Genomic DNA, 70,718 nt, shown 5'->3' on the forward strand with positions numbered 1-70,718 from the left:
CTCAAGTGAAGGAACCCACTCAACAGGTCCATTCTAGAAGCAAGTCTGTATCAGCTGATGCATATTTAGAATAGACCAGTTAGTTAGTCAACTAAAACATGATTTCCAAAGCTTTGCTCCCCAATGCTTAATCCTAGAGATTCCTCGATCATGGATTCTTTCATTCACTTCTTCTTTCTAGAGTTAATCAGAATTAGAAGAGAAATCCTTTAGTAGAATTCACATTGTCTGGCATATTTAAGAGAAAGAAGCTGATGTAGGAGCATTTCCTGACAGGTACAGGTGGTGGGAAGGCAGGTGGGAGAGGACCTAAGTGAGTACAGAGCAGGGGGGATGGAGTGGTTATCACTGGAAAAGCTGGTAGTGAAACATTATTGGGTGAAATTGAGGAAAGGGACTTCATGCTTTGTTGTTGGGGGCCAGTTGTGTTTTTACAAGACACCTGAAAACCATGGTCTGTCTTCGTAACACCATCACTCATCACTCATCACTCACCTGTCATTCACTCTTTTTCCTCCTGAGACTCTCATCTCATTCACTTGTGCTTATGCTGGCAGCATCTCTTTCTTCTCTCTGCACCCTCTAGAACAGCCTGCTGTAAATATCATGAACTCTTATCCATTTGCTGCTCGGCCATCTGACAAACTGTGGACATCTCTGGAATAGACTTTCCTCTCTTCTTCTGTCCCTGCAAAACAGACTTGCACCCTCTTTTGTAAATTGTGTCTGAGCTCCTGTTGGTGGGATCACACTCCAACAAAACTCACAGGAAGGTCTATATTTGCTAGACACAGCATCACTTTATTAAGCTTGAATTGGCAAGTATAATGTTCCCCAGTGTACATGGAGAGGGAGGAGGTCTGAATATGAGATTTCCCAGCCACTCACCCAAGCCTCCAGGGACCCAGCAGCTCATAATGAAGCCCTCTTTTGTCCATCTACATCTAATGTCCCTAAAGCCGTTTCTGCAACTTGCAGAATCCCCTTGGTCTCTTCATTTCTTTTTCCCCACAGTGGAGATGTAGAGAAATTAATATATGCAATCTTTTTTTTGACATTCCTTACAAAATAAAAAGATTTTTGTAAAAATTAAGTAATTACATTTAGTTTTGTCAGTTTCTTTCTGCTGTCCTCATTTGGAAAAACATCAAAAGGACACTTAAATGTACTTAAATGTATGTTCCTGTGCCAATGAGTTACATATAAATAAGTATTCTGTGACCCTTCTTTCACTGAGACACTTCTGGAGACAAAATCTGTATCCACAATGGATCTCTATCACACATTTGACACTCATTCACTTGTAGTATCATTCTTCAGATCTTTATTTATTGAAGCTTTGTAAATTCAGTATTCTCACAATGACCACTTATGACGGACATTTCCACCTTCCCCTGATTAGTAGACTTTCTTTACAGAAAACTACACACCTGATTGTTATTAGTGTCAATTATAAATGATTCATAATTATATATAATTTCATCGAAATCTTTGTGGAAATATGCTTTGTCGTTTTTTATATAAATACTTACAAAATAGTCTTTAAATGTTTCTTTGCCCACGATAACCCAAACTTTATTTGCATAAAAGTTTGCCGAACTCTGATTAGAATATTAAAATCACTTCCGATGTTTTTTTTTACTTTTATTTCAAAGAAATTGTTATTAAAGAACCACAACGCCTATTGGTAATCCAAGCAAATCCTATCTGATAAGTACTGACATTTCTTTCTTTTTTTTTCATACGAAATTTATTGTCAAATTGGTTTCCATGCAACACCCAATTCATCCCAACAGGTGCCCTCCTCAATGCCCATCACCCACCCTCCCCTCCCTCCTACCTCCCATCAACCCTCAGTTTATTCTCAGTTTTTAAGAGTCTCTTATGGTTTGTCTCCCTCCCTCTCTAACTTGTTTTTTTCCTTCCCCGCCCCCGTGGTCTTCTGTTAAGTTTCTCAGGATCCACATAAGAGTGAATACATATGGTATCTTTCTCTGTATGACTTATTTCGCTTAGCATAACACTCTCCAGTTCTATCCACGTTGCTACAAAAGGCCACATTCCATTCTTTCTCATTGCCAAGTAGTATTCCATTGTGTATATAAATCACAATTTTTTTCTCCTTTCATCAGTTGATGGATATTTAGGCTCAATCCATAATACATACTGACATTTAAAACAGCCTCCAAAGATGCTTCAAGATAGCCTCTAGATTTACAAAGTGATCAAATTCAGTATTCATTGATAAGGCCCAGTCCATAAAACAAGCCAGAGTATCTACATCCATGTGACATGCAGTCTAATAAATTCTTATGTATACATTGATTTAAGTGTCATAAATAAAAGTATGGACACCTGCACACATGGGAATATTTTCCATGCTCTTTTTAAAAATGATCCATGAGATCAGGTTTTTGGAACAGCCCACAAGCCTTAAGTTCTCGAGTCATTAATTTGGACAGAACACTTTATGTGTTCATTAACATAATAACCTTGAGTGATTTAAAAGCATAATGTTTTAAGTCCACTGAGAACATACGCTGCTGTATGTCAAATAGATACACACATTCACACACTTGTGCATTTGGAGTGAAAACTGGCCAGTGACCTATGATAGCTTTCAGAATAAAGTTCACCCATTTTGCATAGTATCCATAGCCATTCTTGACATTTGTAGTTTTCTTGTCTCTACAAGATGTGCATTACATTGAGAAAAACTGTGCCAATTCTTGATTCTCTTTTTAAGCTCCAAGATCATCTACCTGGCATGGTATGTCCTTACCTACCAGCAATTCATCTGTCATTCCTTAAGAATCAGCCCCCCTATAGGGGAAAACAAATACCACATGATTGCAAGCATATGTATAATTTAAGAAACAAAACAAACAAGCAAAGGGAAAAAAAATAAGAGACAGATAGAAATCAAGAAAGGACTCTTAACTGTAGAGAACACATTGATGGTTACCAGCATGGAGGTGGGTGGAGGGATGGGTTATATTGGTGGCGGGGATTAAGAAGTCCACTTGTCATGATGAGCACAAGGTGTTGTATGGAAGTGTGGAATCACTATATTGCACATCTGAAACTAATATAACACGATAGAATATGCTTCTATTCTTGAGTATACATTTATAATATTGTAGGGTTTTTATAACACTTTAGGAATTAATAAAGACATAAATGGTGACTGGGCATAAAAAGTACTGAATTGTGAAATAGAATACTGCATTGGTCATACCGTTTAAACCTTAATGCCCTGAATGACACCAGAAATGTTGAAATTTGATGACTATGTGTCATTAGATTACATACAGTTTTTTGTTTCTTTAGGTTTTTTGTTTGAATAAGAACAAAATGCTCCCTCTCATTAATTTTACGTTTTAAGTTTATTTATTTATTTTAAAAGAGGGAAAGGAAGTGCACAAGTGAGGAGGGGCAGAGAGAGAGAACGTGAGAGAGAATCTCAAGCTGGCTTCGTGCTCTCAGCAAAGAACCCAGTGCAGGGCTTGAACTCATGAACCAGGAGATCATGACCTGAGCCAAAGTTGGACACTTAATCAACTGAGCCATCCAGGAACCCCTCCTCACATTTACTTTAAAGATGATGAAGATGATCCAGAAACAAATAGAATCAATAACGTGATTTCATAAAGTATATGGACAATCCAAGACAATGAGTCTTGGGTGCTTGGAAATTCATTGAGAAATACATATTGTGGTACCTTGTGGAGAAGAATATTTAAATGAGAGAATTCAATCAGGAATTGCAAAATTAAAAAAAAAAAGGGAAATGATGCATATTCACTATTGCTGTTTCTACCACTCCCATTCTCATTACCTAGTAGGATCTAAATCGCACTGACTGATAGGTGTCATGGGCTGTGATGTGAAAACTGCCTAAAATGCAGGCAAATTTCACAAAACAATTAAGGAGACAAGTCAAACATTATGAATAATATGCATTTTTCTGTTTTAATCTGTTTTGAGAGATTCTTATTTTGCATAAAGGAGAAGGTTGAAGATGTTAATCACAGTGCATTTTGTGAATACAACATCTTTATCAGGTGAATCCGGATCTGCTTGGTCTTGGCACCGTAGACAAGTGGATTGAGAAATGGGGGGACAAGCAAGTAGAGGCTAGAAAAGAGGATGTGGATATAAGGGGGAACATGAGCACCAAACCTATGTGTGAAGAAGGAGAAGAAGGCAAGGAGGTAGAACTGCAGAAAGACACAGATGTGAGCGATGCACGTATTGAATGCTTTCAATCGAGCCTCCTTCTGGGGCAGACGAAAAACGGTGATAAATATCTGTACGTAGGACAAAGTGATGAATGTTAGGTCAAACCCTGCAACGGTGAATGCCACAAACAAACCATAGATTTTGTTGACCCGTACATTTTCTGCAGCCATTTTCACAATGGCCATATGCTCACAGTAGCAGTGGGAGATGATGGTTGTATGGTAAAACTGAAACCGGAACTTTATCAGTATCAGGCACGGGGCTCCTAAGACAGCGGCCCTGAGTGTTACCACAGCCGCTATTTGGGAGACTAGGTGGTGGGTGAAGATGGCAGCATGTCTTAGTGGATAACAGATGGCCACATAACGGTCCAGAGCCATGGCCAACAGGATGCCTGACTCTATGCACTGAAATATGTGGATGAGCCCCATTTGAAGCAAGCAAGAATCAAAATAAATCTCTGGCACATGAAACCAGAAGATTCCAAGCATCTTGGGCACAATGCTCGTGCCAAGTACAATATCTGTGACTCCCAGCATGCCTACGAAAATGTACATGGGCTCATGGAGGCTGCGCTCTGACCTGATGATGATCAGAAGCAAGGAGTTTCCAATCATACCAATGAGATACATGACACAGAATGGAATCCCAATCCAGCACTGCACAGTCTCTAGGCCTGGGATCCCTATCAGCGTCAACACAGAAGGCCTGAAGACGGTGATGTTGGAAACGGACATAATGTCCTCCGGCCTCCAGATGAAAATGAAAGAAGGTTCTCAGTCAGTGGCACTCTTCTCTTCTACTCCTGTTTTAATTCAAAGTCATCATAGTGAGTCTCTGTGATTTTTTCAGAATTCAAAGACCATCTCATCCATCTCATTTATATTATCAAAGGAAAAAAATCCATACTTACACATCACTGTTTTCAAGAAGGACATCCATAAGTAGTGTACCACAATTAGAAGTTATGTACAAGGCAGGCCAACTGCATTAGAACCACCCAGATGACGTGGATAAAGGAGTAAATTGCTGATCTTTCGGTTATGTCCTTCTGTACCTGCGGATAAAATAATTATATTTGCTATTAATTTAAATTTATATAAATTTATAAATGTTATAAATTTAAATTAAAATTAATTTGCTTGGATATTGCACTTTAATCAGATTTTAATAAATCTCTCCATATCCCACATTTCAGCTGACCTTAGTGTTCTATTTTTTCCCCCAAACTCTCGGAGTCAGAAACCGTCAGTTTGGACAATCACATAATCAGACTCTAACCAGTATTTTGGTTTAAAAGGCTTCCTATGAAAGAGAAGTGAGATAGACATAGCTTCACCCAGGAACATAATATACTGAGATAGCTGTATCTGTGTATTATATATTTATGTAGGACTGGCTGTCCTTTTAAAAAAATGTGAAATAGAGCTTGAGAAAAGGTGATCAAATCCATGTAATCTTAATCTAAATCAAAGTTCCATGCTGATTTTTACATTATAAGTAATACTTTATTTTATTTTGCCTATGTAAGTAATGGCAGAATTCTTTGACATGAATTGTACACTTCAAATAATGGAAATTCTGAAATACATGCTTCGGAATGACTAGAAGGAAGGAATCTCTAGAAGGCAAAAAAATCTAGAGAAACAGTGCATAGGCAAGAGGACTCATTCTTGCTGACTAGGGGATATAGGTGAACAGGTAACTTAGCAAGAATAAAGGTTAGTTTCTGGGGTTGAAAGTGCTCAGGGTTACTATCACCAAAAGATTGGCAAGTTTAGGCTCATTGATTCTTAATAATATGCAGACCATTTGATGCTTCACTCATATTGTGAGCTCAAGCCTAAAGAATGAATAAAAATAAAGGGGTGAAAAGACAGTCTCCTTAAGAGGAGTCCAAGATAGAAGTAGAAATGGAAGACAGAAGTCAGACCTTGGGGTTCCAGAAATGATGCAGGAGAGAGGGTTGTAGAGCAACTAAGGAAACTTTAGTTGCTTCAATTCCCTGATGACTGAATTTCCTCAAAACTTGGGTTCTTAGTGCCTGTATGAAAGTTCTTTTCTGATAAAGATCATTGCTTCTAAGAATTGCATATCTAAAGTCATGAAATTCTCAAGTTGTACAATAGAAAAATATCTGCTGGGTGCAAGGGTGGCTCAGTCAGTTAAGTATCCCATTCTGTGTTGTTGTTGTTGTTGTTTTTAATGTTTATTTATTTGGAGAGAGAGAATGCAAGTAGGGGAGCGGGGATGGGGGTGGGGAAGATCCACTCACAGCAGAGCTCCATGCAGGGCTCCAGTTCATGAGCTGTGAGGTCATGACCTTGGCCACGGTCTGAGGTAAGGGACTGCAACTGCGCCACTCAGGTGCCCCACACTTCCAACTTTTCATCTTGGCTCAGGTCATGATCTCATGGTTAATGAGATTGAGCTCCATGTCAGGCTCTGCATTCTCTCTCCTTCTCTCTCTGCTCCTTCCCATGCACTTCTCTAAACAAACAAACAACCATTTATGAAAAAAAATAGTTGCTATCCTGTATAAAACAGCTTTTAGTTATTTCATTCATTCCTAGTCTCTCCAACAGTGTTACATTATGTCAGCAAGCTCATGATCATCTAAACATATACTGAATGTTAGGGCCCCTGGGTGGCTCAGTAGGTAAAGCAATTGACTTTGGCTCAGGTCATGATTTTGTGTTTCATGAGTTCAAGCCCTGTGTTGGGATCTGTGCTGACACCAGGGAGCCTGGAGCCTGTTTCGAACTCTCTCTTTGTTTCTCTCTCACTCTCTCTCTCTCTCTCTCTCTCTCTCTCTCTCTGCCCCTCATCTGCTCATTATATATATCTCTCTCATACATAAAATGAACATTAAAAAAATTTAGGGGCGCCTGGGTGGCTCAGTCAGTTGAGCATCTGACTTCAGCTCAGTTCATGATCTCACAGCTCATGAGTTCAAACCCGTGTCGGGCTCTGGGCTGACAGCTTGGAGCCTGGAGCCTGCTTCCGATTCTGTCTCCATCTCTCTCTGCCCCTAACCCACTCGCATTCTACCTCTGTCTCTCTCAAAACTAAACATTAAAAGCATTATTTTTAAAAATTTAAACATACACCGAAAGTCACCAAATATACCAGTAATTCAGCAATAGCTGTGGTTTATGCTGCTAAAACTCTAGTGAGGAATCATAGTCAGAAGGACCATTTATGAAGACAAGCTGTATCACCTGACATGTATTTAGGATAGACTAGTCAGTCAGCAAAGTCCTTGATTTCCAAAGCATAGAAATCCTTTAGAAATGATCACCTTGTCTGACCTATTCAAGAGTTAGGAGCTGACATAGGAGCATTACCTGACAGGTGCAGACGGTGGGAAGGCAGGTGGGAGAGGATCTACATGATTATAGAGAAGGGTGGGGGGGATGGAGTGGTTATCATTGGAAAAGCTGGAAATGAAACATTATGGGGTGAAATTGGCGAGAGTGAGACTTCCTTGCCCTTTCCTGTTGGGAGCCAGTTCTGCTCTTACCAGACACTTGAAGACCAAGGTCAGTCTTCATAATACAATCACTCAGCACTCACTTGTCATCCACTCTTTCTCCTCCTGAGATTCCCATCTCATTCACTTGCATCTCGTGCTGGCCATGCCTCTTCTTTCTATCTGCACCCTCTGTAACAGCCCTCTTCAATGTCATGAACTCTGAGCCATTTGCTGCTGGGCTATCTGCCAATGTGCGGGAGGTATCTCTGGGAGAGTCTTTCTTGCTTTTCTTCTGTTGCTGCAGAACAGACATGCTCCCTGTTCTGTCAGTTTATCTGAGATCATGTTGATGGGTTCATCTCCATGAAAACTCCCAGCAAGGTTTGTATCATGCTGAGGCAGCAGCATAAATTTATTGAACTCAAACTGTAGAGGAAAGCCCCTGACCACCACTTGTAATGTTCCCCAGTGAATGTGAGAAGGACCCGGTCTGAACACAGACTGAGAGACTTCCTAGCCAGTAGCCCAAGCCACAGGAGGCCCAGCAGCTCATAATTAAGACCCCTTGGGTCCAATCACATCTCATGTCTCTGAAATCATTTCTAACACTTGCAGAATCTCCTTGCTCTCCTCTTTTCGCTTTTCCACGGGGTAAATGCAGAGAAATTAAAGTACCCATGTTGTATTTTTTAAGAGTTCAGTTCCTTTCCTGCTGTCCTCCTTTGGAAAAAGATCTAAAGAACATTTAAATGTAGGCATGTTTCTATGCCATGAATTCTATAAGTATCCTTTTGACCCATCTTTCACTTAGGCACTTCTGGAAAGAAAAGTCTGTATCCACCAGGGCTTTCTATCACATATTTCACTCTAATTCTCTTGCAGTCTCCTTCCTCAGATTTTTATTTTATTGAAGCTATTTTTGTAAATTCAGTGATTTTCTCAAATGACCAGTTATGATGGACATTTCTAAATCCTTCCATACTGAGCCTTGAATCAGTTGTTGCACATTGGACTGAACTTTTCTCCATCCCTCCTTTTCATACATTTCTTCCGTTTTTCTTGCACTCTTCCTTCGGATTGCAGGTGTTTTATGCCTCATAGATGTGAGGGAATCATGCTATTCTGAACTTGATGCAAATAAAAGAAGATATGATATATGCTTTCAAATTTTTAGAAATGTGGGGAGAAGAATTAGCATATCTTTAATCATGAGAACAAATGATGAGTTCTAAAAAAAACAAACTTATATACATTGTGCCTTTCTCCTTGACATGATTAACCTGATTTCCAGACCTTTCTTGTGTGTTGCTAATCTTAAGAGGTACTTGAATTGATGTTGAGATGTTGGCAAATTTAGGAAAAATGCCTTCAGTATGATGGAGGAAGGCATTCATAGTTGATTGCAGGGAGAATAAGAGGTAGAGGTCAAAGGGCAAGGGGGCCTTGCATGCTCTTTCCACAATTCCATCTGTAAAGGAGACTGATACCATGGCAGTGAGTCATGTTGAATGCAATTGATTCAGAGGTCAGACTGTCACATGTTGGCTAACAATAGCTCATTCTTAAGTCACCGAAAAACTTAGACTATTTTATACTTTGTTTCCTTTTTCTTCCTCTCTTCTACTGACTTTACTTCGATAGTTTACTTTCCTTTTTCCTAAAATTGTGAGGGTTGTGGGTGGTAGGCTAATGGATCATTTTAAACGTTCATCATTTGCAAACGGAATTTGCAAATTATATATCTAATATGGGATTAATGCCCAGAATGTACAAAGAACTCAAGCAACTCAAAACCAAAAAGATAAACAACCGAATTTAAAAATAGGCAAAGCAATTAAATAATTAATCCTCTAAAGAAAATATGCAAATAAAATAAATAAATAAACACTATGGAGCCTGCTTTGGAATCTGTGTCTCCTTCTCTCTCTGCCTATCCCCCGCTTGTGCTCTGTCTCTCAAAAATAAATAAGGAAATGTAAAACACAGTTAAAAAATTGAAACACTAACAAGTTTTGACAAAATAGGGAAAAATTGGAACCATTATACATTGCCAGAGGAAATGAAGAATGGTGCATATTCTGTGGAAAACAGTTTGGCAGTTTCTTAAAAACTCAGGCACAGAATTACATGTAATGCAGTAATTCCACTCCTGAGTATGTACCCCCCAAATAAAAACAGGTATTCAAAGACATACTTGTACATGGATGTTCATTGCAGCATTATTTACAGTAGGGAAATGGTGGAAGCAACCAAACTGCACATCCATAGATGAATGTACAAAACGATGTATACACACACACACATATACATATACATATATATATAAAGGAAACATTATGCATCAGTATAAAGGAATGAAGGATAAAAACATGCTACAACATGGATGACCTTTGCAAATCTTATGTTCAGTGAAATAAGCCAGACACAAAACATAAATATTATATGATTCCACCTCTACAAGAAAACAAATTCATAGAAATATAAACTAGGTTAGAGGTTAGCAGGGGAGTGGGGAATTATTGCTTCAGAGACATAGGGTTTCTGTTTTGGGTGATGAAAGCTTTTTCAACTGGTGGCAATAGGAACACAACATTGCAAAAATGCTTAATTGCTCTGAATCGTACACTTAAAAATCATTATTATCACAAACTTTATGGAACAGATATTTTGCCACAAAAAAAATTGAAAAAATATCAGCATGCAAACGATAAAATATATTAGCATTTATTGGGATTATGGGGAATTTGTAGATCATTGTGGATGCCATATTATCATTGCAATGAATAATATACAATAAACATTTCCTACATGTATTTCAGACACATGTACAGTTTTGTTTATCATTTTAAATGATGTCATTTTCCACTTCATTTTTCTAATCATTCTAGCTACAATAAAACACTAATGTCTTCTCCTTGACCCCTGCCCCAGGTTTACTGAAGTATAATTGACAATCAGAAATTGCTTATAACGGATGTGTGTAACTGATGACCCAATATATGTATACATTATGAAAAACTCACTAAAACGAAGCCAATCAACATATCCATCACTTCACACCTGTAGCATTTTCCTATTTTTTTTTCTCTTTTGTGATGAGACTACCCAAGGTCCACCCCTCAACACATTTCAAGCACACAATCCAGGATAAGTAAATATGGATTAGTATGCCATTCTTGTGGAACTCTGTTGGCTTTACAAAGACTAGGAAAATAATTAAATACAGAAATAAGGAAAAATAAATTAAGACACAAAACCTAGGAGTTGTCTTCTTCTTTCTCCACTTTTTATACTTCTTTAATTATATTAGCTAAAACCCCTATTATAACACGATATTCTGCAACACTTTTAACATGGCAAACTAGTATCTTTAGCTCTTCCCACTTTTGGATACATTTTCCTAATACCCTATGCTTCATGTCACAGCGTTTCACCATGTCTGAGACCACTTAGGGCAGAGCAGAAACCATCAGAGGAAGATTTGTTCTGACTCCGTAGTATCTCTATATCTGCTACTGCTCAGCTACCCAGGTAATGTATTCTTTGAATCTCTGGGTCTCAGAGTCTGATATTAAATGACCCGGTGTCTTCCTCTCATGAAACACTGTACTCACTTTAACAATCTCTCAGTGCTTTTTTTCTTCCACTTCTTCTTTTTCTTTTTTAATTGTATCTGGAAGAGTAGGTCAGTTTTCTCTAAGCCCCTCCAGGGCTCTCCGTTTCTATCGTGCATGGTATACTGTTTTTTCTTACTCACTGTTACCCAGCGGGGGACTCTGTGGTCAAGAAGATGGTAGAATGGTAGGATACGGAGCATCCCCTTCAAAATTTCCAGGGCAACGACTCAGTGATTGTGCTTCTAGCAGCTCAGCACACACAGTGATATCCTGACTCCATCAGCATCTACCAATCCCTGAGCCCTCACCCTGAAAGCTTCTCTACAATTAAGGCTGACGACTCAGTCATTGTTTATTCCTGTCACATTTCATACATTCTGGGTGGGAAATTGGTATTTTCTTAGTTCCTCACTGTCAAAAATCAAGCCTTAAAAAGTATCCTTTTTTTATAATTTTTTAATGTTTATCTATTTTTGAGAGACAGAGACACAGAGAAAGAGAGAGAGAGTGACAAAGAGCCTGAGTGGGGGAGGAGCAGTGAGAGAGAGACACATTCTGAAGCAGGCTCCAGGCTCCTAGCTGTCAGCACAGAGCCCAACACAGGGCTCAGACCTCAAACTATGAGATCATGACCTGAGCCAAAGTCAGATGCTTCATCACCTGAGCCACCCAGGCACCCCCTCAAAAAGATTTCTCTTTGAAGTCTCACTTACACCACTCATTTAATCAAATATTTTGTTATCATTCTGTACTGTATTTCCTCTCTGACTCCCCTTCAATCCTTGGAGAATCTAATTCTGAACCAGAATCCTATTTGCTGCAACTTTTAGCAACATTTTATGTGACTTCCGTATCTATGATGATGACCCATTCCAACCATTTTTCTATGAATTATTGTTAGCAGGTCTATGTTGGGTTTGGTGGGAACAGTTCTTTAATGTTTCTGTTCATAAAAGTTACCAACACAATCAAAATAAAATTTGCTTTTATTAAATTACAAATACATCATATGACATATTTCATTTAATTGTCAACCAATAAAGAGGGTACTAAAATAATTCCTTTTTAAGGGCAAGAACCAATAGGTACATAACAGGACGATTTTATATATTTTTTTTTTAATTTAAAAAAAATTTTTAACGTTTATTTATTTTTGAGACAGAGAGAGACAGAGCATGAAAAGGGGAGGGGCAGAGAGAGAGGGAGACACAGAATCTGAAACAGGCTCCAGGCTCTGAGCTGTCAACACAGAGCCCCACGCGGGCTTGAACTCACGAACCGTGAGATCATGACCTGAGCCGAAGTCGGTCACTTAACCGACCGAGCCACCCAGGCGCCCAACAGGACAATTTTATACAGTTAGTGTGGGACTGGCAAACCAGGATTTCTCATATCAAAGCGTTTTTTTTTAACTCTTAAAATAGATTTCCTTGCTCAAATTCAAGTGAATATAACATATATTTCAAACTAAAGAAGTTATTCAGGATTCCAAAGGTCAAGACAACACGCTTTCATTTCCCACATTGATTGTTTTATATATATATGTGATATATATATATATATATGTATATATGTGATATATATATATATGTATATATGTGATATATATATGATATATATATGATGTATATTACATCATGTGTATATATACATCCTATATCCTATATATATCATATATATATCATTAACATGCATGTGTATATATGTGTGTTTTTATAATGTGTATATATATTACATTGTACATATATTAATGTGTCTAGTGCATACAAATACACATCACATATACATAATAGAAAAACCAAGAAAAAAGGCTAACCCAGAAAAGGTTGCACGTATTCAAGGTAATGCTTGAAAGTTCATTGTTTGTCTATCTTCAAGTGTATATAAGGTCAGATTGAACATTCTCAGAGCATGTGCTAAGGCCCGCTGAAGGAGAAATTGTAAGAATACTATCTTGAATGAAGAAATTACGGTACAATCTGGAGACAAGCTTCTATAAAATAATATTTGGTGTGAATAGAGCCTCTTTAAATACAACTATGTGTAAACATCTTATTTAGTCTTTCACTGCCTTTTAATTTTGGACCTGGGTATGGTATTTTTCATCTGTTAGTCCCTCCCTTGGTGAAGACTCTGTTGATACCAGGATGCTTCATTAATGATCTGGGCCCAAAGTCTTCACTATGTAGGGAACAAAGTGTTAACTTTTAAGTTGTCTATGTGGTCTCAGGTGGGTTGATTTCACTTATTATTTGTTTTAATTCAGTATTATCTGTTCATTCAATAAACCTATACGATGTGCCTTTTCTATACAGTAGACTTTCTATCAGTGATTCAGAAAATATCTCATTTTAGAACTCGCATTTTAATTGCTGTAAAAGGTACAGATAGAAATAATTATTGCTTATTGTTTATTGTTTGTTGTGGCTTCAAGCTCCTGGCCCAAGTATTTACTGACTGTGGTGGGAGTGTTTTATATTTCAGCAGAATTTCAACTGTTTCTCCAAACACTCAATGACTCACTATTTTCGCTTCCCAATCTACCCAACACAATTCCATCTGGGTTTAACCCTAAAATATGTTTTTCTTAGTGTTATCTTGTGTATGCTTAAGAATAAGTTAAAATGCAAGATAATAGGATATCTAGGAGAATTGAGAATATCATTCATTTATTTTTCTCAACAATTTTAAGTGCTTTAGGAAAATACATTGGAAACTTTGGCATTTATTATCCTTCTAAGTTTATTGAGAGTTACTTATGGATTCTCTTTATTCCCATTGCTCATTCAGTGTGTGTGTGTGTGTGTGTGTGTGTGTGTGTGTGTGTGTATGTGAGTGAGAAAGAGAGAGAGAAAAGTTGGGGTGGTTATTCAGAAATAGCCAGCATTTCGCATTATTCTCCATTTTAACAATGCGTGCTGATGGGGCAGAAAAGCATAATTACTTGGTCTTGAATCTGTTTGGTCTTCACCCCGTAAATGATGGGGTTTAGCATAGGGGGCACTACCACATAGAGGTTGGCTTCCAGGAGGTGGATGTGGTGAGAGACTGTTTTACCCCCAAAGTGTTGGGCAAAAAAGGTAAAGAATGCTGGGGCATAGAACATAAGTATGACACAGATGTGGAACCACATGAGTTGAGGGCCTTGAATCGGGCAGAATGGGAAGGTAACTGAAACACTGCAAAGGATCATTGCGTAGGACATAATGATGAACACAATGTCTAGTCCTGTATACAGTAGGGCCACAGTCAGGCCATAAATGATGTTGACACTGATATTGTCACATGACAATGTGGCAATGCCCATGTGCTCACAGTAGGAATGGGGAATGATGTTTCTCCCACAATACGTAAGTCGGTGTACCAGGAAGATGAATGGAAAGCAGATGATAAAGCTCCTGACAACAGCTGCGATGTCAATTTTCCCAGTGGCTGAGGAGGTTAAGATTGTGGTATATCTCAGTGGGTGATAGATGGTCACATAGCAGTCAAACGCCATGGCCAGGAGAATAGCCGATTCTGCCACAAAGAGGAAATGGATGAAGAACATCTGAGATACACAACTCCCAAAGGATATATCCATGGAATGGAACCAGAAGATGGCCAGCATCTTGGGGGCTGTGGCTGTGGAGAGCAGGACATCTGATAAGGCCAGCATGGAAAGGAAGACATACATAGGCTCATGGAGACGGCGCTCAGTTACATTCAGGAAGATCAAGAAGATGTTGCCTATGACAGCCAAAATGTACATAGAACAGATAGGGATGAAGATCCAGGTATGAGAATCTTCCAGTCCTGGGATTCCAGTCAGGACATACCACATGTCCTGGGGATGGGTGTGATTGTAAGAGAAAGGGGCCATCTGGGGCAGTATATTCCAGACCTAGTATCTGGATTAAAGACCACAGGGCTGACTGAAGATTGAGGAGCAGCACCACTTTAGGTTGAATGACATCTGATTAGATTGTTTTGCAGTATTTTCTTCTCTGTGAAAAGATAGTGAGATGTATTAATGCGACTAAAATTGCACTCTTACTCCTTCCATGGAAGAATTAAGTCATATCTTGGGAAAAAAATGCTTCACATTAATAAGTGCTTAATATGTGCCATAGCACTTTATAAACATCACCTTATTAAATCTTCATAATAGCCTGTTGAAAAGACCTTTACAATGATCCTCAACATGGATACTGTTGTTATTCCAACAGATGCAAAAATATTCCACAGACTTTCAGCTTCTTGTCCCAGGTCCCATTGGATTCAGGGTCAGACAGCGTAGATTTGAAAGCTCTGAGATCAGCCACCACCCGCTACTCCCTATAAAAATAAAACTAGACACAAAAACATGTCATCAAAATGTTCATTGCTTGTATCCCTGAAGTATTATACTTTTAAGGAAGAGGGAGGGAATTCGTTTTTAACTAAATACATTTTGGGCAATACAGTACATATGCTCTTCTCAACCTTGATGGGCCGCTGGAATGATGCTAAGGGCCATGATAGGCACTAAACATCCACAGGTGACTTCATTGATTCTTGTCAGCTTATCAACATATTTCTTAAAATTATACGATGAATATTAAAAATCTAAAGAATATGCAGTCTCAAACTGAGTTGGACTCTTAAATGGATGGATATGCCTGACAAGTTGTGAAGGAGAAATACACTGTCCCATTTGGGTCCCTGCTTGAAAATTAGACAGTATATTACTTTAAAATACCCCCAAGCAGGAAGTAACAGGGTTTCACATAAGGAAGTGGGGTCCCCAGGCCTTCAATAAAAGGGAGGGAGGGTAATCTACAGTTACTACTTTTCTGTAGTTGCAACAGAATGGATAAAAGCAAGGGATGTGTTGGGTGAAATGCCAGCAAGGAGATAGCCCATTTGAGTGGGATGTGTGTGTGAAGGGGCGTGTTCCTATAAACACATAGCTATGAGGGAGGGTATAGATATGGATACAAAGCAGGTGGATGACAAGTGGCTTCCATCCTCCCCCAGTCCCCATTCTCAAATCAAAGGGGGCTGAATATATTTGCTTAAGAGGAACATGGGCTTAAGAGATGCCTGCCTTTTTACCTCTTGATTACATTGGAGTCAGTATCATTGTGCAGCATAGTTTTACCACCTTCACTTTCAGTTTTTATTAGGTGTTCAATATTCCAGTACTTCATATCATATGATTGAAATATTTGGAATCCATTTCTCCCTTTTTCTTTTTTTTAACTGAAGTATAGTTGATACACAATGTAGCATTAGTTTCAAGTGTGCCACACTGTGATTCCACAAGTCTATATGTTATAGTATGTTATATACTTGCCATGAGTGTCCCGTATGTCACCATGCAATCCTATTACAATCCCACTGACTAGATTCCCCATGCTTGGCATTTATTCCCGTGACTGCAAGCTTCTATCCCTCTCTCCCTTCCTCATGTTGCCCGTCGTCCGACCTGCAGCCTGTTTGGCAAGCATTAGTTTGTTTTCTATATTCATTTGGATGCCATTTTTTGAGTTAAAGTTTAGCGGACATAATACTCAAAGGGTCACCCCATTAGGACTTTCCTTAAGTTGGTATATGATTCTTTCAAAATAATGTAATAAAATGTTGAGATGCTTAAGTCTATCAATCTACTTTAGTTACATAAACCAACTGTGTAGCCATTTAACATAGAGCTAAAATTAATTGCTGGAAATTTATTTCCAATTGGATTACAGTGTTTTGGGGACAGAAAGAAAAGATTAATCTGTGTGTGAAGTGCAGTTATGGGGAGGGGATGTTTAGTGAGTGGGGCTTCATCAGGACATCCGAGATGGGGAAGAGGAGAGTCTAAAAATGGAAGAAAAAGAAACAGAGATAGAAGAGACATAAGACAAATTTTACAGATTTTCTTCTAACTTTCCCGGTGATCTTTTGGGGCACCAGTGAGTGTTCTGTTTCATTGTATTCCTTTTTGTTTTGATATAGCATTATCACCTGCAGCTCCCCAACTTATAACTCTGGGGCTCTAGGAAGCATATTTTATAATATTACTAATGGCAGATTCTGACTGAATCATGAATATATGCATAGAGGCATTATGTGGTTAATAGGGATTGCATACATCTGGGACCCATAGAATTATATTTAAGTGATAGCTACATCCTATTCTGACTGTATTACCACTAAAAACTACTTAATGGGAGGCTTAGTTTCCAGTTGTAAAACACCTAAAAGTAAACATCAATTACAAATGTGGGTCAGTATGTTAGGGTGGTTGCCACGTAAGTCAGATACATTTTTAGCTCAACATCAGATGAGATTAGGGCACTTGCAAAATTACCATCATTAAGATCAAAATAATTATTACATTGAACAAGTTCAAATTTTTGGACTTCAAGTTTCGGCTCCTCTAGACAGAGATTGAGCTAATATACAGTATCCATAAAGGCCTAGACTTACTTTCGTATGCTAGACACAAATGTGAATTGGTAATTTTCACCCCCAATCTGTCATTTCAGTCTTATAAAGTACAGGCGATTCAGCATGGTGAACTTGGCTTAGAAATGGAGTTTTAGGAGCACTTGGGTGGCTTAGTCAGTTACGCATCCAACTTCAGCTCAAGTCATGATCTCATGGTTTGTGAGCTGGAGCCCTACGCCAGACTCTGTGCTGACAGCTCAGGCTCAGAGCCTGGAGCCTACTTTGGATTCTGTATCTCCCTCTCTCTCTGCCCCTCCCCTGCTTTCACTCTGTCTGTCTCTCAAATACAAACAAACATTAACAAAAAGAAATGGGGTTCTATTCTAGCCTCATGTTCAGTGTAACGTCTTTGTTATATAGGGAAGGGAGTTGAAATCTCTGAGGTTCAGTTTTTTAATCTGTGTTTAGCCCAGCACCTGATGTATAATGAATAGTCAGCAAATTTTAGGGGGAAATGCGTGCATGTATTTACATACATACACATATATGCATTTTCTTTAACTACTAGACTTGTTTAGCTACAAAGCCTTGCTTTTACTACTGGAACTGGAATCCAAATTCATTGCATCTATGCACAGCATTCAGGCCCACATTTCAAAGAAAAACAACCATTGCGTAACATATTCTAAAAGGAAAAATGCCCATTTGTGCCCGTTGCAGATGGCCCATTTAGGAAAAGAGCACAAAGAGATACTACAATTGTCCACGAGTCCCATTACAGCCACATCCAATGCCTCATAGGGCAAGGCTGAGAGAAATACAAGATGATCAGGTGCTAGGAAGACGGAGCTGCCTCTGGAGTTCCCTAAGATTTTCTTTCTTTCTTTCTTTTTCCTGTGTTTCCAGGTGTCTTTTTCTACATGTCTTTGCTGAGCAAAACTCAGCTTACTTACCTATATTTTCTTGGATCCTGAAGGTATTTAACTGGTTGAGAGGAAAAAATAAAAGCAAGATGATGTTCAGAAGACAAATAGCAAATGTGGAGCTATTTATACCTCCTCTAGGCATCTCTCAGGCCCTAGACCTTCAGTCCCCAGAGGACTGAACTTTACACACTGGTGGAAGGAGATGGCCCAGAGTCGGCTCCTGGGAGAAACACGCCCACTGTCTCTCCCTCTACAGCATGTGCAGGGTTTCCTTGGTCCAGCACTCTGGGACATCCAAGTTAGCACACACTTGCATTGAGTACCCAGATCTCCTTTGCGTGGCAGAGATTCCTGCTAGTGCAATACTGTCTTGTTCCCATGGAGGCATCTGCAAATGTAGACTGTGAATGCCACATGTGGAAGGATTGTACGCTTTTTGAGGGCACCTAAGACTAGATTCTGTCACCTTACTTACCTTGAAATTTTAAGGCTCCTTGGCTTTCTCTCTCTTCCATTGGTCATGTGGTAGAATTAGCACCAGAAGGGTCCAGAAATGCCATTAGCTACCATAGAAAGTTTTATTTGGATTTTGATGTGGATTTTTATTTTCTCAGCCTGAGCTGCTCTTCTTCAATTCTTTCTCCCTTTCCTCCTCCTCCTCCTCCTCCTCCTCCTCCTCCTCCTCCTCCTCCTTCTTTCAGAGACAAAGAGAGTGGACGAGGGACATAGGAAGAGGGAGAGAAAGAATCCCTATTCAGTGCTCAGTGCTCAGCGTGGAGCCTGACATGAGTCTTGATCTTACAACCTGGGATCATGACCTGATCTCGAGTCGAAGGCTTAACTGACTGAGCCACCCAGGTGCCTCTCTTTTCCTTTTCCTTTTTCTTTTTAAACTTTCTCTGTCCGGGTAACTTTTCTCTAAATGCATTGGGATTGTCTGGGGGGTAGGGCTAAGGTTCTAATTATAATCATAATCTTAATTTCACATTTCTTTTATTGTTTGATTTTCCTTTGTAAAAAAAAATTTGGAGAATCCTTTCATATATGTAGTAAACCTTTTTTGTCTTTTCTGTATCTATCACGGACCCTCACACGAATTTTGTCTCTCTTGGTTATTATTCTTTCTCCATTCCTATTACAATAGGTGCTTTTCCCTTCTGCACACTGTGGAAGGTAATCTGAGAAGCTGACTGAAATCATGCCCTTCTCTATCTCTCTGTGTGTGCTGCTGCTGTCATCTGTGGTGGAGCCCATTTCTCCTCCCCTTGAACCTGGGATGACAGTTCTTGTGACCACATAATGTAGCAGGAATGATGGTGATATTCTCGGCTGTCTGAGCCAATGTAATACGAAGTCTGGCAACTTCTACCTTGTTTTTTTATTCAAAGCCAGGCACCCATATCGGGAATAGAACTCCACTGAAATCATACCAATAGTATGAAGAAGCTATCCCCATGGAGAGAGGGTGACTATGGAGATGAGCCCAAAGGCACCAGGCATGGGACTGAAGTCCGTGGACTTTTCAACTCAGCTGAAGCTGAATTCTTAGTTGAATGCTGCCTATTGAGGTACCACAGCCCACTCCTTATGGAAACAGAACCATACGGTCAAGCCTTACGTGGATTGTTGACCCACAGAATTGTGAGAAACAATAAGTCATTGTTGTTTGGAGACACTAAGTTTGGGGATGGTTTGTTACACAAGAGATAACAATTTAACATAGCAAACATTTTCAAATGATTTCATAATTTTCTTTTGGTCCTGACTGCAAACAATTTGTTAAATTTAACTTTTTTTTAAGTTTATTTATTTTTGAGAGAGAGCAAGCATGAATGGGGGAGGGCCAGAGAAAGAGGGTGAGAGGGAGAGAATCCTAAGCAGACTCTGTGCTATCAGCACGGAACCTGATGTGGGGCTTGAACCCACTAACCGCAAGATCACGACCTGAGATGGAATCAAGAGTCGGCAGCTTAACCAACTCAGCCACCCAGGCACCCCAACTTTAAACGATTCTTATATCATATGATCTATTTCTTGTCTATTTCTCTACTGTCTTTATTTTCTTATTTTATTCCCATATCTACCAGTTATTCATAGAGAGAATCAATTCAGATCGAAGCAATATAATGTAGTTTCTCTAGGACACACCGGTGTGTGAATGTGTCTGTGTGTGTTGTGTGGGTGTTCTTGCAGGGGAGACAGAGCATTTATCACCAGAAACATTTTTATTTTTATTTTTATTTTCTATTTTCCACAGAAGCTCTTCACTGGAAATGCTTCCTGTTTTCCAGGAATATTGATAACAGTTGTATAAGGAAGAGTGAGGGGGTTCTTTCAGAGTAAGGTGGTTACTAGTTTTTCGTCAGTTTTAACTGACAACCATTTCTGTCATGGTTTTTCCTCCCACAAAATTAACACTTGCTCAAGAGTACTTTCAAGCCTATGTCCATGCACTTTCAACTACTCCTATTAATTCCCCATTTGAGGAATGTCTGACTCAAAAGGCCTCAGATCTGTTCTCACTACTTTCCATTACAGGGTGGACTCTCTTTTTTGGCATTTGTGTCGGGGTTTGTGGTATTTCCAGTGTTTTCGCTAACAGTAGGCTACTGTCCCCCAACCCTCTCTCCCTAGACAGTCTTTTGGGTGTGGCTTGGGGGCTGGCTCAGAAAGTAGGAGATTGGTTTTTTTCCCTATCTGTGAAAATATGGGTTGGCTCTTCTGCTCTTTATCAATTGAGGGAGGGCAAGGAACGTGTAAACATACTGAGATACAAGTGTCTACTGTTATGGTCAGGATCCCAGTAGCTTTCCTCAACATTTCACAGGGATTTTATGCTATCTTCTAGATCCTGTGTTACTGTGGAAATCGGCAAGGCCATTCTGTTTTCCAATCCTACAGGTATCAGCTGTTTGTTTACTAACTTATTCGTTTCCCTTTTGAAGCTACTAGTGTGTCCTTTTTACTACTCCCATTTTATATAAAAACTTAATGATTGCATGTCTGATTTTTAAACAATTGAGCCAATGTTGATGCATTACTATTAATCAAAGCCCACAGTTTACATCAAGATTCACTTTCTCTGTTACAGTTCTATGGTTCTGATAAGTACAGATCTATCCAAGAGTAGAACTTTCCTATGGAACAATTCCTGAGGTGAAATGGCATAAAACAAAGAAGCAATTACTATTAATTCATATTAAAAAATTGTTTTAGCATTTCCAGTCCCCCAAAATAACCTCTGTTAAGGTTTTCTGGCGCCTTTAGATATGTCTTGCTAACAGATGCACAAAATTAATCCGGATAAAGCACAGATGCTCAGAGACACGTTTCAAAACTCTGGGGGGTTGATGCTGTGATATTGAGTGTGGGTCCCAGGAAGGCTGGCCTCCTCTCGCTCCCTCTGTTATGGCTCAATGCAAAACACACACTGAATGCTTGTTTTGCTTTTCGCTTATTTTGTAAAAGTGAAAATACTCTTCAGAGTTCTTTCAAGTAGTGACAACAGGTACTGATGTAGGTCTTTCCGAAGAGCTAAGGAGCATAACGTGAACTTTCAAAAAGTGGGGGACACCTGTACATAATGTCATGTACCCACCATCACAGTATCATACAGATCACTTTCACTACTCTACAATTCCCTGTGCTCCACCCATTCAACTCTCCCTCTCTCTTCCTACACTCCTGGCTACACTCATCTTTATGCTATTTCTAATTTCTATAGTTTTGCCTTTTACAGAATGTCATACAGTTGGAATCATATACAGATGTAACCTTCTCTGGATGGCTTCTTTCACTCAAAACTGTGCATTAAAGGCTCTTCCATGTCTTTTCATAGCTTGATAGCTCTCTTATTTTTAATTTTTTTTTAATGTTTATTTGCTTTTGAGACAGAGAGAGACAGAGTGTGATTAGGGGAGGGGCAGAGAGAAAGAGAGAGACAGAATCCGAAGCAGGCTCCAGGCTCCACGCTGTCAGCACAGAGCCCGATGCGGGGCTCAAGCTCACAAGCTGTGAGATCATGACCTGAGTCAAAGTCAGACTCCTAGCCGACTGAGCCACCCAGGCCCCCCGAGATGGTATTTTTAATACCTGTGGTAGGTCTGTCAATTCTCAATGTGAGGACCCTAGCTGATGGCTCTAAAATTGCCATCCTCCCTAGGAAGGGGTTTAGTTATTTTATGTTAGTGCTCCAAGATAGAGAGGCCTATGTAAAGCATACAATCTAAAGCACAAACTTTCCTAACTTGTTCCTTTCTGTGTAAAACCCAGTAATCAGGAAGTGTATTTTCATCAGCTTCCGTCCTTCATTTTCCTTCCTTTGACCCCCTTCCACTGGGTCATGGATTTTAAGACAATCTGAAGTTCTTCACAAGTCTCATCATTATAGTCCAAATACCCAGTTCTAGAACCAGCTGTGATTTCTGAGTATGTACCAGATATTTTCAAGCCCATTGTCCACAGCCATTGGTTCCAACTATTTTGGCTCATATTCCTACAAGTTGCCATAATCTGAGGTACAGATACTCAGAGCCTTGATGAATAGAGTCTTCAAATGGACCTTCCCACTCCTCATATTAAACATGACTCTCCAACCAACGACTCAGGTGTGTTAGGCATATGTCTCTGTTCCGTTAACTCCATATAAGTTCACATCAGTCCTCCCAGCATGCCTGGCAGGGCAGAACATGTCCTGCACCTGCAGAGGCCCGTGCTTCCCCCAAACGGAGTCAGTGCTGAGCAAAGGTGATTATGTAGCATCAAGACATTGAAGGGAAGCTTGTCTAGCCGCTGAGCGATGTGTGCCCAAAGATGATCCGTGAGACACAACATGACCTCTGCCGACTCAGTAGCTAACTCTCGTTTCATTCTAAAACTGGGTCATACGGATCTTGTGAAATTGGCACATGCCAAGGTGCTTTGCTCTGTCCAGGAACTATTTATTTCCCCACTTTTAAGTGGTTGGAAACTAAAGTGTGTCTTTTTGCTTTCTACACTGACTACTTAACTGAATGGAACAATAACAAGGAGAGAAATATATAAACACAAGTCTGAAATAAAAATTTTAAGTACAGGGGCACCTGGGTGGCTTAGTTCGTTAAGCATCTGACTTCGGCTCAGGTCATGATTTTGCAGTTCGTGGGTTCAAACCCCGTCTCTGGCTCTGTGCTGACAGCTCAGAGCCTGGAGCCTGCTTCAGAGTCTGTGTCTCCCTCTCTCTTTCTGCCCCTCCCCTGCTCACGCTCTGTCTCTCTCTGTCTCAAAAATAAATAGAAATAACATTAAAAAATTAAAAATAAAATTTAAGTACATAGATTTAGGTTCATATCTAAAAATATTAAGAAATACTTGCTTCCTTGGTGTAAGATTACTCTGATGCATTAATCTGCTGAGTATTAGCTAACACTTTCCTCCTTAGGTACCTAAGAGATTTTAATAATATTAAACCAATTATTTTCTCTTTATCTCTGCAGAGATACCTTTTTCCTTTCTTTCTTCCCTTCTTTTGAAAATTGAACTATATTACTTAGAAGGGAACCTATTTATGTTTTTTATATATATTTTTTTAAATAAGAATCAATCAGGGGCACCTGGGTGGCTTAGTCGGTTAAGCATCCAACTTCAGCTCAGGTCATGATCTCACAGTCTGTGAGTTCGAGCCCCGCGTCGGGCTCTGTGCTGACAGCTCAGAGCCCGGAGCCTGTTTCAGATTCTGTGTCTCCCTCTTTCTCCCTCCTCCCCCACTCATGCTCTGTCTCTCTCTTCTCAAACATAAATATATGTTAAAAAAATTAAAAAAAAATAAATCAGAATCAATCATAAGCCTAAAGTTTCATCTGCTCAGATTATTCCCCTATTTAGATTTAAAAGTGAAGGATTTGGAGCCAAATCCACTCCCACATATGGAGTTTACATATAAAATATAACAAGTGAGGATTCCAATTTAAGGTAGATGTGACGGATGCCTGACTGGATCAGTTGGTAGAACATTCCAACTCTTGATTTGGGGTTGTAAGTTCAAGCCCATGTTAAGTATAGAAATTACTTTAAAACATTTTTAAATCTTTAAAAAATAAATAAAGTAGATGTGGGGAAAATTGAATCCATAGTCATATTCCATTTTATGTGCTCTTTATACTTGCAGTGTCCAATAAAGCAGCCACTGCATTGTCCAAAACAACCTTCTTTTAACATTTAAATATAAATTAACTACAATTAACCAGATCAAAAATGTACTTGCCCAGTTATATTATTTACATTTCAAGGGCTCAATAGCCACATGAAGCTATTGTTATATGTTCGTCTATATTATTCTATATTAGAAAACTTCTCCATCCTTTTAGAAAAATTCTACTGCACAATTCTGGTCCATCTAGTTATCACAACATCCTTGTGAGTTGGGCACTTTCCCCATTTTGAAGATTAATTGAGTCTCAGAATTAAAGAAGCTTCAAGGTTTCCACCTTTGAAACCAGAAGACCTAGGATTTGAATCCAGCTCTGTTTCAATGCAAAGAAAATACTTGAATATCCATTTGGGGCACAATAACTAGTTTTATCCTTTCCTGAATATGATCATACTTATGGCATGAACATACTGTCTTGTTTTACACAAATTGACAGTTGGTAGAAAATTTATGGAATGTTTCAGATGGAGTCTCCCACCTCTAGCCCTAAGAACAGTTGACTTCCAAAACATAGCCTAAAATGGGACTTGTTTCTGCATTTATGTTTAAAATGTATTTTAAAATCAAGAATCATAGACCCTGGGCTAAATCTCTAATTCTAATAAAATGCATTTTTTGGTATTGAATTTTGTGTGTTAGTTATTGTTGCTGTTTTGTTTTTTTAAAGACCTGAGCACCTCAATATATTTTCAGAGAAAAGAGTCTGAGCATTCTGCTACGAATCTGCTGGGTCTTGACACTGTAGATGATGGGGTTCATCAAAGGTGGAAAAAGGATGTAGATGTTGCCCATAAGTACATGGACCACAGGGGAGAGATGCTTGCCAAAACGGTGCATCATTGTGAGGCTAATGATAGGGATGTAGAACACGAGAACAGCACAAATGTGGGAGACACAAGTCTGAAATGATTTATGCCGCTCTTCCTGAGAGGCAATTACCAGCACTGACCTAAGAATCAGGAAATATGAGTAAAGGATCAGAATAGCATCCAACAATAGTGTGAAAATGACCAGCATCAGGGCATAGTAGCTATTGAATCTTATGTCTGAGCAAGCGAGGCGGAGAAGATCCTGGTGTAGGCAGAATGAGTGAGAGAGGATGTGGGAATGGCAGTAATGGAAAAATTTCAGGTTGATGATGGGGGGTGTAATAAAGAAGAAACTCCTACCTACTATGGTGAGCCCAATTTTGAAAATCCTGGAATTAGTCAGAATGGAGGAATAACGCAGTGGATTACAAATAGCAACATACCTATCAAAGGCCATCGTAAGGAGAACAGAGGACTCCATGAAGGAAAGACCATGGATAAAATAGGACTGGGCAATGCAGGAATTCAGGCTGATTTCTCGAATGAACCCCCACAGGATCCCCAGCACTGTGTGGAATGTGGACAGCCCCATGCACAGGTCAGTGAGGGCCAGCATGGCCAGGAAGTAGAACATGGGCTGGTGCAGGCTGGGCTCTGTCCGGATCACATGTAGCACCATGCAATTGCCCGAAAGCACCATGGCATAGATGGTCAAAAAGGGAATGGAGATCCAGGGATACTGCTGCTCCAGGCCAGAAAATCCAGTGAGAAGAAAGGAGGAAGAATTCATGATAGGGCTTACCAAACCGGTAATTCTGGAACTGAGATACTTCTTCCGAGCAGAAAGAAAGTAGTTTTCAAAAGAAATCCTCCAATTTCAGATGAGTAAGGTGAAATTTCTAAGTAAATGAAAATACACTTAAGGTTAATTAAGTTTACAAAGTATTAGATGAGTAAGTCTCTTCTTTAGCCATGTATTATCTGCTACCTGGAAGAGAATAGTGTTCTCCTGATGTCATTTAAGAGCCATTATTCATCCACTGGCAAGATGCATAGATGTCCTTAGAAGCCACAAGTGAAAGCCAATAGACTAGAGGAAGCTAATTTTCAGAAAAGATATGTTACCTGGAATATTTTCCCAGAGGTTCTGGTAAAAGGTATACCTGTAAAATTGAGAGCTGAGGTTTTAAAGTAATTATTAGTTTCTTCCCTCTAATTCATTAAGCATTGAAAATAAAGAGTAAGAATTGGCAGGGCAACTGGGTCGTTCAGTCAGTTGAGTGTCCAACTTCAGCTCAGGTCATGATCTTGCCGTTGGCGAGTTCGAGCCCTGTGTTGGCGAGTTCAAGCCCTGTGTTGGGCTCTGTGCTGACAGCTCAGAGCCTGGAGCCTGCTTCAGAGTCTGTGTCTCCCTCTCTCTCTGCCCCTCCCCCACTCATGCTCTGTCTCTCTTTGTCTCAAAAATAAATATAAACGTTAAAAAAAAAATTTAAAGAGTAAGATTTAGCTTTTAAGTATCCAAAATCTGTTTAAATAGTCACTGTGTACCCATAGTTTTCCATTTTCTGCTGCTCTCCAAGTATATTTTTCCTCCAAATAGTACTTAGGGAAAGAGGCTCCTGTTTTATTCCACTTCAGATAACATAGCCAAGAAGTACTTTTTGTTCTGCTGTGGTGATAAGTAGAGAGTAATATTTATGCAAGAGGCCTTTGGTGAGTGATTTCCCAGAAGAATTCTCACCCCCTGAGATGTTCAACTTATCTGTGCCCTTGTGATATGGAGACTTAGGTTGAAGAGAGTCTCAGACACCAGCCCACTTAGTCATTTATTGAATCAGTAGGTTAAGTATTCATTTAATATACATTTATTGAACGTATGAGCAGGGTTTTTTTTTTCTCTTCCCGAGAACCTACCATTCTAAAGATTGGAAAGAGGGCCAATGTGAGACAGTTAAGTCCAGAATTTTAAAAAGCCTCATTGCAACAGAATTGACTTGCTTCTTCCTCACATTGAGTTCTGCCCCCTGGGAGTCATGATAAAAGGTTTAAGCCTCTTATAATGTAGGCAGATGTTTAAAAGTCCATACTGGCTTTTGTGTTTGATTTAATTGTTCCAACATGTTAAATTAGCCTCAGATTCTGACTTCATCTTGTGACCTATTTCCCATCTTTGTCATACTAGCCCACCAGGCAGCTCCTCAGGCTAACCTTCTTCTGAATGCACCCTGTTTCCCTGTGAGACCTTTTCTAGAATCCTGTCTATTGTTGTTGCTTGCCCTGAACCCCTCTCCGCATTAGATAACTTAGCCTGCTATTTTTAATTGTCTCCTTCGTTGAATGATTGGAGTGTTTGCTCTTGGAAGACAAATCTGTTAGCCTCAGCCTCAAGCACTTACCTTCTTTTATTTCTCAAACACCATTTTTCTTCTTTCATGAGATTTCCGTCCAAATATTCTTTCTGCCTAAGATGCTCTTTTCACAGAGATGGCCTTTCCCATCTTCTCCCCAACCTCTCCTCCACTTTTAAAACCAGCCTGTCCCTTTCATCTTCAATTCAACTATTACTTCTCAGGAAGCCCCTTAACTAAGACAGATTTCCCCCGCATATCTATTATTTGGGTAACCATATTTATCTTTATATAACTTATTGAATTTACAATTTGATATTCATTAGCCTACATAAGAGACTAAGGTCTCTACTAAGTTCCCTGAGAGGGGGCATAGTGTTAATTTTTATTCACCATTGTAGCCTGAAATTTACACCTCAAAGTCCTCACCTCTCTTGTGAGCTCATACTCATGGATACAGCTGCCTACTTTGATATCTTCATCTGGATATTTCATCTCAAAACTCAAGTTATAACAAAAAATATTTGGTTTTCCTCATAAAATGCCTTCACCAATCTCAATATTGCTTAAGAAAACTCTCAAGAATCTTTCTCAATTCTTCCCTTTCCTTCCTTTTCCTGGATATCAAATCCTTCATCTATTTCTATAGTTTCCACCCTAAAAAATACCCAGAATGTGTCCACTTCTTACCTATACATTACACACTGTCACTGTAGTGGTAACATCATCAACTGTTCCTTGGCTATTGTAATTGGCTAATTTACCAGCTAGATTTATTGTTTTTGCACTTGCCCCTTAAAGTTGTATTTTCCCCAAAGAAACCAGATTGCTCTTCTGCAAACATCTACTGGATCACATGAGCTTATGTTAAACAAAACAAAACAAAGCAAAACAAAACAAATGCCACTGATGGATTTTCATTGCTCTTAAAATAAAAAATAATTTATTTCTCATAGTCAGAAAACTTTAAATGATCTGACCCTCACACACCTCTCCATCTACATCATAGACCACTGTTATTTTAGCTCCCTAATATCCAGGAATCTTTAATTCCTCAAAACAAATTAAGAGTATTCCTGCCTCAGAGTCTTTGTTCTTAATCTTCTCTCTGCTTAGAATGATCTGTTTCAAGTATTTGCACAAAACCTCTTTTCTTCATTCAAGATTCTCCTGCTCCAGATGACATAGCCAACAATTACTTTTTCTTCTTTGGTAAAGTTCATTGTGGCTTCCTCAGAGGGATTTTTGTAACCCACCAACATTTCTTCTTTCTCTCAAATAAGTTACTCTTGGCACAATACCCTGCTTTATGTTTATACCACTTATCGTATGCTGATTTTCCATTAGATCTATTGGAAGTTCTGGAAGACCAGGAGCCACGTCTGGTTTATGCTCACTGAAATGCAAAATGAGGTTTAGCACCAAGTGGGCATTTAGCAAATAATTATTGAATTATTTGAATTAATGTATGAGTTAAGAGCTGCACAATTACAAAGGTATAAAAACAAGTTAGGGTTGCCTGGGTGGATCAGTCAGCTAAGCATCTAATTCTTGATTTCAACTCAGGTCATGATCTCACAGTTTATGGGTTCAAGCTACATAGCCTGCTTGGGATTCTCTCTCTCTCCCTCTCTCTCTATCCCTCCCTTGCTTGCATGCCTTCTCTCAAATAAATAAACAACAACATCAAAAAAAAAAAAAAAGAAAAACAAGACAAATTCAAATACATTGTAAAAAATATTGTGAAATCTAAACACTCATATCTTGAATTACACATCTGGCCCTTGCTGGCCATGTGCTACAAAACATGTGTCATCCTATGTAAGTTTTATATGATATGTAAAACAGATACAGCCCTAGGCATTCCTGCTGACCCTGAACACAATACTCAGAACCCAAATATGATTGTTATCGTTCACAACCTGACCCAGACATGGAAGCTCAGCCATGGGATTGGTGACAAAAATTGAAACATTCTGTGAGTATAGGCATACATTAAAAGCCATACTCTCATTCAGGCTTCTTCAGACTAGTCACGAAGGTTAATGGTGCTGCCTCAATGTTGGAGAATTTTTTTAAATTCTATTTTGAGATAGGGTGGAAATTAGGAGAAGATAGGGCTGATGAGATGAATAAATGAAGATTTCAAGAAGAAAGTGGTTAGATATGTCAGATGCACTGTATGCTCCATCTGTATCAACAAGGGAAAAAAGAATATCATTTCCCCAAACATCATGCTATGCTATGGTCCCTCAAAGTCAGTGTGTGTAATATTTCTTTCTGAATTTCTGGCAACCAGAACAATGCCAGGCACAAAATAAATAATTAGTGAGGACAAGCAGCAGTGAAGTTGAGTCGAAGGCAGTGGTAGGAGATTATGGGGCTGGCTCTGTACGCTTTGTCTGGAATGTTGATTTGGAAGCCCTATCTGTGATCAAATTAAACAGACCGTTCTTTCAGAAGAGTCTTTTCTTACATCCTCCAATTCAAACTTACCTACATGTTCAGTCACCTCTGCATTTCTTTTGTTATTTTTTCTGTTCTTTGGAAATGATCCTCTATTTGATTACTTGCTGCCTTTTTTTCAGATTAGGAAGGGTAATGACCAACAGTCCTTATTTACCCTAAAGGAATAAAGGAAGATTATTGGATCTAAAAGTCAGAGCCTTTTCAGTATATTGAATAAAAAACATCTGTTTGCCAGGATAGTCCGGGTTTCTGCTTGTTTACTCATAAGATTATTTAATGACACTCATACACAACCTGCTTTGGACAGTAAATTAAATGGTCTCATTCTTTGAGTAATCCCTCTAATGGTCCCATTTGGACACCAGCAGGGGATAGAAACAGCCCATTGAATTTTACCCTCTTCAGGGATGCATAAAGCAAGTTTGCTTTAGAACTGGGTAAGTGTAAGTGAGGCCAAGCCCTTCGGAGTCTTGGCATGGCTGAAGAAATAAGCACCTTCTATAACACTGATCCAAAAAACTGGGCGTTCAGGAGTTCTCAGTATGTTAGCGTTGGAGGTGACTTATTTACCACAAACCCACAATAGGCTTAAAATCCCAGTTTACAGGGATGGTTACTATTATTCATTTTGTGAATATTCTCTTTATTATGTATTATTTATTTATCTATTCTTATTATATATTTCTTACTAATTGTATTATATAAGATGTCTATAAATAATAATCTCATTATAGTTAAAATATTGAAAAATGATTATCCATAATTTAGAACCATGATAAAAATTTAACTGTGGTCATTCTGGTGTTTGAGAAGTTTCTGTCAGGATTCTTATAGTTTGATTGTACTATGATTCAAATGATCTGTATCAAGGAATTTTTCTGTTTTAATGCTTCTTCTATATTTAAGACAATGTAAGAAAACTGAAATAAAAACCAGACATAATAAGATGTCAAACACTGAATGAAAGACAAAAAACAAGCGGAAGTGGTTGTAAGTGGCAACTAAATCTATCTTTAATCATACTAAAATAAGCAATTATTTTTTTTTGCGGGGGAAGAGTGTGTGCACAAGTGGGAGAGAGGGGCTGAGGGAGAGAGACAGAGAGAGACACACACAGAGAGAGAGAGAGAGAGAGAGAGAGAGAGAGAGAGAGAGAGAGAGATTCTTAAGTAGGCTCCATTCTCAGCACCAAGCCTAATGAGGGACTCAATCTCAAAACACTGGGATTATGACCTGAGTTGAAATCAAGAGTCAGATACTCAACCCACTGAGCAACCGAGCCCCAGCAGTTAAATTTTTTAGTATAAGCACTGCAAGTGTTACAAATGTTTTTTTTTAATTTTTTTTTAATTTACATCCAAGTTAGTTAGCATATAGCGCAACAATGATTTCAGGAGTAGATTCCTCAATGCCCCTTACCCATTTGGCCCATCCCCCGCTGCCACAAACCCTCCAGTAACCCTCTGTTTGTTCTCCATATTTAAGAGTCTCTTATGTTTTGTCCACCTCCCTGTTTTTATATTATTTTTGTTTCCCTTCCCTTATGTTCATCTAGTTTGTCTCTTAAAGTTCTCATATGAGTGAAGTCATATGATGTTTGTCTTTCGCTGACTAATTTCACTTAGCATAATACCCTCCAGTTCTATCCATGTAGTTGCCAATGGCAAGATTTCATTCTTTTGGATTGCCGAGTAATACTCCATTATATATATATTATTCTTATGCCAGTACTGTTCTTATGCCAGTACCATACTGTCTTGATGATTACAGTTTTGTAGTATAGCTTGAAGTCTGGGATTGTGATGCCTCCTGCTATGGTTTTCTTTTTCAAGATCACTTTGGCTATTCAGGGTCTTTGCTGTTTCCATACAAACTTTAGGATTATTTGTTCTAGCTCTGTGAATATATATATATATATATATATATATATATATATATATATATAGGGGCTCTTTCCATACTTTGGCTATTGTTGATAGTGCTACTATAAACATGGGGGTGCATGTGTCCCTTCGAAACAGCCCACCTATATTCCTTGGATAAATACCTAGTAGTGCAATTTCTGGGTCATAAGGTAGTCCTATTTTTAATTTTTTGAGGAACCTCGATACTGTTTTCCAGAGTGGCTACACCAGCTTGCATTGCCACCAACAATGCAAAAGAGATCCTCTTTCTCCAATCCTCACCAAAGTCTGTTGTTGCCTGAGTTGTTAATGTTAACGATTCTGACAGACGTAAGGAGGTATCTCATAGTGGTTTTGATTTGTATTTCCCTGATGATGAGTGATGTTGAGCATTTTTTCATGCGTCAGTTGGCCATCTGGATGTCTTCTTTGGAGAAGTGTCTATTCATGTCTTTTGCCCATTTCTTCGCTGGATTCTTTGTTTTGTGGGTGTTGAGTTTGATAAGTTCTTTATAGATTTTGGATACTAACCATTTATCTGATATGTCATTTGCAAATATCTTCTCCCATTCTGTCAGTTGCCTTTTAGTTTTGCTGATCGTTTCCATTGCTGTGCAGAAGCTTTTTATTTTGATGAGGTCCCAGTAGTTCATTTTGGCATTTGTTTCCCTTGCCTCCAGAGACGTGTTGAGTACGAAGTTGCTGCAGCCAAGATCAAAGATGTTTTTGACTGGTTTCTCCTGGAGGATTTTGATGGCTTCCTGTATTACATGTAGGTCTTTCATCCTTTTGAGTTTATTTTTGTGAATGGTGTAAGAAAGTAGTCCAGGTTCAGTCTTCCTCATGTTGCTATCCAGTTTTCCCAGCACCACTTGCTGGAGAGACTGTCTTTATTCTACTGGATATTCTTTCCTGCTTTGTCAAAGATTAGTTTGCCATATGTTTGTGGATCCATTACTGGGTTCTGTATTCTGCTCCACTGATCTGAGTGTCTGTTCTTATGCCAGTACCATACTGTCTTGATGATTACAGTTTTGTAGTATAGCTTGAAGTCTGGGATTGTGATGCCTCCTGCTATGGTTTTCTTTTTCAAGATCACTTTGGCTATTCAGGGTCTTTGCTGTTTCCATACAAACTTTAGGATTATTTGTTCTAGCTCTGTGAAGAATGCTGGTGGTACTTTGATAGGGATTGCATTGAATATGTAGATTGCTTTGGGTACTATCAACATTTTAACAATATTTGTTCTTCCTATCCAGGAGCATGGAATCTTTTTCCATTTTTTGGTGTCTTCTTCAATTTCTTTCATAAGCTTTCTATAGTTTTCAGTGTATAGATTTTTCACCTCTCTGGTTAGATTTATTCCTAGGTATTTTATGGTTTTTGGTGCAATTTTGAATGGGATTGATTCCTTGATTTCTCCTTTTGTTGCTTCATTTTTGGTGAATAGGAATGCAACCGATTTCTGTGCCTTGATTTTATATCCTGCAATTTTGCTGAATTCATGAATCAGTTCTAGCAGTTTTTTGGTGGAATCCTGTGGGTTTTCCATATAGAATATCATGTCTACGAAGAGTGAAAGTTTGACCTCCTCCTGGCCGATTTGGATGTCTTTTATTTCTTTGTGCTGTCCAGTTGCAGAGGCTAAGACTTCAATACTATGTTGAATAACAGTGGCAAGAGTGGACATCCCTGTCTTGTTCCTGACCTTAGAGGGAAAGCTCTCAGTTTTTCCCCATTGAGGATGATATTAGCTTTGGGTCGTTCATATATGGCTTCTATGATCTCGAGGTATGATCCTTCTATCCCTACTTTCTTTTTTTTTCCCTTTTTTAAAAATGAATTTTATTGTCAAATTGGTTTCCATACAACACCCAGGGCTCATCCCAACAGGTGCGCTCCTCAATGCCCATCACCCACTTTCCCCTCCCTCCCAACCCCCATCATCCCTCAGTTTATTCTCAGTTTTTAAGAGTATCTTATGATTTGGCTCACTCCCTCTCTTTTTTTTTCCTTCCCCCCCCCCCCCCGTGGTCTTCTGCTAAGTTTCTTAGGATCCACATAAGAGTGAAAACATATGGTATCTGTCTTTCTCTGTATGACTTATTTCACTTAGCATAACACTCTCCCGTTCCATCCATGTTACTACAAAAGGCCATATTTCATTCTTCTCATTGCCATGTAGTATTCCATTGTGTATATAAACCACAATTTCTTTATCCATTCATCAGTTGGTGGACATTTAGTCTCCTTCCATAATTTGGCTATTGTTGAAAGTGCTGCTATAAACATTGGGGTACAAGGGCCCCTATCCCTCAGGACTCCTGTATCCCTTGGGTAAATTTCTAGTAGTGCTATTACTGGGTCCTAGGGCAGATCTATGTTTAATTTTTTGAGGAACCTCCACACTGTTTTCCAGAGTGGCTGCACCAGTTTGCATTCCTATCAACAGGGTAAGAGGGTTCCCATTTCTTCACATCCACTCCACACCTATAGTCTCCTGTTTTATTCATTTTAGCCACTCTGACTGGTGTGAGGTTTTATCTCAGTGTGGTTTTGATTTGTATTTCCCTGATGAGGAGTGACATTGAGCATCTTTTCATGTGCCTTTGGCCATGTGGATGTCTTCTTTAGAGAAGTGCCTATTCATGTTTTCTGCCCATTTCTTCATTGGATTATTTGTTTTTTGGGTGTGTAGTTTTGTGAGTTCTTCATAGATTTTGGATACTAGCCCTTTGCCTGATATGTCATTTGCAAATATCTTTTCCCATTCTGTTGGCTGCCTTTTAGTTCTGTTGTTTCCTTTGCAGTGCAGAAGCTGTTTATCTTCATGAGGTCCCAAGAGCTCATTTTTGCTTTTAATTCCCTTGCTTTTGGAGATGTGTCAAGTAAGAAATTGCTGCAGCTGAGGTCAGAGAGGTTTGTTTTCCTGCTTTCTCCTCTAGGGTTTTGATGGTTTCCTGTCTTACATTCAGGTCCTTTATCCATTTTGAGTTTATTTTTGTGAGTGGTGTTAGAAAGTGGTCTAGTTTCATTCTTCTGCATGTTGCCGTCCAGTTCTCCCAGCACCATTTGTTAAAGAGACTGTCTTTTTCTGTTGGATATTCTTTCCTGCTTTGTCAAAGATTAGTTGGTCATACTTTTGAGGGTCCAATTCTGGAGTCTCTATTCTATTCCATTGGTCTATGTGCCTGTTTTTGTGCCAATACCATGCTGTCTTGATGATTACAGCTTTGTAGTAAAGGCTAAAGTATGGGATTGTGATGTCTCCTGCTTTGGTCTTCTTCAATATTACTTTGGCTATTCAGGGTCTTTTGTGGTTCCATACAAATCTTAGGATTGTTTGTTCTAGCTTTGAGAAGAATGTTGGTGCAATTTTGATTGGGATTGCATTGAATGTGTAGATAGCTTTGGGTAGTATTGACATTTTAACAATATTTATTCTTCCAAAGCATAAGCACGGAATGTTCTTCCATTTCTTTGTATGTTCTTCAATTTCCTTCATAAGCTTTCTATAATTTTCAGCATACAGATCTTTTACATCTTTGGTTAGGTTTATTCCTAGGTATTTTATGCTTCTTGGTGCAATTGTGAATGGGATCAGTTTCTTTATTTGTCTTACTGTTGCTTCATTATTAGTGTATAAGAATGCAACTGATTTCCGTACATTGATTTTGTATCCTGCAACTTTGCTGAATTCATGTATCAGTTCTAGCAGACTTTTGGTGGAGTCTATTGGGTTTTCCATGTGTATAATATCATGTCACCTGAAAAAAGTGAAAGCTTGACTTCATCTTTGCCAGTTTTGATGCTTTGATTTTGTTTTATTGTCTGATTGCTGATGCTAGCACTTCCAACACTGTGTTAAACAACAGTGGTGAGACTGGACATCCCTGTCATGTTCCTGATCTCAGGGGGAAAGCTCTCAGTTTTTCCACATTGAGAATGATATTAACTGTGGGCTTTTCATAAATGGCTTCTATGATGTTTAAGTATGTTCCTTCTATCCCGACTTTCTCAAGGGTTTTTATTAAAAAAGGATGCTGAATTTTGTCAAAGGCCTTTTCTGCATCGATTGAGAGGATCATATGGTTCTTATCTTTTCTTTTATTAATGTGATGTATCACATTGATTGATTTGCGAATGCTGAACCAGCCCTGCAGTCCAGGAATGAATCCCGCTTGATCATGGTGAATAATTCTTTTTATATGCTGTTGAATTCGATTTGCTAGTATCTTGTTGAGAATTTTTGCATCCATGTTCATCAGGGATATTGGCCTGTAGTTCTCTTTTTTAACTGGGTCTGTCTGGTTTAGGAATCTAAGTAATGCTGGCTTCATAGAATGAGACTGGAAGTTTTCCTTCCCTTTCTATTTTTTGGAGCAGCTTCAGAAGGATAGGTATTATCTCTGCTTTAAATGTCTGGTAGAATTCCCCAGGGAAGCCGTCTGGTCCAGGACTCTTATTTGTTGGGAGGTTTTTGATAACTGATTCAATTTCTTTGCTGGTTATGGGTCTGTTCAAGTTTTCTATTTCATCCTGTTTGAGTTTTGGAAGTGTGTGGGTACTTAGGAATTTGTCCATTTCTTCCAGGTTGTCCAGTTAGTTGGCATATAATTTTTCATAGCATTCCCTGATAATTGCTTTTATTTCTGAGGGATTGGTTGTAATAATTCCATTTTCATTCATGATTTTATCTATTTGGGTCATCTCCATTTTCTCTTTTAGAAGCCTGGCTAGAGATTTATCAATTTTGTTTATTTTTTTCAAAAAACCAACTCTGGTGTCACTTATCTGCTCTACAGTCTTTTTTAGATACTATATTGTTTATTTCTGCTCTGATCTTTATTATTTCTCTTCTTCTGCTGGGTTTGGGGTGTCTTTGCTGTTCTGCTTCTAGTTCCTTATGTGTGCTGTTAGATTTTGTATTTGGGATTTTTCTTGTTTGTTGAGATAGGCCTGGATTGCAATGTATTTTCCTCTCAGAAGTACCTTTGCTGCATCCCAAAGCGTTTGGATTGTTGTATTTTCATCTTCATTTGTTTCCACATATTTTTAAATTTCTTCTCTAATTGCCTGGTTGACCCATTCATTCTTTGGTAGGGTGTTCTTTAACTCCATGCTTTTGGAGGTTTTCTAGACTTCTTCCTGTTGTTGATTTCAAGTTTCATAGCACTGTGGTCTGAAAGTGTGCATGGTATGATCTCAATTTTTGTATACTTATTAAGGGCTGTTTTGTGACCCAGTATGTGATCTATCTTGGAGAATGTTCCATGTGCATTCGAGAAGAAAGTATATTCTGGTGCCCTAGGATGCAGAGTTTTGTATATACATCTGTCAAGTCCATCTGATCCAATGTATCATTCAGGGCCTTTTTTTCTTTATTCATCCTGTGTCTAGATGACCTATGCATTGTTGTTAGTGGGGTATTAAAGTCCCCTACAATTACCACATTCTTATCAATAAGGTTGCTTATGTTTGTGATTAATTGTTTTACATATTTGTGGGCTGCTGATATCAGTGCATAGATATTTATAATTGTTACCTCTTCCTGATGGATAGACCCTGTAATTATTATATAATGCCCTTCTTCATCTCTTGTTACAGGCTTTAATTTAAAGTCTATTTTGTCTGATCTAAGTATGGCTATTCCAGTTTTCCTTTGACTTCCAGTAGCATGATAGATAGTTTTCCATCCCCTCACTTTCAATCTGAAGGTGTCCTCAGGTCTAAAATGAGTCTCTTGTAGACAGCAAATAGATGGGTCTTGTTTTTTTTATCCATTCTGATACCCTATGTCTTTTGGTTGGAGGATTTAGTCCATTTACATTCAGTGTTACTACTGAAAGATGTGGGTTTAGAGTCATTGTGATGTCTGTAGGTTTCATGCTTGTAGTGATGTCTCTGGTACTTTGCAGTCCTCGAACATTTCACTCACAGAATCCCCCTTAGGATCTCTTTTCAGATGGTTTATTGGTGATGAATCCCTTCAGTTTTTGTTTGTTTGGGAAAACCTTTATCTCTCCTATTCTGAATGACAGACTTGCTTGATAAAGGATTCTCAGCTGCATATTTTTTTCTGTTCAGCACATTGAAGATTTCCTGCCATTCCTTTCTGGCGTGCCAAGTTTCAGTAGATAGGTCTGCCACTACTCTTATATGTCTACCTTTGTAAGTTAGAGCCTGTTTATCCCTAGCTGCTTTCAGAATTTTCTCTTTATCCGTGTATTTTGCCAGTTTCACTATATGTCGTGCAGAAGATCGATTCAAGTTACGTGTGAAGGGAGTTCTCTGTGCCTCTTGGATTTCAATGCTTTTTCCCTTCCACAGATCAGGGAAGTTCTCAGGTATGATTTGTTCAAGTACACCTTCAGCCCCTTTCTCTCTCTCTCCTTCCTCTGGAATTCCTATGATATGGATATTGTTCTGTGTGATTGCACCACTTAGTTCTCTAATTCTCCCCTCACACTCCTGGATTGTTTTATCTCTCTTTTTCTCAGCTTCCTCTTTTTCCATAATTTTACCTTCTAATTCACCTATTCTCTCCTCTGCTTCTTCAATCTTTGCTCTAACTGCCTCAAGTTTATTTTATACCTCATTTATAGCATTTTTTAGCTCCTCATGACTATTTCTTAGTCCCTTGATCTCTGGAGCAATAGATTCTCTGCTGTCCTCTATGCTTTTTTCAAGCCCAGTGATTAATTTTATGACTACTATTCTAAATTCTTGTTCTATTATATTGCTTAAATCGTTTTTGATCAATTCGTTAGCTGTCACTACTTCCTGGAGTTTCTTTTGAGGAGAATTCTTCCATTTTGTCATTTTGGGTAGTCCCTGCAGTGGCGTGGAACTGCAGGGCACTTCCCCTGTGCTGTCCTGAGTAACTTGTGTTGGTGGGGGGCCGCAGTCAGACCTGATGTCTGCCCCCAGCCCACTGCTGGGGCCACAGTCAGACTGGTGTGTACCTTATCTTCCCCTCTCCCAGGGGCAGGACTCACTGTGGAGTGGTGTGGCCCTGTCTGGGCTACTTGCACACTGCCAGGCATGCGGTGCTGCTTCCATGGGATCTGGCCTAGGGCGTATTAGCCGGGTTGGATCCTTAAGGTGCACAGGGGTGGGAGAGGTAGGCTTAGCTCGCTTTGCCATCAGTGATTCCCTGCAGGAAGGGACCTGCAGCACCGGAGGGAGGCAGGTCCAGAGGAGGGATGGATCCACAGAAGCACAGCATTAGGTGCTTGCACGGTGCAAGCAAGTTCAGTGATGGGAACTGGCTCCCTTTGGAATTTCGGCTGGGGGATGGGAGAGGGAGATGATGCTTGCCAGTGCCTTTGTTCCACCGCCGAGCTGAGCTCTGTCTTCCGGGGCTCAACAACCCTCCCTCCCATTGTTCTCTCGCCCTCTCCACTCTCCGAGAGCAGAGCTGTTGACTTCTAACATTCCAGATGTTAAGTCCCCCTGGCTGTCAGAACCCATGGAGTCTGGCCCCTCCGCTTTTGCAAGCCAGACTTCAGGGGCTCTGCCTTGCCAGGCGGGCTGCCCTTCCACCGCCCCAGCTCCCTCCCACCAGTCCGTGTAGCATGCACTGCGTCTCCTTCCTTGCTACCCTCTTCCATGGACCTCTTGTCTACTCTTGGCTCTGGAGAGTCTGTTCTGCTAGTCTTCTGCCAGTTTTCTGGGTTATTTATGCAGATGTGGGTGGAATCTAAGTGATCAGCAGGATGAGGTGAGCCCAGTGTCCTCCTATGCCGCCATCTTCCCAGGTCTCCTATCCTTACTTTCTTGAGGGTTTTTATCAAGAAAGGATGCTGTATTTTGTCAAATGCTTTCTCTGCATCTATTGAGAGGATCATATGGTTCTTGTCCTTTCTTTTATTGATGTGATGAATCACGTTAATTGTTTTGCAGATATTGAACCAGCCCTGCATCCCAGGTATAAATCCCACTTGGTCGTGGTGAATAATTGTTTAATGTATTGTTGCATCCAGTTGGCTAATATCTTGTTGAGGATTTTTGCATCCATGTTCATCAGGGAAAATGGTCTATAGTTCTCCTTTTTAGTGGGGTCTCTGTCTGGTTTTGGAATCAAGGTAATGCTGGCCTCAGAGAAAGTTTGGAAGTTTTCCTTCCATTTCTATTTTTTGGAACAGCTTCAAGAGAATAGGTGTTAACTCTTCCTTAAATGTTTGGTAGAATTCCCCTGGAAAGCCATCTGGCCCTGGACTCTTGTTTTTTGGGAAATTTTTGATTACTAATTTGATTTCTTTACTGGTTATGGGTCTGTTCAAATTTTCTATTTCTTCCTGTTTCAGTTTTCGTAGTGTATACATTTCTAGGGAAAAAAAATTGAATAAATGATGCTAGATCCTAAGTGTGTTTGGGTCTGCGTGTTGAAAGTGGTTTGTTCGATTAGAGAAAAAAAAGGGAAAAAAAAATCATTTGAAAATTTGAAAAAATGAATACACTAAAGTAGACTAAAATGAAATGATAGAAGTAAAATAAAATTTGAAAAAATTTACAAAAAAGTAAAAAATATAGTAGAAAAAAATTCTAGAAAAATATGTTTAATTAAAATTGAAAATAAAAATGAAGTTTTCCTCTTTCTGTATTCAAGAAAAATAAAAGAAACAGAAGAGAGAAAAAATAAATAAAAATTAAAATTAAGAAAAGAAAGAAAATTGAATAGATGGACCAGATAACAACTGAAATATGACTGAAATTGCTTCATTTTCCCCTAGAAGTCAAACTATGAAGAGCTTTATAGTCCATAAACTAAGCAGGCGGTGAGACTTGTGTTCTTGAAGAGCAAGGTTGGCCCAGTTGGCTGGGGCTTAGTGTAATGCTTCTGTTCTCCACTAGATGGTGCTGCTAGCCTACTGGGATGCATTGCTGTGGCGCTGGTAGGTGCTTAGTAGCATGCGCTGGAGCAGTGAAAATGGCGTCACCCAGCTACCCAGTCTCTAGTATTGGAACTCTATTCTCCCCAATCAGCAATTGTGTACCTGTCCTTCGTCTTCAGCTTCTGTCCACTCCCTGCTTCCACATTGTCTGTGACCAAGCCCCAGGCAGCACCTCCCTCCCTAGTTTTGTCTCAGATGCCACTACCTTCCCCGTCCCCCCACTTCTGAGGCACTGCAGCCTTGACCCATTCTTCCCCTTTGCAGAGGGTCTCACCCAGCGATGGCCAGGTGCCAGCCACACCCAGGAGCGCTTGCGGGACCGTGCTGCTGCTGATACCCAGATACTGCGGCCACGTGCCAGTGCGCCCCAGAAAAAGTCCAGGAGACAGTGTAGCAGCAGCGTTTCACGGATTATGGAAAATCACAACACACATCTGACACCAGGCTTCACCCCCAATGACCTTGTTCCAGCACCAGCAAATGTGGCCATTCTCTGGGGTCTGCTGGGCCCAGGTGGCCTCACAGCCTCTATCAAATGTCCTTCCAGCAGTGGAACCACTTCTCCCCATGTGGCCCGAGAACCTCTCACACGCTACTTTGCTCCTGGGGATCCAGCCTTCCTACCAGAACACCTCCATGTATCGAGTTTCAGACTCTGCATGCCCCCTGTTTACAGTCTTAATGGAATTTAAACCCTCTCCTTTCTCCTTTCTCCCTTCTCCCTTTTTAGCTCAGTCCCTGCAGCTGTTTCCCGTTTTCCACTTTTTCTTCAGCTGCCTTTGGGGAGGGGTGCTTTTCCTATATTCTACCCCCCCCCCCAGCAGCTGTCTCCATCCTCTCTCCTCGTGCAAAAGTGGCTCCCTGCCAGCCGCTGCTTCTCTTTCCTCAAATTCGTCTCTCCACACCATGTACCTGCTGAATTCTGTGGTTCAGGTTATACAGATTGTTGTGTTAATCCTCAGACCCGTTTTCTAGGTGGGAAGGATGGTTTAGTGTTGGTCTGGCTGTATTTCATGGACGTGAGACACACAAAAAACTTCCATGCTGTTCCACCATCTTGGCTCCTCCCAAGTGTTCCACATATTTTAAATTGTCCCCTGAAGTTTACAGAATAGGCCAAGACTATCTTATTCATCCCCCATGTTTTCAAGATAAAAAAAAACTTGCAGGGTCTTTCTAGGAAATTGAGTACCAGAATACACACTGCTAGACTCCCTCACACAGTGGAGAAGAATAGCTTGGCCAGCAATAAAAAAATGTATTGTCATATTAAATCAGTAAGGTCTTCAGAAAGACCTAGAAAACTGGAAAAATTTAATAATGAAATTTTGAATTCACATACTGGCATTAATTTCCAGTTCCACCCTCCTTTATAGGAAGAGGATATAAGAAGAAATAAATTAGTTCCTTTGTTCCTGTTTCATCCCCAACAGAGAGAGCACTACTTTGCTGAGAGTGGAACCTAGGCCCAGATAACTGGTTATTGTGTCTCCAGAGCATGGGAGAGACAGATACCATAGACAAGAATGAACTGGGGGATTCTCAGATGACTGTTCAAACTCCTTCACAATCAGTGGGAACCCAAACTCCCAAGGGCAAAAAGGGCTTCCAGGGCACCCCTAGATAACATGCCTTGCCTGCTAGCCCTACTACTGCCACAGAGATGAGGCTCTTAGCTGCAATACCTTGTGCAGAGAGTAATGCTGGCCATATCTTAGGATGGTAAGCTTGTGGAGGGGCAAAAGTTAACTCACCCAGTGAAACTCTAACCTTAGCCAGATGAGGGAAGGGTGAGAATATAGCCACAGTATCTCAGGGAAGGGAGTTACTCAAAGCAATTTACCAGGATGTTATTGCTAAGATGTGTTGTTTCTGGGGATAAAAAGATGGTGGGTAGACTTCCCTCTAGGGCTTATGTGAAGCCATGGGTGACTAACATGGCCTTTGCTTACCCTATCCAAGATTCTTCTGCCCTGATGATGCAGTGCTGGGAGACTGCTCTTGCTGTGGCCTTTGATAATGTTTTTTTGCATTATGTGAGAATAGATCACTTTTTATTTATGGGAACCAAATTTCAGTGCTTCTCAGCCATTGTTATATTGTGACATTACAGAAAATGTCAAATTTTAATTGCTTAAGTTCCTACAATTCCTAGATCCTTGAATTTCTGAACGCTTCAAAGATGATAAAGGCTCATTACCTGAGATGCTAGTGTCTCAGGTTCTATAGACTTACAAATCAGGTATGAGCCAGGCCATGTCTTTCAGAATAGAAAGAGCAACTATTTGGAAGGTGCTATTGTCCTTGAATGGGACAAAATGCCCAGGAAAAGCACTGGTACCATAGAAGTGGTTCATTCATTTAATCCTTCATAGACTTTATAATTTTTGTCTTTCTTTTTAGCTTTTTTTGGGGAGTGGGAGTTTGTTTTATTTCATTTTGTTTTTGAAAATACACTGTATACAGGCACTGAGGTCCAGGTTCTATGGTTAAAAAAAAACCACAAAGACCATAATCACAGAGTTTGTAGGTTAGTGAGTAATAGAGTTTGGCGTGATACCTACTGTACCACTTTTAATGCATCTCTATGGAAATATAAACGAAGGTCACAGTTAAAGACTTTCAGAAGGAGAAAAGGTCAGAAAAAAATATATTGTAGGAAGTAACACCCAACACTGGAAATACCTTATATATCAGTAAAAATAGTGGCAGTGACGATCCAGGAAGGGATGGTAGCATGTGTAAATGTCTAAGAATAAAAGAATATGTATGGTATATGTGCAATCTCTCCATCGTTAATCTTATCCTGATTTTTCTCATTTTATCTATCATGATTGATTCATTTTCCTCTTTTTAAAATGTATATGTATTGAGCTCTATCATTTTCTTAATATCTGACTTATTTATGCAACATAATATTTGTGAATTGGATTCATATTGCTGACATAACTATAGTTGACTCTTTTCCATTGCTGGATGTTATTCCATTTTATGTGTATACCACAAATACATTTATTGCTACTACTCTGGATGGACATTTGAGTCCTTTCTAGCTTTCGACTGCAATAAATAATCTTGCTATGAAGATTATTGTAGATATTTTGTACACACACAAGAATTTCTGGAAACTACTGGGTCATAGGGTATGTATATGTTCATCTTTAGCATATGCTGCTGAACAGTTTATCTTTCCACTGAAGAAGCTGAGTTCCAGCAAGTTTAAATTGTTCATGGCTACATCCAGGAACAATAATAACAAGTACACATATTTTTGCCCATATTTGACTAGAAATTGTATGAGAAGAACAATTGTGGGAAGTAACGTGGTCCCAAATAGGCACAAAATGAGAGAAATACAAGGGTCTCTCCTCTCAAGGTCATCTCCCAGAAATATCTGATTAAACTTTGAAGAAGGCTATAAGTCATCTTGGTAAGGTAGAAAATCTCTTCCCTGCAGACAGTAGATCATTCTTTTTCCATAGCTGGGTCTAATGTGTAAAGTGATAGCAAGGGAGAAATGCTTATTTTTAATACTTATTTATTTATCTTAGAGAGAGAGAGGCCAGAGAGAGGGAGAGAATCCCAAGTAGGCTCTGTGCTGTCAGTGCAGAGCCGGATGCGGGGCTCGATCTCGTGAACCATGAGATCATGACCTGAGCTGATATCAAAACTCAGAGAAAGGCTTAACTGAGTGAGCCACCCAGGTGCCCCAAGAAATGCTTATTCTAAATTTTCTATTATTTTAGTTTACTTATGGTAAATAAACAATTAAATTAATGTCCAGGTTTCCTTCAGAATTGTTCTGCTTTTTCCCTTTCATAATTTTTTTTACCTTTTAGATATTTTTTGTTACTTTTATTTCCTCTCTCCTCTTCATGGCTAGCCTTAGTTTAGGTGAAAAAGCTGATATTATGGTGAAGTTTAAGGCCTAGCCCTACCACCTATCTGAGCAGGCAGGCAGACAGGGAGCTGAGAAGGGAGGGGACCAGTCTCCTACTTCCCTCATGTGCTCTCCACTTCATGAAGAAACTCCCCAGCTCAGGGCTTATCATAGACTGAGAAAGTCAACTTTCTTATGCATTCCACTCCCTTACCAACAAAGCAAAGCTACCTTCATCTCCTTTTTCCCCTTTTAATAATTCCTCCATGAATTTCTTTGTGGTATTTCTTAGTCTTTTTGATGTCCTCTGATTTCCTTTCAGAGATAGGACTTGAGTTAGTTTAAGGACTACAAATTAATATTAACGATTCAGGTTGGCGAAAGAAGACCAAGGGGTGCATCAAAACTATGTGTAGAAATATTTATTGTCCCATGCATCTGAGAAGAGAAGGGTAGAGGTAATTTAATATATTGAAAGAACAGGAATCATCTTGGACTAAATTGTTTATACTGTCTACGTTATTTTTTTTAATTCCTATGTATAATTAATGTACTGTGTTATATTAGTTTCAGGTGTACAATATAGTGATTCAACAATTCTATACATTACACAATGCTTTTCATGATAAGTGTACTCTTAATACCCATCACCTATTTCCCCATACCCCCCACTTACCTCCCTTCTGGTAACCACCAGTTTCTTCTCTATAGTTGAGTCTGCTTTTTTTATTGTTTGTTTATTTTTTCTTTGTTTGTTTGTTTGTATCTTAAATTTCACCTATGAGTGAAATCATAAGGTATTTTCCTTTCTCTGACTAATTTCACTTAGCATTATACCCTCTAGATCCATCCATGTTGTTGCAAATGGCAAGATTTCATTCTTTTTATGGCTGAGTAATATTCCATCATATATACATACCACATCTTCTTTATCTGTTAATCTATCGATGGATACTTGGGTTGCTTCAATAGTTTGGCTATTGTAAATAGTGCTGCAATAAACATAGGAGTGCATATATCTTTTTGAATTAGTGTTTTCAAATTCATTGGGTAACACTCAGTAGTGAATTTATTGGATCATAAGGTATATCTAATTCTTTGAGGAACCTCCATACTGTTTTCTATGGTGACTATGCCAGTTTGCATTCCCACCAATAGTGCATGAAGGTTCCTATATTTCCACATCCTCGTCAACACTTGTTGTTTCTTGTGCTTTTGATTTAAGCCATTCTGACAGGTGTGAGGTGATATATCATTGTGGTTTTAATTTACATTTACTGATAACTAGTGATGTGGATCATCTTTTCATGTGTCTGTTGGCAATCTGTATGTCTTCTTTGCAGAAATGTCTGTTCATGTCTTCTGTCCATTTTTAATAAGATTATTTGGGGGAGGGGTTGGTTTTGAGCTATCCCTCAGGGCTCATCAGCTCCCAGGTAGTGAAGATTAGAGTGCTTGGTGGATTCAGAGTGCATCCTTCCCCATCCCTCATGGCCTTCACCTCCTTGGTTTCTCTTACTGTCTTACTGTGATAACAATATCCTTTCTCACTCCTACTGTCTACACTAGGATATGATCCAACTCTCCTCCTCTGGCTCATAGATCAACAGCCTCTGTGCTTGATTGGTCATCTTGCTTGCCATGGGCCCATATTTCTTTTTAATAGTGCTTTCTTCTATTCTGATTCTCATATCTGAAGTGCCCATTGCCTCCTGAAGGGAGTAACTCAAAGCTTTCACAGCCGTGTGTATGTCACATTCTGATATACTTTATGTTACTTTATGTCCCTCTGCTAGGCCCTTCCATTGAAGGCCATTCCTCCTTCCTCATCCATTTCATCATGGGCAAAGTGTACATCTTCTTTCTATTGTGGATGAACCCAGTCATTCATAGCATTAAGACCGACTGGATCCACTGAGCCATTATCAAGGTATTCTCTCTGAAATGGATGGAAATGCTGTGTGTTCCCAGTAACAAAGTGATTAGTTGTGACAAAATTTCAGGCCTTGTTCAGCTCTAACACCAGGCCCTCACCTAAATCTGAGAATCCCCTTTCTCATTTAGTTGTAAGAATTTAGTAAATGCATTCATTTTAATACATTGCCCGGAGACAATCAGAAAATAAAAATCAGTCCTAGAAGAAAAAATAAGTAACTTTATAAAGAAAGTTGCAGAAGCAAGAGTAATTTTGGAACATCTCTGGCCCTTTCCTGTTTTATGAATGTGAATAATTGAGATTGTTCTGTACTGCTTGATACCTATTGAAGTGAGAGACTCCTTCCCATGAGAAGCACAAGTGCTAAGCGGCTTTCAAACAAGAATAGTAATCTCTATACATGAAATACACACCCTATGTACTCTGTTTCTCTCTTTCATCCTTCTCCGCCTCCAAGTAATGCTTGTACTGGAGTAGAACAGCAGCCAGATGGTACCTAGTCGTGTCAAAATGGGGCATTTGTCATTTGGAGACACTATACCTTTGGCCAAGTAAGTGTCAATAAAGCCATCTTTGGCTTAAATAATTTTGCACAATTCTGCTTAAAAAGAGTGCTCTGCTAATAGAATCATCACCAAATTGCACACCCTAGGCCACTTAATATTATTAGTGTTTCCCATCCACTGTCAGGCCCTTCTTTTGACCTCCTAGACTCTTCACCTTCCTCCCTGCCACACCTTGCCACTCCATTCTGATGCTTATGTGGGCATGTGTAGTCCTCTTTCTTGTAGATACTTGCATGACTCTTCGTTCCACTTTGCTTGTATCAAAGATCTATCTAGATCTACAGGAGCTCTGCTCTTCCATACTCTCTCTGTATGCAAATTCATTAATACTCAGGTCAATAACAAATGTGAAGATTCCTTCAGCAGACGAACAAAGTTGTCAGCAAGGCACACTTTTAACTCCCTTCTGATCCTGAAAGTTTAGAGAATCATCAGTTATGCATTTAGAAGGACAGCTTGTATTCATCTCCATTCTGCGTTTGAATGAAGCCTGCATATTAATTTAATTAATTGATTAATTTACTTGTTGGTTGCAATACTTTCAGAGTCTTCCTAGCTATATTCAGAATGGGAATGTGGGAAAGGACAAGGACCACTTCAAAGTCATTTGATTTTCAGAATCTAGGATCCACATAAGTGGCTATTGACCAGGAAATGAAATCAGGGCGTGTTGCTGATGGTAACACTATACTAATAACTAGAAAGGCAGAGATGTCATCAGAGGCATCAGAGAGAGACGGAGGAGGGAACAGGCCTCCAATCACTTCCTGGGTATGCATGCTGAAGCATCTTGAGGAGAATGGTATTCCATTTGGTGTGAGCCCACAAAACGATTGCAAGACATTAGTGAATATCAAGACATGAAAAGTCCCTTTTCACATTCTCCTTAGTCATATATTTCTCAAAATATTACTTGTTCCTTCCTTCCAATGCAGACTGTGAAATTCTCAAGGCCAGGAGCAGTGAAACTACCTCCCCCGCTTTGGGTCCTTCATATGGAGTCTCTGTTATAAGATGATAGAGGGAACCAGGATAAGAGTGATGAGGAGGGCAAATAATGGGACAGCAAAAGACGAAGGGAAATCTCAGAGGAACAGTGGAATCTTCAGGAAGAAAAACTTGGTGGATTTAGGGCTGTGAGGCTCTGGACAACTAGAGAGAAGGAAGACATTTATAAGGAAGGCTAAATAAAATAAATGACTTAAATAAAGCATAGGAAAAATCCAAACCCCAAATCAAGCCTCCACTTGAATCCTTCTCTAAGGGAAAGTAAAATAGGCAGCAGGATCTGTTTCCCACATATGTAGCTATTTACGACCTCTCCTGTCATGGAGGCTAAGATATAGATGTATTTTCCCAAGGTCTGAACTAGCCCCTCATTTCTTTATGTTTTAAATGCTTTGCTCTCCCATACCATGTACCCATTCGAGTGAGAGATGCAGAAATAATTTAAATACACCAGTGCAATGAAAATAAATATTCTTTATTAGGCAGGAGCCAGATGTTCAAAGAATTTCATGATTTAGACATGTCCAGGTATTAGGGTCTGGGGACCAAGGGACTTTCCCTGGAAAGCAAGAAAGGGAGCTCAGTGGTATCTGTGGGCCAGGGCACTGGCCACACCAGCCACCACCTTCTGAAAGGCAGCCTGCACCTGGGGGTTGAATTCATGGCCAAAGTGGTGGGCCAGCACACACACCAGCACGTTGCCCAGGAGCTGTGGGGAAGAGACAAGAGGTATGTACGTGGTTAGCAGAGGGATCCAGCTTAGGCTCAGAGTACCCCAGCCCCATCCACAGATGCAAGTTGTGCACATAGAATATAAGCAGAAACGTACTGGATTTCAGATGCTGCTATTGATGTGACTCTAACCATATCAGCCTGATTTTACATTTAGAAATGTTTCTTTCCTTCTGACCTAAACTGGAACTTAAATATCACGGTTATTCTTTCAAACTATGTAAAGAAGCAATCATATTTTACCCTCCTTGCTTTCAAAGGAAGAGATAAGGGAAAAAATCATTAGACTAAAAAATTTTAGATGGATTAAGAGAAGTGTTTAAATTAAACACTCAAAAGTTTAATTGAAACAATCAAGGAAAGTCATTACAGAGAACAAAAAGAGGACAAGAAAAGAGGGTGAAATAAACAAAATAGTCCTGAATAGTCCATATTGGTGCAACTAGAATACCTCTTTCCCATTTTAAACAACATCCGGATGTCCATACCCTTTACGGAAAACATGAGCTTGTCCAGAAAAAGGAAGAGAAGGAGACTACCCCACAGACTCACCCTGAAGTTCTCGGGATCCACGTGCAGCTTGTCACAGTGCAGCTCGCTGAGCTTAGCAAAGGCGCCCTTGAGGTCGTCGATGTTTTTCAGGCCATCACTGAAGGAGTTCAGCACCTTCTTGCCATGGGCCTTCACCTTAGCGTTGCTCATAATGGCATCAGCAGAGGACAGGTCCCCAAAGGACTGAAAGAACCTCTGAGTCCAGGGGTAGACAACCAGCAGCCTGAGGGGTGAAAACAGCACAGAGGGACAGAGGGAGTCAGTGCCTGTCAGAAGCCCCAGGGACTGAGCCTTCTCCACCTGCCCAGCATCCATTCACTCTCCTTAGGCCTGCCTTGCAACCTGGATACCAACCTGCCCAGGGCCTCACCGCCAACTTCATCCACGTTCACCTTGCTCCACAGGCCATTGACCAGACCCTTCTCCTCAGCACTCAGAAACGACATGTTGTCTGTGTGGTTGCTAGCGAACACAGTTGTGTCAGAAGCAAGTGTAAGCTGGTACTATCCCTGCTCTTCCTTTTATGCCCAGGCCTGATCTTACCCTCCCTGCTCCCGTGAGCAGATTGGCCCAGGCCTAGGTGTGGTCCTGCAGGGGGAGGTCTGAATGATGACAGCCATACCTGTCCTCCAAATGTTCTAAATGTTTCAAAAGCAAATACACACACACACACACACACACACACACACACACACATTTTGTTTGACCTGTAGGCTTTGAGTTTCATTTTACTAAATTTAAACCTCCATTAGCTTTACCATTGCTTTACATTCAGACTGTTTCCAAGACTCTATTTCACATTCCTGATATCAGAGTTCAGGTGTAAGTGTGCAAAGGGAGGTCTGGACATATCTTTTGTAGATATGTCATGAGAAATTCAGATGCCTTACTAAATAACAATATGGAGTATGTTTATATTTTAAATGTAAAGTACCAAATTGTCAAAGCCATAGCTTTGCTATTTTGACTGACAGAAAGTAGCACCTACTTAGACTTCCCCTACCATTACTTGTACTCAGAAATGGTTCCCCTAAGTTCTGTTATATCTTCTTCCTTCAGTCTTCTTTGGCCACGAATGTATGGACCACTCTTTTGTGCTGACAACTGCTAGAGTCACCATCTTCCTGGCTTCCGGACAGGAACTGCTGTTCTATCTTACCATTGCTACTTAGCATGACTGAAGAGGGAAATGGACTTCTCCTTTTCTTACTCATGACTCTGCAGTGACAAGGCTGAAAGTTGTAATAAGACATCAAAAGCTCAGACTTATCAGAGAAAAATAAGAGTAAATGTGGCTATGTTCTGAGCCTCAGGCTCAAATCCTGATCAATATTTGAAGATTCTAGAAAGCTTCTAGACCCAGTGCCCTCTTTTCCTTTTAAATTTATTTCTACCCTGTGAAGGGGAACCACAGGATGTCTGCTTTACCTTGATTCCAGTTCCATTGGGCACTAACATACACACATACACATATGCACACATGTGCACTAACACACACACACACACACACACACACACACAGAGAGAGAGAGAGAGAGAGAGAGTCCCCGAGAGAGATAATTTTTTAAATTTTATTTTTCTCCAGTATGTCAAGTTTGCACAGTTCTTAATGTTTTGAACCAGGATGGGCCTAGTCTGAGTGTAATGAAGAGTATGACTTCAAGATTCTCTTCATGACTATCCATCCTGAAGAAGATTCTCTTGATTGTCATCCAGAGGTATGTTGTTTTACATGTTTCAAAAATGACACTGAACCAAAACACTTTTGTACGTGCAGTAGTGTTCAATTTTACATTCCCTTCAGTCATCTAGGCATTTCAACAATCTAATACATATTTTCCTGGGTCAAGAAAGTTATCTTTTACACTTCTCTTCCAGATGCACAATCTCTCAATTACCTCAGTTTAGTATCCTTTCAAAAATTAAATTAAATTAAATTCATAAAATTAAATAAAGCAAAAATACCCTAAGAAGAGCAGAACTCAGAAAAGTTATGGACATACAGTTTTTAAAAGTCGTAGCCTTATATGAAAAGCAGTAAAGTCAACCTAGCCATAACTTTGATAAAGTATGTGGTAATTATTACAAGATACTTAATGTTTCAGTTTATAATTGCCACTGGTATTTCCTCCACTGGGCTCAAGCTTTTATTGACATCGCTAAGTTGGCCATGGTGTTGACTAATGAAAAGCAAAGGGGCAATTTTTTCCCAAGTTAAATATGAAACTGTATATCTCCAGGGGCAGAATCTTGACTTCATTCTGGGAACTTTTACAAATATGTAAGGCATTAGTTCATAAGGCCCAATGTCCAGCACACAAGGAACAGAAAGCAAATCTCTGATCAGTGTTTTACTTCCCTATGTGCTTCCTCATTGCATATTGTAGCATCAATACCGGAGGAACTCTATGCAATGCTCTCTTGCTCAGATTGTTCTCTAGTTCCACAGTTCGAAGATGGGGAATAATCACTTATTCATCCACTGACTATTTCATTTAGTACATATTCACTCACTGCCTATGGAGGAACTTAACAGAGCACAGTAGTCATATAAGACAGTATAAAATGGTCAGACACATTTATACAGCATAGAATGTGAGTGTGATGGATAAGAAGAAATGTTAAAAATAAGTAGAAGGGATGGGTTTGGAAGGATTTCCTTAGGCAATATTGGAAAGTTCATTAAGGCCAGGGTCCAAAGGCCTCACAAGTAATAAACAAGCATTGAATTTTGTCTAAAATGGGAGGGTGGGAGCAGGAATTATTTATGAGGGTGTTTGGGGCAAGTAAAAGATGGAAGTTATTCCTTAGAGCAGGAGCACTTGAGGAAGTGTGGTATTTAAAGCTACACTGCAAGCAAGGCATGTAGGCAACAAAAGAAACAGGACAGTGTCTTGATCATTCATTATGTCTCCAGCTGAGCACGGTATTTTTTTAGTAAATGTTGGAAATAGATCAAAACATTAGCCTGAAGGCTATGCCTTTGGTGTGAAGCCTTCCACAGAGGCCCTGTAATGCCAGTATTCTCTATGTATTTAAAGCTTTCTGGACAATGCAAATGCTCGGGAGGGAGAAGTGTCCTACATTAGTGACTATGCATGGTGCCCCTCCTTTTCTCATTTTCCTTGACCTCTTTGAATAAAACACAAGAGCTTCCTATCTGTAGATCCTAAGGGATTTAGCATACCTCCAGACAAAAATAAAATAAAATAAAATAAAATAAAATAAAATAAAATAAAATAAAATAAAGCGAAATGAATCAGGAAGTTGAGTTAAAGTTCTTTATTAGACAGAAGTCATACCCTTGAAGGTGGACATTATTTCATCAAGTTCAGAAGATCGAATTTAGGGAAATAGGTTCTTCCAGTGGTCACCAGAAAATAGGCCATGACCTCAATGGTACTTGTGGGCCAAGGCACTGGCCACACCAGCCACCACCTTCTGAAAGGCAGCCTGCACCTGGGGGTTGAATTCATGGCCAAAGTGGTGGGCCAGTACACACACCAGAACGTTGCCCAGGAGCTGTGGGGAAGACAGATAGAAAAATATACATGATTAACAGAGAAATCAAGCTTGGCTTCTGAGAAACTGAGCCAACAATCTTTTTTTTTCCTGCCCATGCTCTAGCCCAAATTGATCTTCAGGTTATCTCCATAGGCAGAAATGAGTAACCATATATGTATGTATACTGTATAGTTTTATTATATATGTTTTATATAATAAGGAACAGATTAATTAGTCTGATGATGGCTGTCTTAGCACTACTGCTTCCCTACTTCCCTACTTCTGGTCTACCATCCTCAGATATTCACTTTCCTTTCCTTTCCATTGAGTCTTGATTCCATAAAATTCCAATTATTCTTTAATTCTGAACTGATTTTTGGACTCTAGATGACATCTTGAGCCTCTCCCCTTTGAGGAGCCCTTCCAATCCCCATTTGGAGAGATAGAAAGACTATTCCAAGTGTAGAAGTAGAAGATGAGAGCTAGTATGTATAATTTGGATACTGAGTAGGGAAAAAAGTTAGGGAGAAAAAGAGAGAAGCAAAAGATAAACTATTAAGTAAGAGCTTGATTAAAAATAAACAAGGATGTGAGAAAGGAAACGACATGGAATACTGAATGAAAACTATAAAACTGCATACACTTTGAAAAGCATTTAATGATGATATATTCTAAAGTAAAAAGGAAGCTGCAGGGTGAACAGGTAGGTAAAGGAACCAGAGTAGAAGACTAGAAAGTGAAAAGAAAAAACAAACGGAAGATATCCTAGACTCACCCTGAAGTTCTCGGGATCCACGTGCAGCTTGTCACAGTGCAGCTCGCTGAGCTTAGCAAAGGCGCCCTTGAGGTCGTCGATGTTTTTCAGGCCATCACTGAAGGAGTTCAGCACCTTCTTGCCATGGGCCTTCACCTTACTGTTGCCCATAATGGCATCAGCAGAGGACAGGTCCCCAAAGGACTGAAAGAACCTCTGAGTCCAGGGGTAGACAACCAGCAGCCTGAGGGGTGAAAACAGCACAGAGGGACAGAGGGAGTCAGTGCCTGTCAGAAGCCCCAGGGACTGAGCCTTCTCCACCTGCCCAGCATCCATTCACTCTCCTTAGGCCTGCCTTGCAACCTGGATACCAACCTGCCCAGGGCCTCACCGCCAACTTCATCCACGTTCACCTTGCTCCACAGGCCATTGACCAGACCCTTCTCCTCAGCACTCAGAAATCCCATGGTGTCTGTTTGTGTGGTTGCTAGTGAACACAGTTGTGTCAGAAACAAGTGTAAGCTGGTACTATCCCTGCTCTTCGTTTTATGCCCAGGCCTGATCTTACCCTCCCTGCTCCCGTGAGCAGATTGGCCCAGGCCTAGGTGTGGTCCTGCAGGGGGAGGTCTGAATGATGACAGCCATACCTGTCCTCCAAATGTTCTAAATGTTTCAAAAGCAAATACACACACACACACACACACACACACACTGGAATATTACTCCGCCATCAGAAAAGAGTGAAATCTTGCCATTTGCAATAATGTGGATGGAAATAGAGTGTATTACACTAAGCAAAATGAATCAGAGAAAGACAAATACTATATGATTTCACTCACATGTGGAATTTAAGAAGCAAAATAGATGGAATGGAAGAAAAAATGAAAAAAGATAGAAACAGAGAGGGGGACAAACCACAGGAGACTCTTAACTGTAGAGAACAAACTGAGGGTTGCTGGAGGAGAGGTTGGGGGATGGGCTAAATGGGTGATGGGCATTAAGGAGGGCACTTGTGTTGAACACTGGGTGTTACATGTAAGTGATGAATCACTGAATTCTACTCTTGAAACCAATACTATGCTATATATTAACTAAGTTAAATTTGAATAAAATCTTGGAAGAAAAACAAAAACAGAAAACTTTGTAATGTATTTGTGAGGTAGGAATTATTATTCCACTTTACAAACAAGGAAATTCATTCTGGGAAATGTCGACTAAACTTTTCGAGGTGATGGGGATGTAATTTGATCTTTTCCTGCTATTCCCAAAGCCCAGGCTTTTTGCTTCTATGCCAGGGGCTTGGGTATTGGAATTTAAAGTGATGGCCACAAAAATGGCTGTGCTCAACTGCCAGCTCCATACAAGAGACTCTCGGCATTTTCTGTTCTGAGAATAGGTTTTCCTCTTTTCATTCACCAGACAGGGAACCTGGCTATCATCTGTGACTTCACTACTCTCTACTGCACTCTCTTCCAAGTCCTGCTGTATCTTTGCCACAATGACATCTTACTTTTTTCTTAGTTTAATTGCCCCTGTGAAGTTCAGTGCTTTACCCTCATTTTAATCACAGCACATTCCTATGGATAGATCCACGTTAGACCCTGTCTTGTCAGTTCTATATCCATACATGGATCAGTTTCCCTAAAATTCCCTATTCACTATGTTACTCATGTGTGCAAGAAATTTCACTGGTACTTTGCTTATAATGATAGTTTCTTTTCTGCTTTTTCCTGGCAGCAGTGTCCCTAATTTTATGCTGCTGTGCTGCTTTCAAGGGACTGATTTCTCTTCTGTCACTTACACCCTGCATTTGTCATTTTCCCACATTAATGGCCTTTTGTCTCCACCAAAGGAATTGGAAACATGTTCCAGGTCACAGAACTAGCAGGTGAGGTACAGATTCAAATCAAAGCAGTTACTTCCTATGCCTTAGAGACAGTTCCTCCATTAATACCACTGAAGACACTAGGGAAAGTTTAGAGCATGGTCCTTGCCTAGGTCTCTGGGTAGTCCCATCTGAACTTTATTACAGCTGATAAAAACATGTTTCTTATATTAAATGGAAGCAAAATATAGCACCAAAGAGCTCTGAGCCTATACAGTCCCCTCGGTGAACCCCAACTCACTACAACATTCTTCTTACATTTCTCTAGAGTATCTCCATTCACTCCCTTTTGCTGTAGACATTATTCAACTCGAGTCTACTTTCCTTTCCTAGAAGTACCTTCGTTTGAAGCTACTCTTTTTTTAAGCTTATTGATTTATTTTGAGAGGGAGAGAGAGACAGAGAGAGAGAGAGAGAGAGAGAGAGAGAACAAGTGGGGGAGGGGCAGAGAGGGAAGGAGAGAGAGAGAATCTAAAGCAGGCTCCACGACTTCAGTGTAGAACCCAATGCAGGACTTGAACACACGAACTGTGAGATCATGACCTGAGCTGAAACCAAGAGTTGGATGCTTAACTGACTGAGCCACCCAGGTGCCCAAAGCCACTCTTATCTTGAAGAATCTTATAAGGCTCTCTTCTCTATCCTCCCCAAACTCCTTATTTCAAATAACCCTGTTCCTTATAGGATTGCTTTCTTTTAGCTGAATCAACATAAGAGATAAAGGCAGAGAAGACAAGGATGTTTCTTATAGAACACAATGTTTATTTTATTTTTATCATATAGCACTTAAGTAAGGGGGCAGGACACTGCCCATCTGCAGGAGATGGACTCTTGGAACACAGGGCCATCCAGTAGGTGCCAACATGGTTAGATAAGCACCTCAGTGGTACCTGTGGGCCAGAGCATTAGCTACAGCAGTGGTCAGCTTCTGCCAAGCAGCCTGCACCTGTGGAGTAAACTCCTTGCTGAAGTGAGTTGCCAAGACAATCAAAATCATGTTGCCTAGAAGCTGGGGAGAGAGTGGGGATAAAAAGAAAATGGTACCTAGTGAACAGAAAGCCTCAAACTGGTCACATCCATTATCTTCCTGATAAGAGATTGAGTAACTTTCAGGGTCATGATCCCACAGAAGTTTACCATAATATGCTTGACATCGGCATCAATATGACTCCTAGCCCTGAACCTTCCATTGTGTCTGGCCTTCTCTCATTTGCCCTGCCAGCTTCCACATTAGAATATTGCTATGGATGGCTTCTCTTTTGTAGAGACTCTGTCTTTTTTTTAAGTAGGATTATAGTACTGCAAGTATAGTCTAAGTCCCCAGATAATATGTACATTCAAATTGTTTGGTCACTCACATGACAAAGAATCTTCTGCCATGTATACGAGAGCATTCCATCACTGCTAAAGAGGGCAGGGGTCACAATCATCCATTGAAAAGATTGCTGTTATTTTGTCTTGCTTAGTCCAGGTTCTAAACTCAAGAATCATGCATAAATGTATTCATCATTTTTAGACAAAATTTCAATTACCAAAGGTAAGGGATTCTTCTTCCTGTAATTGTATGCTCAGGCCAAAACCATTTAACTCAGTTGTGGCCAATGTTCTTCCCTGGTCATAATAATTGTTTCAGAAATATAAGATGGCCAGTGGTCTCCACTGGTCACAATAATTATCCTACTCCATCTTAACTATGACGTTTGGAACAACCTAACTACCAAAATCAAGCTCTTCCTTAAATATTACATTCCAAACATTACCTTCATAGAATCAGAGTTAAGTACCTGTGTTTCCTAACGTACCCACAATGCAAATATATGGGGTGAAGGAACAGAGCACAAGCATGCCTAGAACTCACCTTGAAGTTCTCAGGATCCACATGCATCTTGTCACAATGCAGCTCACTCAGCTCAGCAAAGGTGTCCTTGAGGTCATCCATATGTTTAACAGCGTTTCCAAAGGAGGTCAGTACCTTCTTGCCATGGGCCTTGACCCTGGGGTTGCCCATTATGGCAGACTCAGAGGATAAGTTGCCAAAATTGTCAAAGAACCTCTGGGTCCATGGAAAAACAACCAGGAGCCTGTGGGATGATCATAGTCACAGACCAGATGGGAAGTCACAGTATGTAAGAAACCTGACCAATTCCCCTTTCAGGAACACTTTCTGCCTTCCTGCCCCCCTCCAGTGCCTACCTTCCCAGGACCTCGCCTCCAACCAACTCCACGTTCACCTTGGCCCACAGGCTAACAACAGCAGCCTTCTCCTCAGCCGTAAAATGCACCATGGTATCTGGGAGTTTACTGGTGATCACTAAGGTGCCAAAAGCAAGTCTGTGCTGCTGCTTTTATTCGTGTGGCCTTTTATTCGTCACTTCTAGTTTCCAGGCCCTTGCTTCTCCCAATGAGGGGAGACTATTGGTCAAGTGTGGGTTGTCACCACCAGGGTGGGGTTTGGACAAGGGAGGGTCAGCAGGATGGACATTTGTGTCTCTGATAGTGTTGGGTGGCTCTATCAGGAGGATTCTGCTGCCCTTCCCCACCATCCACTATGCATGTCGTATCTCAGTCTTCCCACCCCATCAGCCCTGAGATGACCTGCAGGCTGACCATGAGGCATAACTAGAATTCAGAGGCGTAAGAATTAGAGATCTTCTGGGCATTGTGTCAGGTGTTTACAAGACATCACTCTGTTGTTTTCTTTGGGTATAAAAGAAGCCATAGCTTTTCTTGGTCACCAGTTTTCCTAAAGCTTAGATGAGGCTTATACTTTTATAAGTGAAGAAGAAAAGATCCCAATCCAGCTTTAGTTCAGAAATAGGATAGGTAAAAACTAAGTAATTTGGAAAACTGAGTACTGCCTGATTGTTGGCGAGTTCTATTAAAATATATGTGCATCTCCTTGTCTGAACAATTTTGTTCACTCTGATTATACACACAGTGTCTCTGGCCAATGTGAACTATTCACTCAGTTGTTTCAGAAGATACAGAATTGAGTATTGGAGAAAACTGAGTGTTCCACAGAAAATATTAGGCTCTGTGGCCACAGCTAGGGATTAGGGGAGTTGTCTCTGGCATTTATTGTATCTACACTCCTTTGTTGTGGTTAACCATTCCTCATTTCTAATCAGGCAGAGGCAATCCTCACTGACAGTGTTTCACACACTACTATCCTGTAGCCTAATGTGCTTTGGTCTCATGCGTCTCAAACAAGCATTTATAGGTCTAGATGGGGCACACTTCCAGGGAGAGAGGAAATGGTTTATATTATATATATATTTAAATATAATATATATTTATATATATATTTTATATTATATATGTATTCATATTTTTATATATGTATATATATAATGAAATATAAATATATATATCATATATATATAAAATATAAAATATATATATGTATTTTTTTCTCTCTCTATCTCAGAGTTTATTGTTCCCATGTTTTAAGCTCCAGGAAGCTGGTTTGTTTGTTTCTCCCGGAGATGACTCTTACAAAAAATTTTTTTTTCTCAATCTAAGAAATAATCTCCATGCGTATTTACAAGGGTACTCTAACATGTAAAGAGTTCAGCCCAATATATTAGTGTTGGATTTCTGCTAGTATAAAAGAAATCCTTTGTCTGTTTGACATAGTGAAGGCTCTTATCAATTTATCTTGGGAAAAAACTTACATTTACACTGTGGATAAGAATTGTTAAGGTGCTGGAAGCTACTTTATCATGACAGACTTGATTATCTGTGAGCTCTCAAGTCCAGCTGTGCTGATGTGAACACTTTGGTACAGAGATATAAAGAAAAAATGTGTGAATCAATCCCAAAAAGATTTCTTCAAGGGAAGAAGTCAATGACATAAAAGAAACCCAAGGAAATGTTGACCACAGCCAGGAATCCCACCTACCCTTAGCCATGTGCATGGTCGGAGGGAAAGGCTCAGGGCCCTTGTTCCCTGATGGCCCTAGTGCTTGTTTGGCACACTGTGTGCACACTGGGACCCCACAGACTTGGGGATATCTGCATCTCTGAATGTTGGCAAATAGCCTCCCACATTTCCAGCAAACCAACAATGATTCTAGTAGTTACCTCTAACTCCTGCTTTTCTCTCACCTTCTTTAGACAATTACTTTGCAAGAATATTCTTACTTCTCCCGTTCATGGCTGTTTCACACTTCCACTTTATTTCCATGCTCACTGTTCCCACTGCTGTCTGGAAGCTTATCGCATCGATGCTAGATCATCATCACAGTCATCTATCAGTTTTCTGGTCATTCATCCATCACGTATTTAAAAAGCACATATTGACCGAGGCCAATAATGCCATGCATTGTTTTAAAAACTGAGAATCTTGGGGATCCTGGGTGGCTCAGTTGGTTAAGCATCTGACTTCAGCTCAGATCATGATCTCACCAGTCTTTGAGTTCCGGCCTGCTTGGACTTTTCCCTCTTCCTGCTCCTCCCCCTCTCTCAAAAATAAATAAACATTAAAAAATAAAAAAAAAAAACAACAACTGGAAATCCTGGACAAAACAAAACAATGTATCTAGTCTCATCATGCTCACATTCTAGTGGGTAGAGGATACTGACACTAATAATTAAATCAGCAAAGAAGTTCAGATGGTGTTTGTTATATGATGAGGAACAAAACGCATCTGATGACATGGTGGCAAGTGACTAGACAAAAATAATGTAAGGACAGAGGTCTGAAAGGAAGATACATTTGAACTGGGACCTTGATGACAATATGGAGCCAGGCATTAGTTTCCTTGAGGCCAGGAAAGACAAGTGTGAAACTTGGAGGCTGGACAGAAAAGGAGAAAGAAGAAAGAAAGAGAGAAAGAAAGAGAGAAAGAAAGAAAGAAAGAAAGAAAGAAAGAAAGAAAGAAAGAAAAGCCTAACACGACAAGCCTAAGGCATGACAAGATCTGAGAGAGAGAGATGTTAAGGGAAGAGTGGGAAGGAGCAAAGTTGGAGTGACGGCCCCAGGCCTCACCATTTGGGCACCTGAGGGTAGAGTGTGGGTATTTTACACTAAGGCGTGGGAAACGAGCAGAGATTTGTAAACCTGGCATCATCGTGATTGCTAATCTACTCAACACCCACAGTGAGGCTAACTTTCTCACTGTCCTGTCCATCACATTACAGCTTTGTCTATAACTCGAAATTAACTTCTGGTCAGAGGAATACTCCTGTGATCCTCCCCAACTATTCTGTGCAATATCTTTCCTTTCCCTTTTGATCTCTCAGTGCTCATCTGCTTGGCTGAGCTGCCTTCTCAGCCTCTTCTGGTTATTGTTTGAAAATAAGCTCTTCTTTGCTGACTCTACAATACTAAACAGGGGACTCAGTGATCCCAGTGGGTCAAGGCATTAGCCAGTCCAGTCACCATCTTCTGCCTTCACCCAGGGGGTGAATGCCTCGCCAAAAAGGTTTGCCAGAAGAGTCACAAGCATGTTTCCCAGGAGCTGTGGAGGTGGCAAGAGATAACAGATATGTACGAGGGACAGAGAGTTCCAGGTGGGCCTCCAGGTATCTGGCCAGCCAACTTCCATTTAGAACCACACCAATGTCAATTTCCCACAAAGCCTGGGGTCTTGCCCAGTGACTAAACACAAGTGTGTTCTCCTGGACTAACCCCTGGCCATGATTCCACTTTTTCTTTCTTCTCCCCACGACCAACCTCCTATTTTGTGGGCTGAAAAACAAGGATCCACAGGTTTCTTTCCATAGCCACTCCAGGACACATGTTCTTGCCATTTCCCTCCCTCAGAGATGCTCTGCCCCACCTTAGGATTTATAGGATGTAAGTTTGAAATGGGTCTCTAGGAGCAATTTTGTACAAGTGTCCAGCCTATATATGAATAACCTTAGCAATGTATTTGTGAACCGTAGATTCCTTCCTTATATAGAGCCAACATTTGCCTGCATAGATATTTCTCCTTGGCCTTGTTTTTTCTGCCTCCAGGAGAGAAAAAAAGTAAAGTTCAAGTTACCAATAGTCATTTTTCTTCACCTCTATACAAGTCTCTTCTAAAAACAAAGAATTCAAACAGGTCCCTCTAGATTTCGAGAAGTGCTCCTTAGGCCCTTTGATCTTAGTTCAGTTCTCTCAACTCCAATGTTTCCAAATATTCCCCTTCTCACAGCCATCCTAGACTGCAGTCAGGTCAGTGCTCAGTTGTCTAAGCTGTCCCAAAGCTAAAAGAGGGTGTGAACATCTCCTAGATTTACCTGAAGTTCTTAGGGTCTACTTGTGACATATCACAGCATTGCTTACTCAAATGGACAAAAGTGGCCTTAAGATCATCCAGGTGCTATGAGGACAATTTATATCTCATTGTGAGTGGGACACAATTATATTAGCAATGATCTCTTTAAGGGGGCAATATTTGAGCTGAGGCCACAATGGCATGAAGTTGCTGCCATGGGAAGATACTAAGAAAGAAAGGTTCTGGAAGTTGGAATAGCAAATGTAAAGCTCTAAGGCAGGAAAACGCACACCCTCCCACACATACGCAATGTACCTGTATATGCAGAGAGACAAATAGTGGGTCGATGGTGTTGATATGGAAATAGCAAAGAAAAGAGTGGTCAGAGATGATAGTAGAGGTAACACATGCTTACAGCTCTTCAGGATTAGCTTCATTATCTTGAGTAGGAAGCCATTAGAGAATTTTAATCATGATACTGATACCATTTCTAATCTGTTTGTACTCTTGTCTAGATTAATATTGCAAGAATATCTTGTTCCTTCTCAAACTGTTTTGCTCAAGTGGCTTTTATAGACTATTGAGAAATATGAGAACCCATTCAAATATTAAATACTCTGATGTTGAAGGCATGCGTTTTGTGTGTGTGCGTGCGTGTGTGTGTGTGTGTGTGTACGTGTTCACAATCCACGAGGACAGCAAGGAAAAAGGGCTGATGGAGGGAAAATGTGCTCAGGGGAGAAATAAGAAAAACACAGGAAAAGAATAAATCCTGCCATTTTAATTTAGAAAATAGAGCAATGTTTAAAATAGAGAATAAGACAAATGCAGGATTCAAAAGTGTTAGATACTGTAAGTGTTTGCAGAAGGTGCTCTATATATGTGTTTTAAGTGTGTGAATGACTGCAAGCGAATGGTGCATCAGTGACTCCTGTCTATTCTGCTCTGTTGTTATATTAGACTGTGGGACTCCTGAAAATGCCAAAGAAACTCCAGAGGCTGTTGAATTGGAGCAGCCATGACCTCATGTGCCCCATCCAAGAAGCCTACATTTGGGGAACTCTTCGGGGTGGGTGCATGCGGGAAAGATTCTGGGGAAGAAGCAGTAATAAAGATCAGTGAAATGGGAGTAAAAAGGAGATTCAGTCTTCTGAAACCTATTAATTATTTGTTGAGTCAGTTTGAGCTTTCTAGAGACTTCTTCAACACGCTGAGCTTTGAAATGATTGCCAGGAGAGCAGTTGTGCTCTTTCCAGCTTCAAAGTAAGAGGCATCTGGGCATTTTTTTCCGTGTCAATAGAGACAGAAAAAATGTCCTTCTTTCTTACTCACCAGACAAGAAACTGGCTATCATCTGTGACTTCCCCACTATCTGTCAATCAATTTCCAAGTCCTGCTGAATCTTTGTCCTGCCGGTTCTTTTCCCAATCACTTCGTCATCACACCAAGCTGCTATGGCCAGTCCCAAGTCTATACTTCTTCTCTGATCAGGTATGCACCCACATATGTATCAATTTTATTAAAACTTATTATTCATATTCCCCTCCTGAACAATAATTTTGACTGGTTCCCTGAACATAAAATAATACTAACTCCCTTCTCTTCATCACCTGGTCTCTCTAAATGCTTTCCAAAATGATTATATCACTCCTTTGTTTTGAAAAAACACCCATCTCCGGGGAGCCTGGGTGGCTCAGTCCGTTAAGATCACGATCACGTGGTCTCTGACTTCAAGGCCCACAGCCGGCTCTGTGCTGACAGCTCAGAGCCTGGAGCCTGCTTTGGGTTCTGTGTCTCCCTCTCTCTGCCCACCTCCCCACCCCCCCCCCCCGCACTCCCCCCCATACCTCTGTATCTTTCTCTCAAAAGTAAATAAACGTTAAAAAGAAAATTTAAAAAAATACCCATTCCTCAGAGGGACTCTGCTGTTCATGCCCAATTTGTTACTTCATCCCCCCCCCCCCACCTCTCTTCCCTCCTGCACGTATCCCTACTGGCTCCAACCAGTATGCAATTCACATCTCAAGCCCCTCCCTGGCCCCCACCAGCAGCCTGCAATGACTTGAAGATGGTTGATGAGGCTTGGGTTGAAACAGTAAAAAGGAAGAATTGTAAATATCCTCCACATTAACTGAAGAGTTGCGATAATGTATCATTCTGTTGTTCAGCCAATCTTTACAAGAAGAGGCCTCCGCCCTTCTTGGTTTTCAAATCTCTTAAGATTATATTGGGCACACAATTTAATACTTCTTAAAATAGGAATAATGTCTCTATCTAACATCAAAAGGAAGCAGAATAGGAAAAAATATGTAGATTAGGGCAGGATTGGATGTTACTCCAGTGTTTTTTAATCCATTTTATATAGTCTTTTAATCCATTTAAGTATTTTCCTTACTTACCTAAATAACAGAATATTCCCTTGGAGTCATCTGGCAGCAGTCTGGAAGATTCCATGTATTTTCCAATTTGTCTCTGAGCACATAGGTGTTCAGGCTGGCTGGGGGAGAAGGGTGCCAGTGTTTGTTCAATGCAGAGAGTACTTGAAGATTCCGTGGGATGGGCTGCAGATTAAGAGAGCTGTCTCTGGCATGTGCTGGATCTACCCTGCTTGCTATGTTTAACTTCTCTTTATTTCTAGTAAGCAGAAGCAATCTTCACTGACAGGATGCCACACACTACTGTCCCTGTAACCTATGGTACTTTGGTCTCAAGCATCTCCAGCAAGCATTTATAGGACCAGACAGGACTCACTTTCAGCAGGAAAGGGAATGGTTCGTTTTATTTTATTTTTTCTCTCAGGGTCTATTACTCCTGCCTGTAGAGTTCTAGGAAACCGGCTTGTTTGTTTCTCCCTAAAATTGCTCCTTAAACGAGTAACACTGGAAAATCCACTTCCATGTTACTTACAGGATACTCTAAATTTAAAAGAACTCAACCTAATACATGAAAGCTGAATTTCTGGTACTAGAGAATTAATCTTTTCGAACATTCATTCTCTTGTGTTCTGAGACCCTCATTTAATATCTATTTGTTGAATAACTGTCATCATTGCTGTAAGTACTGGAGACTTAAGATAAATGAGGAAGAGAAAAAAACTTTCCTCTTAACATTTATAACATGGCATGGAAGATATAGAAAATGGATAATTAAACCAATCTACAAAATAATTTCAGTTAATATCATTTGCTATGAAAAAATTAATATCTGGACTTAATGAGGGAGAGCCATGATTACACCAGGCAGGATTAGTCCCTCTGAGGAGGTAGTATTTGAGCCGGATCCAGAATGAAAAGAAGGAATTTGCCATGGGGAAATATTGGGATAAAAGGTCTGAAAGCTGGAATAGGGAGTACAAACCTCTGAGTTAGGTACAACAAACCCTTGGGATGCTGGAGGTAAGAATAATGGGCTGGTGCAGGTGATAGGTAAAGGTAAGAAGAAGCAGGAAATGTTGCAGAGGAAGCATTAAACCTAATAACTTAGGACTTGTCTTCAGTGGTAGAGTGTAAGAAGCCATTACGGGATTTTAATCTTGGCAATGACATAACCTCCTAACCTCTGTACTCATAGCCAGATTAATATTCCAAGAATATCCGGTCCATCACAACATTGTTTTGCTCACATGGCTTTTATTGCCTATTGACAACAATTAGTCCTTTTTTCATCTATTAAAAATCTGAGTCATCCAGACCTATGTGCCTGTGTGTGCACATGCACGTGTGTGTGTGTTAATTATGAAGTTGTTACCATGTAAATAGTCCTGGACTGGCAACTTGAAGATCAAAATCTAGACTCTTAAGGGATAAAGAATGTATCTTCTGCCCACCACTCCATCATCACCATCCTTGACCCCGGGACATGCAGAATCAGAGTAAAAGCTGAGGGCAAGAAAGAGAAAATGAGACTGATTAAAAATGCACATTTGTTGTTGACTGAGACACTGACTGACAGACTGGGTAAAAGGCTTAGTACCTCTAACAGCTCCTGTTTACTTTGCTGAAGGGCATAAAGAGAGGCTACTGAGGCTCAGAGACCACTGTTGTTGACAACCTGCAACTAAGTAATCATTGGTCTCTCATCTGGATGGTGGAGACCTAAACTCAAATTAGAAGGTAATTCAGAGGACAAATTCTGATCAATGTGCAGAGGCAATGAAATACCTAACTGATATGAGAGTTTGACTCAAGGCCTGGAGGTCTAGACTCCCTAAGTAAAATAACAACGACTTCCTCAAGAGTCATTCAGTTCTTGCCACTCCCACACATGGGTCCCCAAGGTAGTACACAGCCTCTTGTTAGATCCCCCAGGGCTGGGAGATTTCAGTCATTCCCTACCACCTCCTTCCTTCTCATCCACCCCAGCCAATAAGACACTGTTTCTTCTTCACTCAACCTCTGCTCCTCCTTCATGTTTTGCAGATCTCACTGCTCTTCTTGGGTTTAGGCCATTATGTCTGTTCTTCTGAATTAGCATCTACATCTAATCTGCAATTTGGAATTCATTTTGTGTTCATTAAACTGATAACTTCCCCCCACCCCAACTCCTATTCCTTGAGTCATTATAGTTCTAAGGATATTTATTGTTTACTCTTGACAAAAACATAGTAATAGTTTTTATTTTTATAATCAAAGCCTTGGATTATCTAGTCTCTCCTAATACTCTATCTTACTGTCTCCTCTACTTCCAGAAAGCCTTTTCCTGCAAGAAATTAGCTCAAGCCCTAATTTACTGGTTTTAGACTATGAGCCTTTGTTATTATCTCATCTGCTACACGAAACCTTGGTCATTCTTCTCTCCCCCCGAATTCATATAATATCCTAATGCCAACTTTATTTTAGCATATGTTATGTTTGATTATAAAATAATGCACAGTGATTTCCCACTGTGGCTCCCCACTGAGACCATGCAACCCTTTGGGAAAGAACAGACTTTTGTTGGTTAATGGAGATTTTTCTGGAAAACTCCGAGCCATCCCTCAATTCATCCTCTTATGTCCAATTCAGGCTCACATGACATATGATAAGTTAGCTGATTCAAAATGTACATTAAAGCAAATTGAAAAAGTAACCCTAGCCGAGATCTTAGATCCATGCAAAGCTTTTAAAGCTGAACCCTGACACGCACCACAAATCTATCTTGATTTCTTCTGAGGCACTTCTTAGCATCTCCTTTATTCCCCTCTACTGTAAGTTTCTGCCACACTGTCCTGTAAATCCCTGTTCGCTTAATTAACCCTTTCCCCAACCCAGAAAATTTCTTCCCCATCCTAGCATACACCCAGACCTTCTAGAATTCTCCCATAATACCCATCTTCCTTTGATGAGTCCCTACACACTTCCCAGACGAGCTCTCATTTCTCCCTATGTCTCACCTCACCCCTCAGCCAATGAGTGAAAGATGCAAAAAACACAGTATTCATTTATGATGACTGAATAGAATGAACTTTATTAAACAGAAGCTGTGCTCTCAAGGCCAAACGCAAGTCCCCATATGCAGAAGGAGGGCCCTGGGGACACAAAAGAGCACTGTTGAACTGGAAGGAAGACTCAGTGGTACTTGTGCGCCAGAGCAGTGGCAACACCAGCCACCAGCTTCTGCCACATGGCCTGCATATCAGGGGTGAATTCCTTGCCAAAATGAGAAGCCAGAATGATCACCAGTACGTTGCCCAGGAGCTTTTAGGTGAAAGACAAAATGAAAAAGAGGCACATTGAGTACAATTTTTCGAAAAGAATTGCAGAAAAAGTGGTTCAATACCTACAGTCCCTGCCAACTCCATACCTTAAACTACTTCAAGGGTTGTGTCTGCACGAAATCAGATAAGCTAGTCCCTAAATTCAATTTAATGTGTATGAGCTCTCCATTCAACACCCTCCCCACCTCTATCTCCATCCTCTTGCATCTCACCATTATTATTTGCATCTCTCCCTCCCTCTATCTACAAGTCGTCTAATTCCTGTAACAACAGGATTTTAGGGTGGCATGGGTTCTCACAGTGAGTTTATTTAAAGTCTCCAATCAGGACAGGGACAAGTCTCCACTCGGTAACAATACTGACAGGTAATACGATATATTTTAGAGAAGTTGTTGTATTTTCCTTGTGACAATTTGTCCAAAACTCCCCCCACCCCAAATCTCTCCCTACGCTTCAGTCATCAGAAACCACGTAAAATAAGACATTCTTCCTTCCTTGAGACAGTCCTTTATCAAATGCCAAATTCCATTCCTCCTTGAACAAGTCTTCTTTTCTCTGATGTCGTTTCAGTTCTGACAAAAGTTCTTGAGAAGTTTTAAGCAAACCCTGGCTGCTAGTAGGCCTTTACTGTCACTAGTCCTGAATCAAGGTAGTCCTGGTCATGCCCTTTGGTGGTCTGTCCTACTAACACCAAGTTTGACCCATTATTTCTGAAATTCTTGTTAGTCTATCTCAAAGTAAAAAGTGTAAAAAGAGCACATGAACATTTCCTGAACTCACCCTGAAGTTCTCGGGATCCACATGCAGCTTGTCACAGTGCAGCTCACTAAGCTTAGCGAAGGCACCCTTGAGGTTGTCCATGTTCTTAATAGCATCACCAAAGGAGGTCAGCACCTTCTTGCCATGTGCCTTGACCTTGGGGTTACCCATTATGGCAGAAGTAGAGGACAGGTTGCCGAAGTTGTCAAAGAATCTCTGGGTCCAGGGGTAAACAACCAGGAGCCTATGTGATGGGACCATAGCAGGTGGAAAATCAGAGACTTTCAAAGCTCTTCAGGAACTTCCCAGGCAAGTGGCCAGGCTCATATTCACCATCCTTTCCCATGCATTGAAACCCAGTGCCTACCTGCCCAGGGCCTCGCCTCCAGCCTCTTCCACATTCACTTTGCCCCACAGGCTAGTGATGGCAGCCTTCTCCTCAGCTGTAAAATGCACCATGATGTCAGATCTGGGAACTTACAGGCGATCAGAGAGAGAAGCGGGTATGTGCTGCTGTTGGAAAGGGTCACCTTTTATTCTTTACTGCTGACCTTCTGGCCCCTTGTTCCTCCTAGTTCTTTGAAATCATTGGTCAAGGCTGAGCTGTGTCCCTCAGGGGTGGAGTCAGATCAGGAAAGGGTCAGCAGTGAAGAATGCACACTGAACTTGTGATAATGTGTGTTGGTTCCTGAGGCATTGGTTCCTCCTCTGTCCTCAACACAATTTTCCATTTCCTTTTCACCCTCTTCTCTCTCCATGTGATCCTCCAAAATGACATCCACCTCTCCCTTTCTTCTTCTTCAAGAAAGACATGTAGAGAGGAGCTAAGCCCAAGATAGGGAAATGATTCTAGCCAGACAGTTTTAATATTTGGGTTAAAGATGGTGACAGGGACAAGAACAGAGTGAAGAAAAAAATACAACTGTTGACACAGAATCTCAGCCAGTTTTAACTCAGTTGAGGAGTGGATTATAACAAAGCCTCTGGTTCTTAGTTTTCTAAAGCTGACAAAACATATACATGGTTACTTCATGAAGCTGAATGGAGTAACAAGGGATCCACAATATGACTAAGACTTCAATCCCAAAGTACAATACCCAAGGGTAATTTCATAGAAAGAATAGACAGAATGAACTTATATCCTGTGCTTCCCGGGAACCCTCTCTCTGTCCTTTTCTCTGTGACTTCAGGGGAAACTGGCTATTTTGAGATTTCCCTGAACTCTCGTTTTCATTTTCTGCCCTACTTACACTTCTTTAATTGGTGAGACAGATAAGGAGTCTGCAATGATTTAAAACCAGGGCTTGTGATCAAACTGACGAATGAATAGATTAATCAGGCTAGGATTTGGAGTAGGTTTAATGTTTGCTGTGGCCAGAGGTGCCAGAGGGTTCAGATGCCTCTAGTGTCCTTTTGTTTGTCTGTTTGTTTGTTTGCTGATGCCACTCTTATCTTTGGGCTTCCCTAAACTCTCATCATGAAACATAGTGTGCAGCTTGCAACTTCTTCGGCTGCAATCCACGGTTGTTATTCTGGAGTCCTGTTGATAGGGTGGTAAAAAATGTTGGAGAAGAAGCATTCTCTAATTGCACAATCCAATTTCAATCTTTAATGGACCAGTGTGCCTGGGCTGTGATTTTTACAGCTTTCCCCTCTGAAAAAAGTCAGGAAAACCTCCCTGGGCTAGAGTATATGGCTTAGAATGACAAGATTCTAGGTCAAGAGAGACGATATTTTATCACTAAAGGAGAAGACCAGTGAATGGACAAGAAAGACCTACTCAGTGAAGAATAGCCCTGGGTGAATAAGAAATTCATTATCAATAGAGATAGGGCTCTAGGTTCCCAAGGCAAATTTTTTACAGATCTAGTGTGAGGACAGTGATCCTTTCCTTAGACCTTGGGTATGAGGATTATACATTGCCATAGCCCAGGGAATAAGAACTAGGCCTCTTAATACCAAGAGTTT

At 40.1% G+C, this 70,718-nt stretch overlaps 6 protein-coding genes and 1 pseudogene across 6 annotated transcripts; all 7 read right to left on the minus strand.

Moving 5' to 3' along the window:
* Positions 1-4,028: 4,028 nt before the first annotated feature.
* On the minus strand, positions 4,029-4,979 carry LOC122231322 (olfactory receptor 52A1-like). The gene has a single exon (XM_042959057.1). The coding sequence runs from the start codon at positions 4,977-4,979 to the stop codon at positions 4,029-4,031; it is 951 nt and encodes a 316-aa protein (XP_042814991.1).
* Positions 4,980-14,239: 9,260 nt separating this feature from the next.
* LOC122231392 lies at positions 14,240-15,175 on the minus strand (annotated as a pseudogene).
* Positions 15,176-25,524: 10,349 nt separating this feature from the next.
* LOC102961992 (olfactory receptor 51V1) lies at positions 25,525-28,498 on the minus strand. The gene is made up of 2 exons (XM_007092245.1): positions 28,433-28,498; positions 25,525-26,487 (listed from the first exon to the last, which is right to left on the minus strand). Exons 1-2 carry the CDS (start codon positions 28,496-28,498, stop codon positions 25,525-25,527), a joined length of 1,029 nt encoding a protein of 342 aa, XP_007092307.1.
* Positions 28,499-49,117: 20,619 nt separating this feature from the next.
* On the minus strand, positions 49,118-50,436 carry LOC102955740 (hemoglobin subunit beta-1). Its single transcript, XM_007092230.3, has 3 exons — positions 50,302-50,436; positions 49,948-50,170; positions 49,118-49,372 (listed from the first exon to the last, which is right to left on the minus strand). Exons 1-3 carry the CDS (start codon positions 50,391-50,393, stop codon positions 49,244-49,246), a joined length of 444 nt encoding a protein of 147 aa, XP_007092292.1. The 5' UTR covers positions 50,394-50,436; the 3' UTR covers positions 49,118-49,243.
* A 2,778-nt stretch (positions 50,437-53,214) lies between these two features.
* LOC102955458 (hemoglobin subunit beta-2) lies at positions 53,215-54,741 on the minus strand. Its single transcript, XM_007092229.3, has 3 exons — positions 54,581-54,741; positions 54,227-54,449; positions 53,215-53,469 (listed from the first exon to the last, which is right to left on the minus strand). Exons 1-3 carry the CDS (start codon positions 54,670-54,672, stop codon positions 53,341-53,343), a joined length of 444 nt encoding a protein of 147 aa, XP_007092291.1. The 5' UTR covers positions 54,673-54,741; the 3' UTR covers positions 53,215-53,340.
* Positions 54,742-56,881: 2,140 nt separating this feature from the next.
* Positions 56,882-58,396, minus strand: LOC102955169 (hemoglobin subunit epsilon-2). Its single transcript, XM_007092228.3, has 3 exons — positions 58,284-58,396; positions 57,949-58,171; positions 56,882-57,099 (listed from the first exon to the last, which is right to left on the minus strand). Exons 1-3 carry the CDS (start codon positions 58,373-58,375, stop codon positions 56,971-56,973), a joined length of 444 nt encoding a protein of 147 aa, XP_007092290.1. The 5' UTR covers positions 58,376-58,396; the 3' UTR covers positions 56,882-56,970.
* Positions 58,397-67,674: 9,278 nt separating this feature from the next.
* HBE1 (hemoglobin subunit epsilon 1) lies at positions 67,675-69,493 on the minus strand. Its single transcript, XM_007092227.3, has 3 exons — positions 69,118-69,493; positions 68,772-68,994; positions 67,675-67,971 (listed from the first exon to the last, which is right to left on the minus strand). Exons 1-3 carry the CDS (start codon positions 69,207-69,209, stop codon positions 67,843-67,845), a joined length of 444 nt encoding a protein of 147 aa, XP_007092289.1. The 5' UTR covers positions 69,210-69,493; the 3' UTR covers positions 67,675-67,842.
* Positions 69,494-70,718: the final 1,225 nt, after the last annotated feature.

The sequence above is a fragment of the Panthera tigris genome, chromosome D1 (genome assembly GCF_018350195.1).
Source record: "Panthera tigris isolate Pti1 chromosome D1, P.tigris_Pti1_mat1.1, whole genome shotgun sequence".
NCBI classification, from domain to species: Eukaryota; Metazoa; Chordata; class Mammalia; order Carnivora; family Felidae; genus Panthera; species Panthera tigris.

Coding starts and splice junctions, on each gene's coding strand:
- LOC122231322 (XM_042959057.1), bottom strand. CDS start 4,979: ATGTCCGTTTCCAACATCACCGTCTTCAGGCCTTCTGTGTTGACGCTG.
- LOC102961992 (XM_007092245.1), bottom strand. CDS start 28,498: ATGAAATATCCAGATGAAGATATCAAAGTAGGCAGCTGTATCCATGAG. Junction 26,488..28,432: donor AGTATGAGCTCACAAGAGAG/GTGAGGACTTTG, acceptor TCTGCTCGGAAG/AAGTATCTCAGTTCCAGAAT.
- LOC102955740 (XM_007092230.3), bottom strand. CDS start 50,393: ATGTCGTTTCTGAGTGCTGAGGAGAAGGGTCTGGTCAATGGCCTGTGG. Junction 50,171..50,301: donor GGCGGTGAGGCCCTGGGCAG/GTTGGTATCCAG, acceptor TTCACCCCTCAG/GCTGCTGGTTGTCTACCCCT. Junction 49,373..49,947: donor TGGATCCCGAGAACTTCAGG/GTGAGTCTGTGG, acceptor TCTTCCCCACAG/CTCCTGGGCAACGTGCTGGT.
- LOC102955458 (XM_007092229.3), bottom strand. CDS start 54,672: ATGGGATTTCTGAGTGCTGAGGAGAAGGGTCTGGTCAATGGCCTGTGG. Junction 54,450..54,580: donor GGCGGTGAGGCCCTGGGCAG/GTTGGTATCCAG, acceptor TTCACCCCTCAG/GCTGCTGGTTGTCTACCCCT. Junction 53,470..54,226: donor TGGATCCCGAGAACTTCAGG/GTGAGTCTAGGA, acceptor TCTTCCCCACAG/CTCCTGGGCAACGTTCTGGT.
- LOC102955169 (XM_007092228.3), bottom strand. CDS start 58,375: ATGGTGCATTTTACGGCTGAGGAGAAGGCTGCTGTTGTTAGCCTGTGG. Junction 58,172..58,283: donor GGAGGCGAGGTCCTGGGAAG/GTAGGCACTGGA, acceptor ATCATCCCACAG/GCTCCTGGTTGTTTTTCCAT. Junction 57,100..57,948: donor TGGATCCTGAGAACTTCAAG/GTGAGTTCTAGG, acceptor CTCTCTCCCCAG/CTTCTAGGCAACATGATTTT.
- HBE1 (XM_007092227.3), bottom strand. CDS start 69,209: ATGGTGCATTTTACAGCTGAGGAGAAGGCTGCCATCACTAGCCTGTGG. Junction 68,995..69,117: donor GGAGGCGAGGCCCTGGGCAG/GTAGGCACTGGG, acceptor CCCATCACATAG/GCTCCTGGTTGTTTACCCCT. Junction 67,972..68,771: donor TGGATCCCGAGAACTTCAGG/GTGAGTTCAGGA, acceptor TTCACCTAAAAG/CTCCTGGGCAACGTACTGGT.